This window comes from Gavia stellata, chromosome Z (assembly GCF_030936135.1).
Source record: "Gavia stellata isolate bGavSte3 chromosome Z, bGavSte3.hap2, whole genome shotgun sequence".
Taxonomy (NCBI): domain Eukaryota; kingdom Metazoa; phylum Chordata; class Aves; order Gaviiformes; family Gaviidae; genus Gavia; species Gavia stellata.
Window position 1 is genome coordinate 20,089,741 of NC_082637.1, and position 72,089 is coordinate 20,161,829.

Below are 72,089 nucleotides of genomic sequence, written 5' to 3' on the forward strand. Positions count from 1 at the left end.
AACACATGGTCCAAGACCGCAAACATTGCCAAAAAGGTTAATGTGAAGTGGTCCTGTCTCATGCTGTACCAGCTGGGTACTGAGGGTTAGCAACACACTGAAGTATGAGGCACAGAGGTTGCGGTAGGTAGACAAGTGCTAAATTAAATAGTGCTGTGGGATGTGCCTAGAGAGTGGCACTCGATGCTGTTAGACCATTAGAGTCGTCCTCAGCAAGGTTTTGGTCCAAAGCAACAAACAGACTCCCAAAATTTCCTAGATGTGGTAATTTCCAGTTGTGGCTGTCATGTTTGGGAAGGCAAGTGGGATTAATAAGCTGTGGGGTCTCCTAAGAGGATTGGCCTCTGTGCCAGAAAAAGATCTCTGCTATACTTAATTTACCAGCATAGATGCAATCACCAAGAGGTCTTGCCTCAATGATTTCTGTAATTGTGATCTTCAGATTTTATGATTACAATACCTGGTATCTACAAATAATACTATGGCCCCTAATTCTGCACCAGAGGATGCACAGCACAGCAGGTTAGAACCCATCACTGTAATGCCTTGCTGTCTGCAAGTCTCCTGACTTAACACTGGGTTAAATCCAACTTTTCCTTCTTCATCCAGAGGTTGACTCAAATGTTGTGACACCTTCTCTCTCCACTGGCACCTTCAGTGGAACATCAGGACTGATAACTGCACAGACGGGACTTGGGAGCCCCAGCACACGGCTTTCTGGACAGCTAACACAGGAAAATGGAACTTGCCTTTGGAAAAAGATAGAAGCACTGACAAGTTGTTTTGCTTTTGGAAGGAAATTTAAAACTCATTTTTCCTGGATGGAAAGAGAGAAAAAATACAGTCAACAGCAACTCAATCCAAAGAAGCCAATACGGGTTTTGTTGTTGATATTTTTATGAGCAGATTGCATGTATGAAATGAACCACTCTTACAAAAACTGGTTGGATGGTTGCTTTTTTTTCAAATTTTTCTCTTCAGATACAATTGTGGCAAACACTCTTTTAACCACCTGCCTTATGTCAGAATACAGCAAAGGGGTGCAAGTTTCAGAAAAAGTGAATAGCATGTAGGGAGTCATCTTTAGTCATTGCATCATTCACCTAAATCAACAAGGGTCCTACAGAAATAAATAACTTTAAAAAAAAATAGAAAAAGACTACCTTATTCTTTGTGCACTTTGAGAGTGCCTTGTTATTTAAGCACTTGGGCAACGATCTTTTCCCAATGTTTTCCTCTTTCGGTTTTTCAACCTGCGTTTCCCCTCCATTCTTTAACCTTATATCAGACCATGGAAAAATAAAATTGAAAAGGAGAGGTACCCATGGAACAAAATGGAAAACAAAACATCATGAGTGTGGAGGACAGAGGCAATCTGCAACAGTGGACTCAGCTGTAATTTAGTGCAGTTTGTAGCCTTTTCTTTCCAGACTGCCCAGCAAGAGGCCACATCGCCCAACTCGTCGTGTTTCAATGAAAGAGAAACCCATGACTATTGCAACCAGGAAATGTTGACATAAGGAAATCAGTAAGAAAACCTGAACGTTAGTCATCCTCCATGTTAGACACATTGCAGGCAAGGTTGCACAAGCTTTATTCACATTAATACCGCTGCTTTTTTGTCTTGACAGGGTGTATGACAATCAAGCAAAATACTTTTTTTTGTCAGTGCACAAAATGAAACAGCGTTTTCCACAAACACGTTGTAAAGAAACATGTTGAGCCTGTAGCATGGTTATATCCTATGAATAGAGAATGGGGCAGTGCAGAAAATTGCCGGAAGGTCAGATTCAGACGGGGTATCTTCCTCCTCCAGTTGCCATTGTTATTAGCATTCTAACGCCCGTGAAGAGACATTAATCCTGTATTCAAGAATTCTCTCTTAACATTGAAAAAAATCTGGACTATGAACTGTCCATGAGACTACATCAAGACTACACCACACTTCGAAAGAGTCATTACTGGAAGCAGCAGTAGCTGGATATATGAAAGATTGAACCAGCTGAATTCAATTAAAGGGAGTTACCATTGTAGGCGAGGGCTTTGTGGCGTGAACCAAGGCGGAGAAAGGCAGAGTTAGCTGTATAATTTGAGCAGGATGAACAAGGCAAGGAGAGGGATGGGAAAAGGCATGAGCAGGTGTGGGACTTCATACAGTTGTGGTGGTACAGGTGGGCTCTCCCCCTGTGGTGGGAGAGGAGGGGGTGGTTGCCACTGCAGGCCATGGGACCATCTGCCTGCTGCACGCCGGGGTGATTTGCATGAGAGGCAGTGAGAATGCGAGCTGCAAAGGCAGTACAGCTGAGCCTGTACACCTGCCTTTGCACCCCAGACTGCTAAGTTCCTTGCAGGGGCCGTTGCTTTCAGACCAGTTTTTATTCTCACTCTTACATTCCCCTATTAGCAGTAATTCAATTTCCATGATCTCCCACTTCCCAAGGCTGGAACACGGCTGAATTCCATTGCTTTATTCAACATAAAGAACTCCAAAATCCTTTTAAAAACATGAATATATAAAACTTTGTGTCAGTTTAGTGAAGATGAAGATTATTGCTCAGAGTCAAGAAATTTGGGGCAAACAGAAGATAAGCCGTAGGTGTTTATTTAGCCATTGTTTTTTGATACCTTCATTTTTAGGCCCTGAAGATGTGTGCAAATGGTCCCTCAATTAAAGCACTTCACCTAAAGACATTGACTAAATCAGTGCCAGTTAGGATTAGAAGTCAGGATTTCTAAAATCTTGATCTCCGTATTTAGCTACCTCTTATTATCTATTTCCGCCTTTTCGGAGCAAGTGATCACAGCGGAACCATAGATCTACATATTTTGCAAATGATGTTAAAATTGTTAAAATATTTGGGTTTAAATTAAACCAATGTGTTGGGATTGTATGGACAAAATCTGAGTTGCTTCCCTTAACCTGCACCCTGCTAAGCTTGAATCCTTGAATCCTCTGTTCTCTTAATTGATAATAGAAAATGAAATGTCCCTTTTGTTTAAAAAGTCATTAGTACATCAACTTCAACTGACGTAAACACGAATAAAACAGAAGCTTATATTTTCCTGTGAAAGCAAATGACCATCAGTAATTTCTGGGTAATGAAAGGGGTAGGTTTCACAATGGAAAGATGTCAGGCAGAACTAACCATGAGTATGTGTTACTCATTATTCACTGTGAAGTTGAGAGGAAAAGCTAGTCTGCCGTTCACATTTGAAAGCTAAAGGTCATATTTGAAATATTTTCAAGTTATTAGTAAAATTAAGGTTCTTACATCTGCTATAACCCCCCAAATGTGTAAATACTCTCCTTTGAATATGTACATCAAAATAAACAGCTCTTGCCTTTACCAATGTAATCCGAGTATTTCTGGGTGTTAAAAAACACCCCATTTGGAGTCCCTTATCTTTCTAATTGAACTGCAAACAGGTTTCTGCTGGGATAGTATTATCATCTAGTGGCTCTAAAAAGCGTAAAACTACTGACTTACTGAATCTAATTTAAATTTCACTTAGAGAAAAGGTAGAAAACCCACTACAAATCTGTTCTTGTTCAAAATAATTTTTTGTAGTTAATTTGTGATTTTAAAGTTAAAATAATTTTCTCAAACCTGATTTTATTTATTTTGCTGGAATATCATGCTTATTAAGACGTTGCATATTTTTATCCTGGGAAAGGCTCACATTTTTTACTTCTTAGGCTGCGTCTTACCAGTGTCCTTCCCCAGTTATATTTCCCCTATTGCAATAATTTGCATCGTTTTCACCCTAACGGTTTAACTATCACAATTCAAAATAGCAGTGCTGAAGGATAAGTGAGCTTTTTTTAAAGGAATCAGCTTGGTTTTATTTGTATTTTGTGTCATTTAATTTGACAAGTGTATTTATTTCCAGACTAAGAATCTCAGGACAGGCATACCGCACCCATCATGTGGGTGTAGAAATAGAGCAATACTGAAAACTTGACATTAGGGAGACTCACAACACTTTTGTCTTTGGGGGGGGGGGGTGGGGGGGGGAACCCAAACAAAAAACCAGAAACCCTGCACAGTTTAATGGTCTAAAAAATTAAATTAAGTCCATTCATTATGGAAAGGTTAATTAGACTGCATATCCCCCAGAGATTCTGGCTTCTTTACCAATTACTCTGGTAATTTCCAATGATATGGACACCTGTTCTCTGGATACACAGTTCAGACCACCATCCTTATTTCATCGAGGACACTAAACAGCAGCCAGATGGCTGCTTATCATAAGCCTTTTAGGAATTTGAACCCAAAGTGAGACACAGAGCGTGCTTTTCTCTATTTTCCAAGTGCATGAGCTGTATACATGCTGCGAAAATGCAAGGACGTTTTCCTCCAGTGTCGTAGACATTTCCTTGCCTTGCTCTGGAAGGTAAGATAAGAAGTTCATTCAGGAACAAATGCCAGTATATTTTTCTTTTGAAAAGGAATATTAATTTATTCTGTTTAGAAATGGGGAAGCACCTAAAGCACCTCCACATCGGGCAGTAGGAGAACTGCTGTGCTTTCGGAGCATGGCACTGTGAGGACCGCCCTTGCTGGGCATTGCACAGGCAACCGGCTGCAGCCAGATGGTTACTTGACTTTTCCAATAAAAGTATTAGTTAACAAAAGCCCAAGGAAGCATAAGGCAACCCTTCCTGCTCTGGTCTTTCCTTCCAACACTCTAACTCCCATCCCAAACCAAAGCCTCACTAGACTGAGAAAAACATCTGCCATGACACAGACTGAATGCACTGGGGCCAACATTTAAAATCTAAGGTATCTTCAGTTAGACTCCAAAATGCCTAACAGAATACTTATATAATAGCCTAATTCAAAGAGGTAAAGAGCATAGTACAGCTCTTCTGTTGTTGTAAGAGAACTTTAGGCACCAGCCTGCCTGTCAGAGTAAGGTGTGATATAGGCAAGAGCCTAATGATCATCCCACCACCTCAGAAGTCCATGTACTCAGGCAGGCAGTACCTGCCAACCCTGGAGCCAGAGACTGGAGATTGTTGGGATGGGAGAAAGTAGAGGCCGGGAAGGAGAGACTCCATGTGCTGTGCCCAGGAGGATGTGCTCAGGCATCAAGATAGGCCAGTCCGTTCATTTCCCCTTCCCCAAGGAGATGAGGTGGGTAGGATCCCTTTGCTTGGCTGCTGGTGTTCCTTTGTTACCTCATTCTTTCACCAGGGCACTTCTGTTTGACAAGGCTTGACTCAATCCTTGAGTTCATAAATTTTCAGACTTTAGGTCTTGTTAAGCCTATTAATGTCTTTGGGTTACAGTATATATTTAAGAAAGACTTTCAGGCTTAGTTTGAAGACTTCCAAATAAACAAAAGCACAATGATGTTCCCAAGTATGTTTTTGCAATAGTTAAGCTGTGTACTCAGAAATGTTTCCTGTTATTTCTAAATTTCTTCACAGTCAGCATCAAAGTTCACTCTGCCTTTTTTTGTTATGTGTGTAACCTTCCATAGGCAATCATCAAGCCAAATCTTGGTCATTCTTTTGTAAAGCAAAATAATAGCAGCTTATTAGCCTTCTCATAAGAGGGATATGTTTTATTTCCTCAAATATTCCCTCTCACCAAATCACTCTGGCTTAGGTTCCTTTCCCACTCCAGCTACTTTTCCAAACGTGGACATCAGCACTGTAAAATCTGTTCCTTTTTGCTCCATTCAGTGCAGTACTGAGATAATGCTTCTTCCTTAAGCCACTAGAGCCAAGGGTTATCCTCTTTTATCTAAAGCATTGGACTGCATATCAGGCTGAACTGGTTTTCTACTGTCATCTGTAGTCATCTGTAGTTCCTATTCAGTGTCACTGCTTTCTAGGAGGAGGCAAACTCCACTTCTACTTACAGTCTTCTCCTCAGATACGGTTGTGTGTGAATGTGGTTGGAGGTTTTCCAGAAGCCCAGTCTCCCATTACAACTGAAGCAGAGCAAAGAAAAAAGGGGGTCAAAAGGAAAAAAGAAAGCTCAATAACTAAGAGTAGTACCACAAGGAAGAGGAGAGGGAGGAGAAAGTGTATCAGGGTCATAATAGCAGTTATCTTCAACAATCAACAAAACATGTTTTAAAACATAATTCCTCATTCCTCAGTTATCTACAGAATACCATTTCACCAGATTGCTTCCGTGTAGCTGTTTTACACATTTCAGCCTTTCAACATAAGCAACACTGAAACCTTCTTTGAACTCTGCATTGTGCTTCTTCCTTTCTAGCCTGGTTTTCTAAGGGAACAACCCCTGTGCAACTATGCCATCTGCCTGTCTGCCTCCCAGCTCCGATTTCAGTGCAATAGCCAACTTGAGCCAGCTTTGAAAAAGGTGCAAAATTCTCAAAGATGATAAGTTCTTACAAGTTCATTGAAAACTGACAGCCAAAATGAGGAAAGAAGCCCAATTTAGTATCCCATGGCAAGTGGAAGACAGACCCAACTCAGCACCCTCTCTATTTGAAGAGGCAGCAGCCATCTGGCCAGTGTGTAGGCACATTTTGGCTGGTTTGTCAAGACACATGTAGCTTGGAATCAGCCACAGGATGCACTGAAGATTTTCTGTGTAAGATACCTGGGAAGGAGGTGAAGGTGAACCTGAGGAAGGGCAGGACTAGGGCCTATAAAACACACGTCTAAGGGAAGCTAGATTTGATTCATCTTGCTGCTCCTCATCTTCCAGTGATTCCTTTTAAAGAAATTACCACCTTGTTAATGAGGACAAGGAAAGGAGAACCACTGACAACTTTTGGGCTCAGTGGCAGATCCTCAGTGGTTTTAGTTAGGTATTTTACAATAAGGAGTATCAGTACAGCCGAGACACCGGGGAACTGCATGAGATCTCACAAAGCTCAATGAAGAGATGACAGCATTATACAAATACACCTTTTGTGCCATCTTGTCCCAATGCATAGTCATGACTTCACACCATCCTTACCTTATGTAAAAGATGACTGTGCAGACTGCGTGAGATATTTGAGCTGATTAAATTTTATACCAGCTTCCTATTAAATTTTGTTCTCATTTATACTTGACGACAGGCCTTTCTTTGTGCTTAGCAATATTGTCCCTAACCTACTTGTAGCTTAGAAACGTGCAGCTGTTTCTATCACTTGCAGATGAATACAGAACCAGGTTTTGAAATGCCCTGACATGAGAAACCTGATGGCAAATCTCAAGGGATTTTGAAGTTGAACCCCTCACACTTGTATTATTATTCCTACACTCTTAAAAGCAGCATTTAATAAAAGTTAGTTCTGCAGCAAGTTTGGGCAGTGTTCTCTAAAGGCTGTCTCCCACATTTTTAAAAACAAGCCAAAATACCTTCTTGTAAAGTGTCTCCAAAACAGCATGGGTTATAAGAAGGAGTGTGATTTTCTGCTGTACACATCTCAGAAAGATACTCCACTATGGTAGACTCACATCTGCTGCCAGCTGGGCTCTTTTATCGGATGTTAGAATAACAGTAGAAGCTGGAGCAGCAACAGGGAAACAACTTGTCAAGACAGAGCAGACATAGATGAATATAACTCATAAAAACTTGAAAACAAAATAAGTATTGTTGCAAAAGCAATGGGAAAATGTCTCTGTGGGGTAACTGCTGTGTGACAGTAAAACGTCAGAAAATTTGCTTTGCCTGAGACTGAGAGAAAGACATGATATGATTTCTGTGGGACTGTTTATCTGAGAACTGAAAACAAAAAAATAAAAAATTGTAAAACAATAGGAAAAAAAATGTCATTAACGTCTAAGGGCAGTTCTCTGGAGAAGAAAACTTATGCAATGCCTTTGTCCTAGAGGATCTGAATGCTTAGACAACACCACGCTGGGAGTCTGTGGCTTTATTTAAAGAAATTAAAAATAAAAATTGCAAGCTAGTGAGTTAGGCACACAAACTCATCCACACAGTACGAAGGAGCATTAGATACCTGAACAAGGTTTTCATAGTAGCTAGTGAAATGTCCCTGGAGCTGCCTGAGCCAACCAGAAGGAAGGAACAAGGTCTGGATCACGAACGGGAGGTTGGTTCCCAGCCGCAGGCTGTAGGACAGGGCAAGTTTCCCCTCAGCAGGTCTCCCAGCACTCTTCAGTCAGGGGCTCGGGTAACAGCTAAACCATCTCAGCTGTTTTCCCCAGAAAGCCTGGAAGGTTCCTCTGTAGGGAAACATACTTTCCCCTTGCTCTTGGCACACAGTTAGTTGAAAGGGCAGAGCACTCCTCTGACTTACCGTAGTGTTGACTTCAGTTCTCTGGAGAGCACCCTAACTGACGGTTTAGCCTCTGTCACCTTGTTCATTCGGTATTTTTGCAAAGAGCACCTATGGCTCACAGCTTTGTGCTCTCTCCTGGGAGTGGAGGGGGACACCTTTCTCAGTCAGGGAGGAAGAAGGTCTAAACCTGGATTTCCCCAATATTATCTGAATGGCCAATCACCATCCCTACCTTCCACCACCAACCCTTTCCCAGAGCGTGTGGGGTTTGCAAACACCCTGGCAGGGAAACACGTAGTTTAGTTTATCAGCTCAGCCAAGGTGTAAGCTAGAGCCAGACCATTTGCTACCCTGAACTGCCAGCCCTAGGCTCCCTACTCCATCACTGAGGAACATGTAAATCCAAGACAAGCCCAAAGAATAGCCAGTCTGATTTCGGCATCTCCCAGTCAAACCAGGCATTGCCAGGACTCCGGCTACTGGAAGTATTGAAAGTTTCGCAAATGCTGATGTATGTCATCAACTAAGCAGGTGGTGATACCCAGGTCCTTGTTGTGATTTACCTCAGAGTTCACTAGATGTTCTTCCCTTTCATCAGTGGCTATGGCCAACACACTGGATTTCACACACTGAGCAACATCCTGGTGCCAACAGTGTTTGCTCCCATTACACACCCTCTGAGAGATCCCTCTGAGCTAGGTTTGAAGGAGCACATTGGCACAGAGAAGTCACTTCCAAACAGCTAGGCTACGGATCTGCTGTGTAACCATATGCGCTTCCAACACTTGTGTTATTTTCAAATTATGTAGGAGTCCTGTGTGTCTGCCCCAAAAGCAAGAAAGGCCATGCCATTTCCTGTGCCTGGGGAACCTTCAAAGGCAGAAAGCAGAGACTTTGAGTCACGCATCTCCTTCTCTCCGAATCACACGCTTGTGTGGAAGCTATTAGTCACTTGTGTCATCCATTCTAGCATGGGACAAAAAGCTGAGCTCAGTGGAGTCCTTTGTAAATATAAATATCTCCTAACAGGAAAATAACTTCCGTTCCTCAGTAAACAAGAAAATAAAATACCTTCTTGAGATACTTGCTAGATCCACCTTTGGTATTTCTTAAGCATGCGCTGTCAGTGTAACCAGCTGGATGATTTCCCCATACAGCATCTAAAACACATTTCCAGCTACAGCTGCTCTTCACTTGCTGGAGAAAAGCGGTCGTACTCTCAGTGGACTCTGCACTGGCTGCACAAACAACCGGCCTCATCATTTTTGCTGTCTTTTTTTTATGGTATCAATAGCTAAGAAAGAAACAGGTCCGTGCCTCAGACCATCAAAAGAGTGTGAAGAAGGTAGGGCAAAATACATTTTGCTTTTTATTATAAACTATTCTGCAGAGTTACCCATATGTAGCAGGGTTGGTTTGTTTTTTCCCTAAGCAATAAAAGTTGGAGAAGTTGCCAACAGCAGCCATTCTATTCCTTGAAATACACTTATCAGCTCCAAGAGCTCTGGAGTTACAAAGACTTTCAATCATTTGAAGTACTTGAAACTTTCTGTTCCAAAATCCATATAATGGAAGGACTTCTCATCAAACTTTCCCACGAACTAAAGAAACATGTATTGGTGACTTGTGACCAGTGAGCATTAAACAATGTAACAGTTCCGTAACAGAGACAAGTAAACCTCCTAAGCAGTCAGGCTTGTTTGAAGAAAATGACAACACCCACAACTGACAATGACATAAACTGTCACTGGTGTAACGGGCAAAGCTTCAGGTTCAGGTATGAACCCCCATCCGACACAGATTGTAGCTCTAATGCCTGGGAGGTGATGCACTGTTTACAAATAAACTATTACATTTGTTCCTGGCAGAGGCTCTGATTTATCTATGTGCTTATATATACTTGTTCTGGATTTGTGTTTCTTAAAAAAGAAAGAATTTTTTTTATTTTTTTTTTTTTTTAAAAAGGGAAGTTAAAACTCTAAAGCAGAACGTGGGTATGTCTAGGTTTCTCAGCAAAGTACTGCCTCCTGCTCACAGCTGCCGGCCTGAGAATTTCCCAGCAGGGTGGAAGGGGGGAATCAGTGAAACCAGAGCTGAGCTCCGCTACCTGACAGCCCCTGAGAGCAACTCCTTCTTCTGCAGCTGCGCTCATCAAGATACAAGAGAGGACCTCTCCCTGACAGCTGAAGCAGCGCAGAGGGGCTGGGCAGAGTGAAGGGTTCTCGCCCTCTGTTTGTGAAACAGCCTGATACGACACAAAATAGGCTGCCAAATGACCAAGGTCTGCCAGGCACGGCGTGTGCTGCAGCTGAGCTGGGTGTGGGGGGAACAAGCAGCTGCTTCCCAAGCTGTGGCATGACTGAGGGGCATCATGAACCCACTGTTTTAGAAACTTTCAGGCTTTCTGCGGAGCCAGTGAAATGGAAATGGGTATAATGTGTCTTTTAAGTGTGACTTCTGGGTTCAGATTAGAGTAGGCCACAACACAGATCAGTGGTGACCAACCGTTACCGCCACGTTGGCTCTTGCGCAGCACACACCTAAGTACTGAGAACCAGTACTCAGAGCCAAGGACTGCCAAACAGACATCTCACAATCCCAGGAATTAGCACAATAGGGAAGACTACATGAACCTGAGTCCTACAGCCAAGAGCAAGGTGATTTAGGGAAGGAAAATGGGCAACTTGTCGCACTGATGGTTATACTGCAACTTTCCTAGCTGCGTATAGGACCTGGGATGGACAATACAGATTGACTAAGAGACGCTATGAAGTAGGCAGTTTTTTCTCCTAGCTGATTCGTCCCACTTCTGCTTACTTCCACACCTGGTCTAATCTTAGTCCTAGAGCTGCTCTTCAACAGTATTTTGTGCAGCCATGTGTAAATGAGATCAGTCCTCAAGCTACTTTCGTTTCTTTCAAGGACTAAGCTCAGGTCCATCTTTATCTGCATTAGTTAGCTCAGTGCTCAAAATCAAGATCTCTGTTGCCTTACTCAAAAATACCTTTCAGTGTCTGCAGATAACTAGATTTACCATTAATGATTAATTGCGATCACAATCAGTCAAAACCTCGGGCAAGTTCACCCTGTTCCTTTCTGCACTTCGACCAAGACTAGGAACATTGCAGCTCTATTTTTAAGGCAATATTCATGCCAACAGGCTTTAACATCTGAATTACACCCTAGACAACTCGGCTCAGCCAGACTGGTCGATGGTTATATAAGGAAGCATTTTAGTGATCTGATCTGATAATCCCCACAACTGGACTTCTTGACAGCCATTACTTCTACTAGATCTTCTGCCAGCTGCAGAGGGAAGCAGAAGTAAAAGCAAATTGAGCTTCTAAGTCTTGCCACCTCCCCCAAGCGCAACTCTTTCCTCTAATGGGAACAAAATTTGTCATCTTGATTCTTGCTCTTCCCTTTCTCTGGCAGTGAGGTGAGCTCCCCAAGCAGCGTGGTGGATCACAGTCCACTTCCCAGAGGCACAGCCCAGTGCATCACCTCTGCCTTTCAAACAAGCCCATAGGTCTGCTTCCAAATGACCTTCCCTTATTTTTAGAAGCTCCATCTAACTCCAGAGAACTTGTCTCTGTCCCATCCTCCTACTTTCCCCTACCTCTCTAACTGACCTCTTCCTCAGCACCCCTGCTAACAAATCAGCTTCCCTGATAGCTTCACATGCCTCAAACCAACTTCTTATGTGCCTCTCCCTTATGGATTCAATTTCATTTGTATGTACTTGTATACAAAATACGAACTTTTGATTGCTCCCATTATTTTTTATTCTCTCGAGAATTTCTGCATCAATGTGCTTTCATGCACCATACATAAAAGCTGCTATGCAAGATGAAGTTGTGCAGCGTATTAGCTGGAGCAAATCACTGTGATCAGTCACACGCTATAAATTGCACGCATTTATTCTGATCTATTGCCTGTGTTCTTGCAGGAAGTTCTGACGCTCGGTACCACCCCATACCAATGCTCAATCTGCTAAGTCTTCATTTTTCCCCAACAAATTTATGAGGCCTGATGCCCCTCTCACTGTGACGCCATGCAAAGGTTTTGCAGCTAAAATCTCAGTCTGCAAACAACTTCACGTCTAAGTAGTGGTTACCAGCAAGTATAAAGCATTACCACAAAAATAACCACGCAGCAAGACTGGAAATGAGGAAACGATCACATAAAGCAAGCATTTCACCATACTAAGTCTCCCTATAAACAGATGTGAAACTATGGATTTCACCAGTTGCAATGAAAGAACATTTTGTTCTGGGACTGCATTTGGGATATGCAAGCTCTGGCAGGAATTATTTAGCTTGAAATGAGTGAAGATAAATAGCGTTTCCATTGAATATGCCAGGACAATTATTTTCAGCCCGTTTAAAAATATTCACAGAATGTACTTCAACATAACATCACAAGGACTGACTTGAAAAAAAATGCTGCAAGCAGGACGGAGGCCTGTGGCTCAGGACACGTAAGTAGATTCACTGGTGAATTTGGCCTTGCAGGTAGTAACAGGCTACTGCAGCGGAAATTGTAGCTGGCCCTTACTAATATTTTAATAAAAGGAAAAACAGAAAAGATTTATGACCATTTCTGTCCTATTTTCTTTTCTTCCCAAACCAACATTTTCAGAGTTGTAGGAGGGCTGGGGGCAGGGGACACGACCCCAAGACCAAGCACCACTACTACTGCTGGCACAGATTTCCGCACTCAGGGTGCTGAGTCACGGCGCGGGGGAAGCTGCTCCACCAGGCCACTGGCATTTCTGACATCTCAAGAAAAAAGTTCCTTATCTCAGCTTACAGGAACAACTACAAACCAGCTAAGTTCTGATTAACAAAAAATTAAAATCAGGTCGAACAATGCATTTGGGGTGAGGCTGGAGTGAGTGTATATTTTTGATTGAGAATGAAAGATAATCTGACAAACTTTAGAGATTAAAAAAAGTTTTTTTTATGACAAAACAGCACTAATGTATTAACATTTAAGAATCTGACATTTTAAAATCTTCTAAGCATGAGCAGTTAAAGAACAGAAAAACTTACTGAAATAAACCCAGCGCAGTCCTGTTTGAGCAAGTCCAAATCAATGCATTTGTTTTGATGTTACATTCATGCAAGTGCTGAACACGGCCAGGTAGATGCATGATGAGTCATCTTCCATTTTCCAGCCATATGCATTGTGTTAGAGGCACAACGCTGGGCACAGCACAACAGCAATCTCAGCACATGTGCAATTTAAAAAACAAACATCAAAAAACTTGGAAGAACGCTGTTACTGGCAATGGAATCCTATTGTGCTTCTGCACCAACCGCAGTACTTTACAGGTCTTTAAAGGAAGCACAAAAACATATGTGTATGGATTATAAACAAACCAGTTTATTGATTTTATATATGTTTTCAAAGCACTTTCATGCTGCAGTTTAGAACTCCATTTGGTAAGAAAGGGAATCCTTCATAAATCACATCTTCACTAAATAAAACACACAACTTCAAGGTTAAGTGAAACAACCAAAAAATTCAAAACAGATCCTGACCACAAACTACATATGTCCCTGGAATCACAAAAAGAATCCATAAGTACAGCGCATTTTTCTTGGGGATTTTCTAGGTTGATTGTAATTTAAGAAACCCAGGATGAGATTCGTCCCAGCAAGTTTTTACCATATCAAAGCTGGACTTCTAGCTAAGCCAGTGACCTCAGCTCATCCAGAGTTGACTCCTCTCATCTATATTAAATATCTATATAAGAACAAGATGAACTGTCCTCTGCCAGAGACTATTCTGTATTGTCCCCAGGGAAAGCTTACATTAATGCAATCAGATTTTTTTATTTTTTTTAATTGGGGATTCAGGGTAGGATATTAAAGCAAAATCTGTATGTAGTTATCACTTACAATATTATCTCTGCATTATGTATGAAACCCAGTAATCACTGATACAATATACTTATATCCATATAGTTCTCATCAAAATATTCCATAATACGGCAGGCATTTTGGCACGGTTGTCTCACAGTAGCACCAACTGAGGGAGAAAACTGAATGTGAATGCTGGCACACTCTACTGATGAATTAGGCATTTAGGCTGTTTTTGTTAAAAAAAAAAAAAAAAACCAGAAAAAAAAAAAAAAAAAAAAAAAAAAAACAGAAAAACTACCCAAAAAAACCCCTCAGTGCTTTAAAAATTGAGCCCAACGCGCAAAATACAATTCCATAATGCCTGATCTACTTGAAATGAACATCAGCCAAAAGCATTTTGGAAACAGAGAACACAAGTTCAGCCCATTATGCTGAAGCCAAAAAAGCCAGCACAGATTCTACCACCTCTTCTGTATTTTTCATGTACGATTTCCTGCTCAGAGCATGCAAATGCTGAAACTCAAGAATGCCTGTTCAATTGTGGAGTTCTAATTGTATTGTTGGTTTTTCAACTCAGTTGCTGTTATGTCACGGTCTCTTTTTTTACCATTCCCAGCACTACAGCAGCCCTACGTTCCACCTCCACTGCACACTGAGCACCGCAACTTTGGGCACACCTGTCTTTACAATGATACGTTTGGCAAGATCTCATTAAGCACACATTTCACTTCCATATTTCTGCTCAGCCTGTCACAGGTCCAACATGGATTTCGTCACAAGACTCTGGCAGCTTTCAGCACTGCAATACTTTGGTACCTAACTGGAGGCATACCGCTTGGTCTCCTGACAGGTACTGGAGTATGATGCCTCTTTGGCTGTTGACAGGAAGATCTCAGTGGCAGGGAAGTGCGAGACCGGCTTCTTTAAGTGTCGGGAAAGTATTCAATTATAATTATTTACTCTTCCTTGGAGTAAGGCCTTGGAGGAGGTGTAAAGGGATCAGATTCCTGCTACCGGCTAGAAGGCACTGGAGGCAGGCTGTAGCAAATGCTCTGCTGACAGCTGGCATCTGGAGGAAGCTGCTGTCTGCTTGGCGTTAGCAGAAGAGGTCTCAGGAAATGGCAAGAGACATACAGCTGCACCTCCACACAGGATGCTGGCATGTCCCTGCGATGGCTGGCAGCACCATCTCTCTGGCTAAGAGTTTCTAGAAACAGTCCCAAAGATTTTCTTTGGAAAAGCAGAAAAGGTCTACAATGCAGATCCGCAGTGGTCCACCTGGGACACCTGAACAGCCCAGCCTTTTACACTGACCGCACTGCTTGAATTCAAACCTGCTCACGCTGGCGTCAGGGAAAAATGGTAATGACAGAGAAATAAAAACTGTGCAGATTTTCCACTGATATGGACTACTCTCCTTGAAGTGGGCTCTCAAAAATGCATTACTTCAAAATGCACCACAGTCATAGCTGACCATGGTGGAGGTGGTAAAGATGAGAAAGACCACCCCCACTGCTTCTGTGTCTAGTTCCCAGAACACAGCAGGAAGCGGAGACTTAGTTTGGCTCTCCTCATGGGTGAAAATTTCCCATAATTGAAATGTAAACATGACAGAAACACAGCTAATCATCAACAACAAAAAAAAAATCCAAAACAAAGTACTGTGAAATGAATAGCACCAAGGATGTTGAGGCCCATATATCCATTCGATAAAAGTGAAAACTGCAGTACCTAGGCTCAAACAAAAACATTATTCCAGTGTTAACTGAGTATTGTGCTGAGACTGCATCCTGACACTGAGCACAGTGTTTTTACAGAGAAACTAATGGGAAGCTGTAACAGTACAAAAATACAAAAATAGATGAGAAGTTCAGTGGTTAGTAAGAGGCTAGTTATGATCACAGCACCATTCCCTTGAAGTCAGTTCATTCTCTGAAGTCAACAAGAATTTTGCTGTTGTCCTCAGTGGAAGAAAGACTGGACCTTAACAGGAGACTGCACATCAATATTGAGCTTGGATTTCCAAAAATACAAAAATATTCCCCTTTGCAGAGAAATTATTGCATATTTTACCACCAGAGCAAAATTAGAGTAGGTAGTACTTGCCATCTAGTGTGTAAAGCACATGTGTTCAGTGTTCTGGGAGATAAAGGGTAAATTATGAAACTTCTTCAGAAAGGGATACATACTTCCTGGCATGATTGTTTCCGTCAGTAGCTCCACAACACATGATAGTATGCAGCAGAGGACTTGATTCTACTGTCATCTGCATGAACACCCAGAGAGAGTTGTGCTTGCTTCACTGAAGGCAGAGTTTTAGCCCTTTGTCAGGAGCAGGAAATTTTGATATGCACTTCCAGACATAACCTAAGTCTAAAGATAATTCAGCAGACAGGCTGACTGAGAGATACACAGTTTTTGCTATGTGGATTAGAGGCCACGGATGCATTTTACCAGTCTGCAGATATTAAAGGCTAGAGTTTAGTATCAAATGAGGAAAAAGAAAAACAAAAGAACAAACAACATCTCACAGGAAGAGTATTTTACAAGAATCCTTATATACTGTCACTGCTGTACTGTTGCTGCTGAGTTGAATTCTAGATTTCCAGTGCAGTGACCCAGATGAACACCTGTCAAAATAATCACAGCTTTGTTTCTTTAGTACTGGCCTCTGAACAGCCTTCGGGTCAAAATGACATTACTGAGATTAGCACCTTGGCAATTACTTACAGAAACAGTTGAAAGTTCTTCAAGTAGAAGTGATGGTTCGGGGAAGAATGCAAGACCTTTATAGCAAACTTGGTTCTTCAAAAAACGTAATTATATTAAAAATACATAATCCATGACAGAACATCCTATTTTACCTCTGTCATGGGAAATAAAAAATATTGCATACACAGGGTGCACTCAAAATCTATGGGGCCAAATTCTGCACTGAACTAAGCAGGAATTTTTCTGAAGTACCAACTGGAAATCCTATTTTATGGCCACTGTAATCAATAAGACTTTTATTATTATTATTTCACAGGTATTTGGATTACATTTAACAAACAGTGCATCATTTGATCTATAATAAATAAGTGTATTAAAGAACAAATTATATGTCAACAATGTATATTCTCTTTTCCATACTACATCAATTAGCATGACCAAAAATGGCCATAACTACACCCAGTATTGATTGCGTTTCAAAGTTGGGTTCGTTTTTCGACAATACTGGATCATTTCAGGATCAAGGTTTAACCAGCTGTTTTGCAGAGACCGTTCTACAGTCGGAGAAATCACTGCAGGAAGCAGCTGTTCATGTCCTACTGCCATGAATGCTGAGGCTGTACTTCTCTCAACCCCCTTCAGGAGAGGAGTCACTGTAACACTGGGTACAGTCAAGCTCCGTTCCAGACATCGATCTGGACTACCAAGGACTACATCCGTTTGACTTGTGATGAACCTTTTTGTCTTCTCTTTCTTCTGACACATTAGCAAAATGCACACAGAAATAACAACAACAATGAGTAGCACAGACACCAGGACCAGAGGAATAATGATGTACCAAGGCTTGCTGCTTTCACGTGCTTGCTCTCTGGGACTCCTGGCATTAGCCTGGGTTGTGGTCTTAGTCCCCGCAGATCCACTCGTTCCCATTGCCAGATTTAGCAATGGACCTTCCTCATGTAGATTTCCCCAGTGATTCTGCCCTGGCCACATAGTTGGACCAGTCCTCTGGGGTGCTACTGTAGGCTCTTCATTCTGAGAGGAGGCTGGTGTCTTGTCCTTTGAGGTAGTCTGAGTCTTTAAAGTGATAGTGCTGGTTATGGAAGGCACTTCAGTTGTAAAATCCTGTAGAACTGGAGGACTGTATGGCACAATGGAATACTGAAAACAACCGACAGCAGGCTGCACAGCATCTGCCCTGAGTATAAACGTGAATGAGTCATTTAACAGATCAATGCCCGTCATATTCGTATCTATGTCTAGAAGCACAACTCCACTATCAATGTCAGCCTGGGTGAATGTCTGAGTATCTTCGAACACCACATCATTCACAAACCTTTTCTTTACAATCCTTCCATGAGACGGAGGCACTATCACTTCAAATCTAGGATTACTGTTTGTCAAATTAGCTAGCTCAGAAGCATCCAAGTCACTGCTTCTGATTTTATAAGCTGCTTGATTTGAAATCTGCATGTCAGGTACAACTTGTACTAAAGGCTTCACTGTGATGTTCAGCATTTGTCCTGTTAGATTGCCTTCTGCAGTGAAAAGCATAAACTCCAGTACTTCTTTGGATGCAGTGAGATTTGTCAGGTGGTAAGACAGCCTTCCTGAGTACAAATCTGCCTGCTCAAATTTAGTAACCTTCTCATTTCCAATCATCAGGTGCCCGTATTTGAGTGGCTGAGTTATTTCATACATGATATTAGTGCTTTTTCCATTTGTGACAGCTGAAAGGTGCACGTTAGTAATAGTGACAGATGTCTGGCCCTGTGGAAGTGCAACATTGGTAAGGTTAACCAGGACAAGAGCAATTGGTATGACTTCAAGACTGAATAGTTTGTATAAAGGGCGATGTTTACCATCAGTCACGCTGAAATAAAACACCCCAGAAGATGAACCTCCATCCTGTACAAACCAAACTTTACCACTGTTGACATCAGCTTGTGTGAAATTCTTTATAGAGACACTGAGATTGCTTTTCATTGCTAAATAACCATTATTGGGGTTGCTAACAATGGTGTATTTGAGCTCAGCTGGGGCGTTATCTAGGTCTTCAACTTTCAGATTCTCTGACCCCAGCACTGACACATCTCCCTGCAGGACTTTCAAGTGCAGCCTTTTAGTCTTCAGTTCTGGAGCTTGGTCATTCACTGGAACAACAGTGATATTAAACATCTCCTCTAAGACTTCGCTATGGGGCTTTGTTGCAGACTTGTTCTTTAGGTTTAACCAAACAGCAAAAGTGAAACTGTCATTAAGCGATTCAGAATTGTCATGTACATACACAATTCCAAATTTGTTCAGTATGTACTGGGAAAAGTTAGGTTTTTCTTTGGTAACGTTTCTTTCTCCAACAACAATCACACCATGTTGAGGTAAAGATACAACTTGATACCAGACTTCATACATGGAGCGCTGTACCTCAGGTAGTTTAATGAATAGATTTGAAGCATCTAAATTTGTTTTGTTGATTAATACTCTACCTCCTTCCTGGACTATGGCACCTAGCAGAAAGGAAAAGAGAATCTTAGAAATTGACTATTTTATAGTTGCAATGCTTCAGAAATTAGATATCAACCACTGATAATGCTCAGAAAAGCTTCTCTTTCATGGTATCCTTGATTTCCATATGTCATGGCTAAAAATATATTCCCACTATTTTTAAAATACAGTTACATATAAGAGACAAGATTTTCTATTGTTGCATACATTAAAATTAAAGAAATATCAGTATCTCAAAGCTTCTGACAGTGTTTTCACCTACCGTTGTAGCAAAATGGAGAATACCCACTACAGCAGTAGGAAGGATCAAACATAGGTAGTAAATCTCATTTTTAAAGATGCAGTGATGCAGCTTTCCAAGCTGCTATCTACACTACTTTCTGTGACAAAAATATTCCGGTCATTTGTTACTGAAGAGAAAGTAGCCTTTGTTTTTTCACATTTCTTCATTGGAACCCTGACAGATCCAAAACAATTTGGAGCCCAAACAGTACAGCATCTTTACCTGTATTTGCCAGAAGACGACTGTTCTGATCGTGCCTGGTAATTTCATACGAAATGACAATATGGAACACCTGAAGGTCCAGAGCTGATGGTGGAGAGAAGACAGTAAATGTAAAGAAATCTTCTGCATTCCAGCCAGCTGACTCGGCATGTAAGTGCTCATATATGATCACACCTTCATCCACCTGTTTAGGGTAAAGAAAAGCCATAGGTATAAGAGAAGAATAATTTTAAACACGGAAGTATAGAGGAGGAAAAAAAAAAAAGTCTTAAGAACCTTGTTCAAGAGAGGCCTCTGTACCTTAGTCCATGCACAGTGTATATGTAACTTACATTGAGATTATCTTGCATTTCTTTTTCTCTGAAGATGCACTCTGTGTTGCCAGACAAGCATACTTGAAGGTACATGAAATATTACTGGGCATGAATGCTTAGTAAAGGCCTTATGTGAGGAACAGAGACATAAAACATTGAGAAACTTATCTCAAAATAGCAATGGTAATGGTGAACAGGAGCTCAGCTGAACTGTATCTTTAGTGAATCGGAGTATCATATGTCTAGGATTTTTCTTTATAAGGATACCAGCAGGGCTGGACTCATTGTCATGAGAAAGCACATGAAAGACTGAAGGCTTGAAAAGGACTTTGATAAGGTGTTTCATGGTGAACAGCAAAAGATACTTGGTAAAAGACTACAGAAACCAGAGAGAGGTGTAATGACCGTTGAAATATACTCTCCTTTATAACCAAAGAGCTGATGGGATTACTTTATGGAAAATTTCTACATCCCGGCAAGAAGGGGATTCCTAAGAGACAGGAAGGAATCTGGCTTGCCCTACACCTGCTTTCACTGACCTTGCAGATCATCATACTCAGGAGAATCCTATCAGTCCCACCATGAGGATTTAAGCTTCAAAGCAGAATACTGCAGTAAATCTTCAGAGAAACACATACTTATACAAGATACAACCATTTATCTCTTTAGGCCCCAAAGCAAAAAGCAGTATTTTTAGACTAGGAGTCTCATCAGTTGGAACTACACCTGAACTTTAAGATCAATACCATAATACACTGAAACTACAATAGGATACCTGATAACCACAAATCCAGAACACTGAATAAATCTCATCCAATAGATTCAGCATCTGGTCTGCTACTGATAATTCATTCACTGACCTGGAGAGAAGACAGCTATATTTATTAAATCCTTGGCAACTTCCCAGGCAACTGACCTGGCTTGCATGTGTTATTTTATAATTACCAAAGAGATCCCTGTCTGAGATGGTGCCAGTTCTAAATTTACTGTTTCTAACACACCCTACACAGTTTGCAAACACCCTGAAGGAACTCATTAGCACACATTCCCATCACATATGCTTGAAAGGTGTGAAAAAAGAAAACAAAAAAAACAACCCTGTTGCTATCATGGAGGAAGCAATTCAGCACTACAGAATCTGAGCTGTGACTATGGAGTGCGCTAATCCTGAAACTACTGCAACAGCCCCCACTGAGATCACTAGGAAAACAGGGCTTTCAGGGTCGGTTTTCTCAGCAGCCTCAAAACCATCCCATTTTATTGTCTAAAAAAGTCAGACTGATGTGATAAAATCCTATACGCACATCTCCAGGTTTATGCTTTCCCTATGCTAATTTAATTCCTAATGGCTATTATAGGACAAAACCAACAAAATTGGTAATAAAAGGATATGTTTGTTCAGGATAACTTTCCAAAGCATGTCTCTAGGACTTCAAGTTGGAGAAAGCAAATTTTTGTAACAAGAACAGGCACAGTATGCATCCTTCAAATTCAATGGTGTCTAGTATCGATCTTAGTAGGGTTATCTTTTTTTTAATTGCAAGCCCATGCTAATATCTGGACTAAGAGAATGGAAATGGTGAGGATTTCTGTGTTTACCTCTGTAATGACTTCAAATATAATGAAATTGTGGCTTGCTGCAGAATGATAATACTTATAAGACACCACAGAAAGTACTGGCAAGAGAAAAAAAAAACAAATATCATGTTGAAAACTATTATGTTATTCAAGCGCGTTTAAGGCGCAATTAATTTTCTTATATTGGCTCAACAACAACCATCCATGAAAAAATTTCTTGGAATGCAATAGTGATTTCAATTCTTTTTTTCTACACACAGTATTTTCAATTCAAATCAGATTTACGAGCTTCTTATTCCAAAACAGAAATTGAATGCCTTATTCTCCATTACATGGAGAATATACAACGTTTGTAATATCAATGTCATCTTCTCACTGATATTTAACTTCACATGGCTACAACATGCTACACAGTGAAAGTTTATTTAGGATCTCTTTCCTCTCCCTTATACCTCATTCTCTACCAGAATAAATAGCAAGCTGGTTTGGATACCTTAATTCTGCCTGCAATAAGTCACTTAGCTCTACTTGTTTGAAGTGGAAATGGCCAATACAAATACCTCCTACAGAGAAGAAAAGCATACACATTATTACAGCTCAAATCCTTACACAATTTACAAAGTTCAAAGGCAAGTTAGCTATACATTAGTAAGAACTAAAGCTATAGAGAATAAGTGGCATGTTCTGACATGGCACTGTCTGATAAACATACGTGAAGATCATATCCATAGGCAAAAAGAGTAAAACTTCAAAACCTTAACTGAAAGATTTTCTGTATGACATGCTTAACAGTTTCATCTAATGCTCATAAAAATCCCACCTTTTAGGAATAGAAGAGAACGGTGTCATTGCACACACAGTTCATCTCCCTCACAATGTAAGACAAAACTCAGCAACTATTGCAACACCACTAATAACATAGTGGGAATAGAACATAGCTTAAGAGAAATATTCTGTGTTCATCCTGATGTATAAAGTTCAAGTGAAGATTCATTCCACCACAGTCCTTGGTCAGATTGTTTCAAAGGCTGCTGATGATAACTAATAAAAATGTCAACCTTTTTTCCAGGTTTTATTAGCCAAGTTTCAATTTCTGGCCAATAGATTTTCTCATTCCTTCAAACACTAAATCAAACAGCCACTTTTAAAATCTGTAAATGTAGATTAAGACCAAACTATCTCTTAATATTTCCTCCAGCAAAGTCAGATTTTCTGAGAATAACTTACTGGACACAGAGCACATAGTTATATTCAGATTCTGCACACAGACAGAAGTCATTTTATTTCAGTTGCAGAAGAAAGTTTTCCATCGAGTTACATGAGCTGCCACGTTTTAGTCATTCAAGTATGAGACCCTGTATCACAGTTAAGATTCTTTAAACACTTAATATCACAGCCAATCGAGTCAATAAAAGTCCTCTTGGGGACACCTATGAGGACTGTGTACAGCTGAAATGAATCTGATACTTGGTCTTTTTATAGAGCAAAAGGCTATTCTTTCTGCCAAAAACTAAAGGCTTCCAACCTCAGACTGCTGGTTAATAGCACCAGAACAGTTCTTGAAAAAGGCTGTTACAAGCAAAGCAGTGGAAATTGCCAACACCCTGCTAGTATCCAAGCAGAGACGAACAAAGGCTCCTCTTGCGTTCATTACTGGATGCCACATATTTAATGACACAGCAAATCTGGGTGATTGCACTGATGGGTCACATATGCCTGATTACTTAACAGATACAAATGGATCAGACAAAGAACAAGCAACTGAGATGTCCTTTGAAGAAACAATCTACACTCAAACTAGTTATTACAAAGTAAATGCTTACCATAGACTGTGTAAAACTGAGGATTTCCTGAGTGGTATTATCAGAATTTACTCTGATCAGCCTTCCAAGTTTTGGGGAAGTTACAATCATAAAAGTTATAGTTCTGTTTCCCGCATTGGTCACATCATTGGTTACAGCTTTCAGATCATGTCGTGAAATAGGTTTCCTGGAACCTAAAAAATGTCAATTATAAGTAACATAGATTTGCAACAGCAATTTTTCCCGAAGGGTAAGTTTTGTCTGCACAACACACGCTCTTATCTAGGTATTCTTAGCATTTTAATAACATTTTATAAGATCAGCAGGTTTACCCTTTTTCTAGTTACCTTCTTTTCTAGTTGTAACCTTCTAGTTACAACTCTTCCACAGCTTTTTCAATCAAAAAGCCCATGAGTAGGATGAGCCTTTGTTTTACAGAAATTAAAATAGTGCAGTTCTCTTCAGCACATGTAATTGCTAAATACTAGCTTCTGCAAAAACAACCCAAAGTAAGGAGCAGAGCATGTATAAGAAGCCCTGTTCCTGTATTACATGTCTAGATCCGAATTCAAACTCCAGCTCAAGTCACCATCGCTAACGTTTTTGGTAATCCCAGTTGACCACAGACGGCAGGGTAATTTGGCAGGGAGAAGCCTTAACACAGCAAAGTTTCTAGTGAACACACAAACTAAAATAGATTATTTCCAGAAGCTTGAAACACACTTTATCGATATGAAAGATGATTTTCATTAAATGAAATCAAAAAATACATAATCAATTAAACGAATTAGGAAGAACATCACACAACAGAAATAAAGGCCTGAACTTAAACAATGTATTGTTAAGATAGATGGAGAATAAACAGTAACAAAATCCTTTTCATACATAGCACCAGACTAACCAGTACCTTCTGGCTTAAATATTATAAATATTATAAAAAGCTTTCCAGCATTTAGTCAAACCAAGACAATTTTTGACATAGCTGTGACAAAACCAAACCTAGCAATTTCCTAAAAGAAAAAAGTAGTTTTATTTGGCTTCTTTTTGATGTACTGTTTCATGGTACACACTCAGCAAACTAAATCTCATGTTTAATGATACTTTTGGAGAAGCAATAGATTCCCATAATCCTATTGCCCCTGCCCCGACTTCTGCCTCCATTTTTACATTTTCTTTTTCTCTTGAGCAATAAGCTTTTACAGGTATCAATACATAATTTCAGATACTAGCAGTATATATCCTTGAAGTCTGAATTATCAATCCATCTTCAATAAAGCATCATGTTTATACAGGAATAACACAAAATAACATGTTCCTGCTATATTTTTTCTTCTGAATACTATGGTAAGCAACCTGAAGAACGGGGCTGTTTCGCAAGCCATTAGTAACATCAGGATTCTGCCTATTTACCTGTAGTTGTGCCCTGGTTCAAACCATATCTACTTTGAAACAGATTTGTTATAATGAAATGAGGTCTCTGGCTCTGCCTGTTTTCCCCTTTCTACCTTGCATGCCTCTCTGTCTCCAATACTGGTTTAGCAAAGCAGTCCCTCAGGTCTAGAAAATTCTCCCACACTTTATCTAATTCAAGAAGTCTCCCTCCTCTTCCTCTCTTTTCTTCTCTGTTTTTTGCGTGACAGGCAGAGAGGGAAGCACGACCTTGTGTTGTGCGTACAGCAGATGTGAGCAGGAATGCACAGCTGAGAGCAACAGTTAATCAGACCACGTGTATCTCCAAACAGTTATTTCTCAATAACCTCCTACTTACGCAAATCAGGCCTCACTGCCTTAACAGAGTAAGACAGTTTGTTCCTAATAGACCTGATCTCACTCACTGCACAGCACAGATTGAAATGGGATCCTCTCCCAAACATAAACCTTCTCCTTCACCCATTCTGTCCTGAGACTTGAGATACTTTTCCAGCACCCGCAGTAGTTCTGCTCTGGTCTGACACCTCAACAGGGAGACGAAGGTTATTTGACAGCCAAGAAACTGGGTGAAGGAAAGGGAAGTGAGAACACTGTCAGCTTATTCCCAAACATGGGAGCAAAGAGATCGCAAAACCAACCCCACCCAAACACAGGGGAAAGGAACAGAGATACGGGAAGAAGACACACAAGGACGGGTGAAGCAGAATAGGGCCAAGCTAATCCATACAAGTAGAATGCAACAGCATAAGGCCGTTATCAGTACCCAGTAATTTTGGTATCCATTTTTAATGCCTACATTTAAAATTTGCAGTGCCTTGGCATGAGCATTTTGTCTATCGCTGCTAAACAGTTACAAATCATTTCATCTACTGACTGCTTAGACAGCTCTGCTTCTGAATACCTACATGTCAGGCTGCCTCTCCTTCTCAAAGAGCAACTCAGCTCGTTCATTCTTTGAGCAATTGCTTCCCTGAAGAGAGCAAATCCTCACATTGTTATCTAGCATATGTAAGAAAACACTCATATATCTAGCAGTCAATTTACTGAGCACACTGAATAAAACAAGCTTCTGTTGAACAGAAAAAAATCCAGAAATTGTATAAACAAATCTTGTATACCCAACACAAAAGAAGACAGCAGTACATGCTCTTATAAAATTGCAGAACAATATTCTTGAGAGAATAGTTTATACCCAGTCATGAAGACATGGCAAATTCTTCACGATACATTCAATTTTTACTTCCCTAGAGAGAAGATTCTTCAAATTGTCTCAAAATTAACTTTTCCTGCAGTGCTATAAAATATAACAGGACACTGGCTATTGGTTTTATGTGTATTAACCATTTGGCACCGTCATTGTTTTAATAGTCATTTCATGATCAGCAAGTACAGCTGAAATCCATGCAGCTCCAGAACATCTTTTAAATGTATCATAATGAGAACAGTTGAAAAAGCTAGTAATACTTTTAAACACCAAAAAGGAATTTTGCTAACCCAAAGTAAGTGAGAATTCAGGAAAAACTGTAGGCTTAGATGAATACAGCTTGCAGTGCTGAAAGAAATACTGTATTTTGCAAATTGGAGAACTGATAGACAGTCTAGAGACTTTGCCTTCTATGGAAGTATCAGGCATACTTTTTTTACAATTACCTTTGGCTTAAGATAGAATTCCTGTAAATCCCTGTGCCTCAGGCAACCTTACACACCAAAATAGCAGATTAGTAAGCTTTGTAAGTGGATTTATGAGAATCCCATTTATATCAACTGAATTAGAAGATCATGCTGCTACAATCTCATTTTTTGTTGCCTGTGTTTAAGTAGCTTTCATTGCAAGCCATTGTTTATGCAGCTTATATTCAGGAAGTTTAAGAAACTAAATTGCTCCTTTTCTGTATCAAATTAATAAACCAAGGTACAGATTGATACCTATAGTGCTTTACCAATTCTCAATCTCTCTCTGGCTGTACAGATCATGTTCAGAGTAAAAAGAAGGTAGCGCAAACTAAAGTGTGACACAAGACATTGCTGAGAAAAGACTATTCTTAATTTCTCCTTTAATCCTGCAATTAATGTTAGATTACTAACTCAATGAGGGATTACTCTTGCCAATGCAAAGCAGTAAATGGCTCTGCTGAGACTCTCTTAACACATCAACTCCTGAAGGAGTAGGATTTTGTTAAAAACACTCAGCTGCTGATCCAACTACTTCCAAATGCACAAATACGAACCACAGTTTTCAGTCCTTCTGATTCATCAGTGAGTCTGTGCTGCTCTCCATAACTCAGCTCAAACAACAAGAAAGTGAACTAGCAATCTGGTGAGCTTACATGTGCTATTCAGAATCCCATGGACACAAGCTTCACTCCGCTTTAACCAGGCAAAACCACAACCAGGTAAGACACCTCTAAATATATTAATATAATATACAGCTTTTAAACAAATCTGAATGGAGAACGTTCAGAGCTCAGGCAGACAGTGTTATGTCACACTGTGCTTAGATACTTCACTGCCAATTTCCATGACTCCAAGCACATGCGTATATCAAAAAGTTAAAGACTATAAAACAGTAAAGCAGTATGTTGTTTGAGAAAACATAACCGTTCTTTCAAAAATCAGACAGATAGATGTTCCCAGGTACAGTCTTCTATAGTTTAGCCAGCTAGCTGTCTGACAAATAACTGTATATTATCCAATTTTTTCAAGTGGACGAAATCATGATAGTCTTTAAAAACCGACCTGGAAAGACTCCGAGTCCTTTGTTCACTTCAAGGCTAATGACTAGCATCTGAGCTGTGATGCTAAAAATCTGTCGCGGTGCAAAGTTCAAACCATCTGTTACCTGAAAGTTGAAGCCTCCAGACATTGCTCCTGTATAAAACAAAAACACACATTTATTCTTGTATTATTCTATTTGTCATCCAAAACATGCAAACTTACACTGGACACCTTTTGCTCTTGGCTACAGTGAAATATATCCAAAGTCATCCTGAAGCAATTTTTGACCCGTACTTTTGTATCTTAATTAGAATTAAATAAATAATGCAGAGAACACCTTCCCAATAAAGAACTACTGGCTGTTGCATACACTGAAGGTCAGACATCCCTTAGATGTAAGTCAGCAGAGTGCCCCTTCCTTTCTTTCTTCACTGACCCCAGTGGAGCTGAAACAAAGTTAAACTTGGGAAGACAATGACTCCCAAATTTCCTACGCCTTTTACATCTTAGGAGGGACCAAAGCACTTAAGCAGTCACATTTTGGCAAAGAAGGAATCTGGGGACAAAAACAACTCGAATGTTCTTCCATTTTTATTTAAACTTAAAGGACTGAATCAACTCTCAGGCTGTTCCCTTTGCCTCTTTGCTGCACTTGAGCTTTGCTGAAGAGTGTACAGTGTCACAGCTTAAACTATTTCAGAGGTCATGTGTACTTATAATTAATGCACATTTTTTTTCTTTAATCTTAGGACCTGTATGTACTTTGGCACAAGTGATAGCAAAATACCTGCAGGAGTCTGAGTGGATTCCTGTAAAAATACATCTCTCGGAACTGACTTACTGAAGTGTACAGAGCTTCCTAAATCTTGCTTTAAGTAGAGGCTCCCCAGATTGTTTAATTAAGTAGAAAGACAGAATGAAAAATTGAAACATTAACTGCTGCAAACAGTTACCATTGCTCTTCTACTTGCTTTTCCCAATTCAGCCACGAGATCTTGCTACAGGAATATATAACCTGAAAGTGAGAGTGTGCCATGTACTTTCACCTAAAGATCAGCACTCCTTGCCTAACTATAAATTAACAAATCAGAAGAATCAAATGTGGGTTCTGAGATTATAGTTAACAGCTACCCTAGGCAATGCTCTTATATCCAGCCAGGCACTGAAGCAGCGCTGGAAGATCAGGTCATATTGTTTTTATTTTAAAAGCTTTTATTCTCTGATGTCTTCTCTTGATAAAAATGCACAAGTAGTAGCGCATTTAGAAAAGGCATTGAGGAGTCTACTATTTGCCTCAGGTTGGGAAAAAAAGGCTTACTTAGCCTCACCTGCTTTTTTGGTTAATGCAGGTCAACTGCCCTGTTGACACAGATATTTTGTCATTGGCCAAGCAGGAACAGAACAAAATCCTGAAGTGCTGCTTGGGGGAGCATGTATTATTTTATCGCAATTCATTTTTAAAGGCATATCTAATCAGAGGTGATAAAAGAGACACCAGAAGGAGGATTGTAAAAACTGTACTGAAAAGACACAGAGACTTCAGAACTAACGAGAGTTCAATCCAGTACTGCCCTAAGGAAAACACTGGCAGGGTTTAAGGGCAGACCCCATACTGTGACAGCGGGATGGGAGTACCCTCGAGTGAAGCGAGAGTGGAAAAGGGAAGGAATTCTCACACTGAAAGAGAAGCACAGAAAAGGAAAGGTATGTTCTGGTTCTGTGTTTATGCTGGTGACAGAATGACAGGGGATTACAGAGGAAACAAACACAAAATCTAAGGGGAAAACATGAGAACAAAGAGGGAGATTTGCAACTCACAGCACAGAACAGGCAGCATAATGTAACTCTCAAGACTGACTAAAACGAAGGGAAAATTTTATGAAGTCTAATGTTAGAGGCATAAAAGCAAAGTATGGTAGTACTTTCTCTGGCAGTACAAAAGACCCTGAGGATGGAAAGTCACTGCCATGTACAGATGTAAAAGATCTGTGGTGCCATGAGGAGCATCCATGGAATGGAATTGCTGCCTCAGCCAAGAAGATGCTGCTTTTCCCCTTGTAAAGGGTTAGAGTCAGTAGGAAGAGTAGATGCCAGGCTGTGGAAAACATGAAGTGGGGGTACTTCCCAGGAGGAGCCAAAGAAGCTAGCACACACTAGAGGGCTGAAGACAATGGACAGGGCAGCTGAAAAGGGATAAAAAGCCAAATGACAGCAACCGGATAAGGAAAGGCCCCAAGGACAAGGCTGGGAGTGAGAAGATGAGAGTAACAAGTACACTTCTGGCAACAGTCCAAGATGAAGGAGGAAAGAAAAATCACAGACTGAGAAAGGAAAAGAAGCAAAATGTCCAAAGTACTTTCTGAAACACCGGAGGGCAGAGGCTGAGCAGATAGCAGAGCCAGAGCAGCTGCAAGAGCTGACACATGACCTGAGCAATTTTACATTTCAAATTTACTGTACAACCCACACTCCCACTCACTGGAAAATTAAATTTGCTGTTCTTTTTACTTTTATTAATCAAGATTCACTTCATAAGGCTACAGATGTGCATTTGCCTTTTCTGGAACACAGAGTGGATTCATTTCCTCACACTGAGACTACCACCATCCTACCACCATAGGGGTTTTTACACGTCAAAGTCTCCGTTGGAACAATTTAAACAGCTTGGGTTACTTTTGTCGTGCTCTTGACCTTTCATTTCCTGACCAAATTATTCGAGCAGGATACTTACAGCTCACCAGCAGCTGCTTGTAAAGCAATTTCAGCAATACATATGCACTCTGCAAGACAGTGCATTGGCAAGTCAGAGCACTTTAACTTGTACCAAGCCTCATGAAGACACAGCACAGATCTGGAGTGACTGCTGCACCCAAGGGAGCACTGGAAATAGTTCCAGCCTGCCTCAGGGCTGGCAAAAGAGTGCTGTACCTCTTTTATGTCCTTCCCCAAAACTGGTTTATTCCTTCTTTATCACCTTCTTTCTTCTTTCAGCTGAGGTAACCTGATAATAGAGCTGGAGCAGAAGAAAAGCAGCTATCGCCCTGTAAAAGCCCCACCTCTTCCGCTGGCTTGAACCCCACTGGAATCTCCATTCCTGCAGCTTCCCAGCACTGCCACTCAAGGATGAATGAAGCTGCCCTGACTTTTCTTATTGCCTACACATTCTCTCTGTAGCAGCAGCACAAATAACCCAATCTCTAGCTCTGGCCACTGGCAGAAAAGAGTCAGTGGTTAAAGCTGAATTCCTTCACCGCCTGAAAAAGAGGCTGGTATCACCCAGGTGACCCATAACTTTATTGCCCAGAGCTGCTCAGGAACACAACTACACTGTGGCAGGTATCTGAGAGACTGTTGGTCCATGAATAGCTCTGTACTGTAGCAAGACAGATAGGCTTCAGGAGATTCTCAATTATAATGGTCAAAAAAATGGGTTTTATACCTCTGAAAGCTGCCAGGCACCATTTCCCTACTGCAAACCTGCATTCAGAAAGAAGGCTGCTACCAACTGAACCACTAATATACCAAGGTTTCTTGGCGAGCACGCATTTAAGTAGTCATCAGACCCCTTCCTGTTTAGTTTGTGAGATCATGTATCACACAACCGGTGCTCTGAGATTTTTGTGACATTACAAGGAGATTTTCAAAGGATTACAAACACATATATACTGAATAGGAGCAGTATTTTGGTAACAGAAGTGGTATTTTTGAAACTACATACCATCATGTACAAATACCAGCTGCCCTTCGATTATATGAGCCTGGGTAAAACTAAGGACGCTCTTGTTTGGAGAAGACTTCAGAGCCAAGTGCCCATTGCTAGGTGGTGTAATGGAATACATCAGTTCTGATGGTGAGGAGTCCTTGTCTTCTGCACAGAGGTCATCAATAGTTATTTCTGTGACTGAACCCACCCAGACCTAGAAAAGCAAAAATAGCAAAATAGTAATAATAAAGAAAATGCATACAAATGAGAATCAGGGGGGAAAAAACCTTCAAAGAAAAAGAAAGAATAAAGATTTGTGCTGTGCAGCACTAGCAGCTATGACAGGTTTCCTTACTGTCGATCCAAATCTCTGATCATGGGCTGGAATAGTTAATGTTGGCAAATGGTTTTCAATAAACAAGCCCATGAAATAATACAAGCAAACACACCCTACACCAGTGAGTTTTAGATAGCTGCAGCACGAGTGCTCTATTTCTCAGGCACTATCCAACCTCTTACAAACATAACAAAATTGTATTTTGATAACTGAGTCAAGGAGCTCCTTTCCAACACATGCACATGAATATTAGTGTCATGTACTTCACAGCAGGCAAGGCATTCAATATGGTCTACTTGCACCAGCAGAAAAGAAAAACAGCCTGGGGACAGCATAATCTCTAACACAAATGGAACACTTCTTGTAGCTGCATTATTTTCTTCTAACAACATGCACTGAAGGCCCTTTTTCAGTGCACCAAACAACACACAGAAGTGCTCAGTCCAGTGGGAAATGAAGGAATCAACACATCCAACAGCTGCTTAGCACTGCTTAGCAAGGTCATGCTTCCAGACAAAATAGCTAACTAGTATTTGGAAAGATGGTATAAAACCCATTACTTAATTTTAGTAAATCTAAATGCTTATCTTTTTTTTTAGATTAAGATATGCACAAACTGCAAGATCCTTCTTTCAAGCAGAAAGGACTGCTATCTGAGCTTCATCTGTATCTCACTGGATAATTTCTTGTTTGGAAGTGGTAAGTAACAGCCCATTTTACTCTTCATCTTTGCTGTTTTTATTTGGAATTACAGAAAAAAGTACTAACAAAGAACAATACATATTTATCTCAACATGAAATTAAATTCCTAAATATTCAATACATCAATACCAATCCTTTCCATGCAGAGTTTATACAGCATACAATCTTAAGAGCCTGAGCCTTTAAAAACCTCAGCTTGAGCTTCAAAACGCATACGGCATCGTCCCTTCCTGTCCTCCTAGGGTCTCAGTACACTTAACAAATATCTGGTAAGAACCATCACACCAAATGGTTCAAGAGGAAACATGATCCTTGACAAAGGGCATTTTACCTCTGCCAAAACCAAAAATCAGGAATCAAAGATTTTTCCCTAAGTATTAATTTTACTTTTTAATAAAAACCATGAAAGAAAACCTTTTAAAGCCACTGGGATTTTTGCCTCAACATTTCAGTAGAGGAAAGATTTCAGATTACACTATGTCACAAAACATGTGCCATGGAAAAAGAGATACTAAAATGAAATTATGTGTGTTTTCTAATTAGAAAAAAAGTTTGAAAAAGAAGTTGTGTTACATTTTATAATAGAAAATATCTTGCAACCAGGAAATAGTTATTTTGAAATATATTTGAAATATGTATTTTTCTGTAATGTAAGTACTACTATCGAAGTTCGATAAAAGACACCACCTGTGAAAACACAGGATGATAACTAATAGCAGAGGCTGACTGAGCGGCACCACCTAAGCACATCAATGTCACTGGTTTCATACTGAGACCCTTTAACTCATCTCAGTAGCATTTGATTCAGATTATTCTACAGAGAAAATAAAAGGTCACATAGAGAATATGCAAAAATATAAGAAAGGACTATGCAAACAAGTTATTACAAATTACTCATTAAATGTCCAAAAGTTTTGAAATTTTATCACTTACTAAAAGAAAAAATGAGCTTTTTTCCTATAAAGTCAGTGTTTATTTCTATTGTTCCAGCACGCTAACACACAATGTTTTTTAAAGTATTGTACATGCTGAGGTGCTCCATGACCTGCAACACGATCCTTGAGGAATGAAAGGAGATGCAAGAGCTGTAGGGAAGCAGCCACTCACAATACTACAAATTCTGTACAAGCTTATTTTCCACATCTGGGATCAAGGCCTCCCTGAAGAGCACCATGAAAACTGTATCTGAACTTCCAGGATGTAGCATTACACTAATTTTGCATGTGCCTAACACATTGCACAGGCATGGTCTAAAAAAAGGTTCACGACCCTGCCTGCTGGGAAATAATCCATTCTGCTCTACTTAAAGCATTCAGCTTATCAGTATCTCCTTGCATGCTACATATCCTACCAGACACTCTATATTCACAGCCATTTTAATACTCTGGTGAGTGAGTGATTCAAAGGAAAAAAAAAAAAAAATCAGTGTTTGATTTGGGTGTTTTAAAAAAATCTAATTCTAGGAAAATATGGCCCTCTTGTGGCAACAGGAGGATACAGTCATTTCACAGCCTCACTACCCATAAATGTAAACACATACCTAAGCACAGCAAATAATGTCAGAATAGCGATGTTCTTAAAAATATCCTATTTCCTTTCCCCGTTCCCACCCCAGAAAAAAAACTACCATAGAACCTGAGGAAATTTTAGGAAATTATACCTAAAATGCTGTATAGTTTCTAAGTAAACATAATCCCTCACGCACTTACTGTTCTAATGGAAAGGCTTTAAATTAAATGGAAGGATTACTAGCATACATTACAGAAGCTCTCAGGACAGTAGAATTTTCTGTATCTCATATGTTATGTTAATATAAATACTTCAGCATGTCATAAATTCGCAGAAATCAACAAAAAACCAAAAAAACAACCCCCTAAAAACTTCTCTTACTTTCACTTCCTAGAGAAAAATCAGAAACAACTCCCAAAATGTTTGGTTGGTTGTCCTCCTGAAACTCCTCCCATGGTATTCATAGCCTTGATGGTGTTCATAACCTTGATAACAACATACAAGGTTGTGTGAAGAAGGGATGTTATGGATGCCTCAGAAGTGAGGGAGCTAGAGTTGAAGGACTCATTCAGCATGTGTGCACATGCTCAACAGTTTCTTGCATTTGGCCAGAAGCCCTATGAAAAAGGCCAAAATTAACTTTCATATATGCACGCCAACATCACTGTCCATGTAATGCAGGTCTTTACAGAAGCTATTTCTCAACAGCAGATGCAAAAAGCTAACCTATTTTTTAATTGTTCAGCCGTTCTTTCTAACTGTTTGTAGTGAGATCTGCAAAATTTCTGAGGTGCTAAACTTCAGTCAACTCAAATGGTCCTACTGGACCTCAGTTTTCACAGTACTGGTCCCTCATTTTATACTTTTCTATATCTCCAACCTTTCAAAAGCTATGAAAGAGCTACTGCTTTTAAAAGCAACACGGCTTATTACTCAACTTTCACCACTAGCAATGTCCTTGAGGAGTGCAGACTGCTTGGCTAAAACATGGAGCCAGCAAGTATTACGCTACACAGGAATGCCCAGTTCATCTCAGTATGTAGCAGGACTAAGAAAAATCCATTTTCTCCCACCTACTTGCGATGTGCAAGTTTGCTTTGAAGAAGGATCATCTCAGTGTAGTCCTCCCCGCATGTAACTCGACTGCCAGCTTTGTTTTAGTCCGCACACGAATCAACATATGTGTGCATATTAGTACCCACTCATGACAAAAACAAAGGTTATTTCTCAGCAATAGGTTATGCATGACCAGCAAAACCACAGGCACAAAGGCAGCATCTTGGTTCTGGGTATGCAAACTGCCTCCCTGGCAGAGAGGACCAACTTTGCTAGGTTAAGCTGTGTTATCATTGCTCTTGGGAAGACTAGACTTAGAGGTATTTTTAGAAAAATCCATATGCTGCACTGCAGCGCACTGCACAGCCTCAGTTTTGTTAATAGACTGCAGTTCAACGCCAGCAATGCACCAGAAGGGAGACACCAAAAAATTTCTGACTGGACATATATCCCTCTTGTCTGTCACTAGACAAATATTACTGCGTGCTGTGCTGATGTCTGTAGAGTACCACTGTAATTACTTTAACCAGGGAAGGTTTTACTCTGTATCACCCCAATGCTTGTGAAGTGAGTCTGCCCTTCTGCCAGCAGTCTCTGCACAGGTCAGGGTGTCTTGTGTTGTGGGCACCTGCAGATTATCACAGATGACCTGCTGTCACTGCGAAGCTGCACAATACTACCACTATAGCTGTTTAAAAATTATGTCTTTTCTCACAAGGTTATGATCATCTTTACAGTAATCCATTCTCCCTCTGCAACACACAACTAAGTATGTAAAATTAAATGCGTGTTTTAGGTGCCACCAATTTGTGAACTGCATGACACAGTACTGGGGATGATATAGCCTCAAAATACTCTACTTAGCTTCTTTCAAATCTATTCCTAAATATCTTCTCTGTCTTGATGCCTTTCAGTTGGTTTACTGTGACCACAGGTTCATTAGATGACCCATATCCATTTCATTCTGCTTTTCAGAGTCACCTAATTTGGTTTTACTCATCAGATCTCAGATTGGAAGCCTTTACACACAGAGGCTTTTTGGTTTACATGGACAGCGCGTCTGTAATAAATTGGTTCTGGTTACTGAGTGCTATTATAACACAAACAAATAACAATCCTATAAATAAATAAATAAATCTGGAAAAAAAAATCTGACACGGAAGTGACAGTAGAGACTTTTTTCAAAGATCAAAAGATTAAAATGTCAGCTATGTTACTAAGAGCAAAAGGTAGTATTAGTCAACAATTTTTAAATTTTCTTCAGAAATTTGGGGAGGCAAAGTTAGAAACAAGTTAGCATGTCCTTTTTTTAGCTCACAGTACCACACAGCTTCAGTGTCTGCACTAATAATTTGACAATCTCTAACAGCCTACATTTTCACAGACTGCCTTGCATTATTCTTATCAGGAACTTTTAAAGAAGGGAACATTCCTGGTTTGTATCAGAAGTACCAACGCATAGTCAATTTGCTAATGAAGTGCCAGTGAGAATGCTGCTCTCTTCTCTTGTCCCGTCCCACTGGGGATCCAGCGAGGAGCAGGCAGCAGAATGCACCTCAGCAAGTCTGACCCTTCAGTACACTTAATGGCAAGAGGCACAGAGTCTGAACGCTGTGCAAAGACAACAGCGAGATGTCTGCACCCTCACCAACACTACTCTTGGTACTTTTCTAAGCTATGCTGTTCATTAACAGCCCTCAAGACGCCCTAGGAAACAACACTAAAACACAACAATGACCCAGGTGGGGGCCATCTCACCCCACAAGCCCTATGTCAGTCCAAGAGACTTCATATATCTTGAAGATTAAAATAAAGCTCAGTCAGCCTTCTAGATAAACTTTACATTACAACAGCAGAAAATGTTCTTCATGATGACTAGAATCTCCCTAAATACACATTACGCATGTACTTCATTAACACCAATTTATTAAATCCCAGGACCACCATTTATTATACCGACCATCTCACCAGATACAAACCTAATACTCTGGTAATGAAGGTGCATTAAATGGTATCAGGTTAGAAATAACTTTAACATTTCAAAACATTGACAAACATACCCGAAGAATTCTGTTAACTTTTACAACAGGAGCTTCATCATTTACTGCAGTAACTGTTACAAATACAGTTTTGGGCAAGCTTTGTTTCCACAATTCCGTGTTATTTACTATCACAGTAAAATTGTCCATCAGTTCCTCGCTGTCATCATGAACATAGTAGATTAATTCTTGTTCCACCTGAAAAATGTAACAACCTGAAAAATTAAAAAGGCTAAAAGAAAATGAATGCCACATTAAAAAATCAAAAATATTCAAGTCTAGTTATGCCCCTCTGTATTTATTGCCTCAATTTTTATGACTTCTAAGACTTCAGCTATGCTCATATCTGATCCGTACCTCTATCTTTGTTCTGTCCACAACAGCAAATTTTACAGCTCATCTGTCCATTCCTCTAGCCAGAATGTCTTAACTTGCCAGTCTTGGCATTCTGCCTTCCCCCAGCAGGGAAAATGGAAAATCCAATCCCACTATATTTACCACAATTTTTTCTATAAACTGAACATAGTATTAGTAGATGGTGACTTACAATACAGTTTTGCTTCTTGGAGCTAAAAGACTGAAAATTAGCTTTTTATACATATACTGGCTCTCTGTGAGCAAAGACATGACCTAAAAAAAATTTTTCCACTTTCCACCTTGTTCAATATACACACCATTTCCTCTTGTCTTTTCAAAATGTACCCACAATCTCTCTGTCTTAGCTTTCTAGAGCAGCAACAACTCTGCCTGAGTATGAGTGGCCCATCAGTCTACTCTGGTTATAGCACACTAGTCTGTGTGACCAGTAGCTCACTAGGAAGTGATGTGGTTCACCACAACAACAACATCCTCCCTCCCCACCCCACATGACCAGCTAGCAACTGCAGAAAGATCTTCAGCACACAGCCAGAATAAAGTTCAAACTCATGCATCTTACCACTCCCCACCAAACCACCCCACTGCAGGCAAAAATTAGCTTTTAGCAATACAAAGAATTAATCCTGACTACAGCAAAGATGATCTAAATGCATTACCTGTTTTCTGGTAAATGTGATTAACTTTATTCCAGGAACACGACAGTTTTCAACATAGCCATGTTTTGGCTGCTCAATTAAAATAAATTCACAGCTGAGTCCTGCAAAGTGTCTACTAGAAATTTTTAGATAGTCTTCCACCAGGGCTTTCGAGCCCCCTTCAACTACTGTGAAGTTCTGTACCTCCAGGGGAATCATTCTGGGGATGATGTCTACAGAGATCTCTATTCCACTCACTGTTCGGACACCATTGGTCACATCCAGAGAAAAACGGTCATCTAGTTGGTCAGAAACTGTCTGCACATACTGAACTTTGCCCTCGTCAACATCTTGCTGTGTGAAGCTCAAAACCGGTCTTTGGTCAGCACCAAGATAACCTTCTTCTGAGGAAAACTTCCGAATGTATCCATGTACTGGAAGGCGTCTTACTGTGAACACAATCTCAGATGGAGAACTGTTTTCATGAATGACCTAAAATTTAAAAACATACCCCAAAATTATTTAAACAGAAATGGGAGAAATACTTCAGTTCTCTTCTGAATTTTTCACTTTTAACCCTTGGATTATCTGCCTAATTAATTGGCATTCCTTGTTTGTGTTACATGGTCTATCTGCAAATTCCTAATACACTACAGTAATACTTTAAGTAGACTTGTTAAATAATGTGGCGTGGAGTGTTTTGTAGCCCCAAATTTGTAAATTTTGAAAAAGAACACACTGCGGGGGTCTGCCTGAAACAAGGGTTTCAGCAGCCCAGCCACAGGCTGCCGGAGCCCCTTGGAGTGGTTACTGAAAGGCTACACACAAACAACAGAGAGGAAAGTATTAACCAAAGAGAAATGACCCCAGGTTTGTGATGTGATGTTTTTAAAATTTTGGATGCAATCCTCAGACAGTGTTAATTGGGCTAGCTCCAAACTGAATGAAACAAAGCCCTTTCTTCCTTGGCATTTCCCAGCAGCTCAACTGAGAATGATACATGAACATAAAGTACAAACAATTGTCATAACTAAAACAAATATACAAGTGCAGCACCTCCAAATCTTAACTTTCTCAAACACCAATATGTAATGCAGGTAAAAACTATGGGCATTCTTTTTCTTTAACATAACGCGTTTCCTTTCTAGAAATGGAAGCTTGCTAGTGTTAGTGTCTCCAGAATTAAGCATCCAGAATGCAGTCATGTTAGTGAAAACCAAAGGGAGTTAAAGAAGAGAAGACAGAGGGACTAAAGACATTGCAATGGCTGAGAAAACAGTGAAGAAAATTTGCTACAAAACTGAAGAAATAGACAAAGCAGTTAACTTACTTGCAGTTTTCCTTTACTGATTTTAACTGGTTTTCCTTCTTCAACTAAGAGATTGTTTTTGTTCACAATCCTTGGTGGCCACTGATGACTTTCCAAGTATATGCGAACATGCACTCCCGCATCCAGATGGACATCTCTAGCATGGACCGTAAAGTTAAATGTGTCAGTAAGGTTGTTGCTGTCATCATGCCTGTAGGTCACATACCCCTTTATCAGATCAAGTTGAGTAAAGGAATCCATCAATAGGTTATTGACATATATTCTGCCATATTTTGGGAAACAGAGTATCTCATATGTAATCTCATGATCATTTCTGATGTCTTGATTTGTAATAGCACTTAGGTTAGCTGTTGTAACAGTTTCCTCTTTTCCTTTTTGAACCAACAAGCCTGTATTATTTGCCAACCTAACATAAGGATCTGTGGCACTAACTTCTAGAAGCAAAGAGGTATAGTGCTTGCCATCTGTCACAAAGAGCACAAAACGCCCAAAATCTGCACCACGGTGTATAAACAGGACTTGCTTTTGCTCCAGGTCCACTTGTTTGAATTGGTAGAGTCTGTGCAAAGTATCGTTTGTTAGCACCAAGTCACCATTGGAAATGCCACGTCTAGTATATAGCAACTGTCCATCATCAAAATCAGAATCAGGATCATGATAGCAAAGATCTGCCAAAGTTAATAATCGCTGCCCATTTCTCACTATGTTAAATACCTTATCAACTACACGTACTGGTTTCTCATCATTCTTCAGCTGGACAGAAATGTTGAATCTAATTTCTGCTGACAAAGGTTCTACTTCTGGATCAAAGTTTGCCCGCTTTCCTGACTCTTCACTGGAAGCTCTGACAAGAAATTCATCAAATGCTGTCTCAGAATCATCATGCACATACATAAGGCGCTTATCAGTTATATCTTTGTTAGTGAAAGTGGTGAGATTGTCATTACTCTCAAATGAGCCTGAAAAATCAATGAGTTTTAATTTCCCATGCTCAGGAAACTGTATAACTTTATATTGGAAAGTTTTATTATCCAGTGTTTGCACAAACAATTCTGTGCTTGTTATTAACTCTCCTTCACCTTCAGTAACAGTTAGGCCATTGTTAGTCAAAATAATGTTTCTGAAATCTGATTTGATGTAGACTTCAAAGTCGTATAAATTTGATTCCAGATACTTTGTAGAAATGAGGAATCTAAATGAATCACGGTTGTCTTCATGGTATCTGCTGATTAATTCATATGCCACTTTTTGATCAGTGATATCTTTCTGGCTAAAGCCTGAATCTTTTTTCAAAGACTGGTCATTAAGCAGTATTTGTCCATTCTTTGGTAGGGACAGCAATTTAAAATGAAGCTCATCTTCAGGTATTTCTAGATCCACAATCACAGCAAAAAGATTATCTGAATTCAAGTACTTCTTTTTTGATTTTTCAATTTCTAGAGGAGCATGTTTCAATAAACTGTACCTTAACCATTTCACTTCTATTGGAAATGTGTGCTCTTCGCTGATTCTGTTTCCTACGCTAACTTTGAATTTAAACTGGTCAGTAACATTTTCCAGCTGAATTTCTTTAAAAGTGCTACAGTATCTCACACGGCTGCGCTGAACAGAGCGTTGAGAAAAAGAGTTGACTCGCTTCCACTCCCCCCTAGAATGCTGCCTTTGGACTTCCCCAAACTGGGGTGGCTCTGTGATCTCATACCGTATCTCCAGCTCCTGGAGGTTGGCATTTGTTTCAACTGCCAGATGCCTAGGTGTGATCAGAGCTGTAACACCTTGGAGTAGTTTTATTCCTGAGTTGTTGACAACTCTGTAATCCAAAGGAATTGCCATGACACGTAACACAACGGTGTTGCTCACTTTCTCACCATCACTCGCCCTCAGAACAATCCTTGAGTTCTTGACGCCTGTGTGGACAAAGAAAACAGTGCCTTCTCTCAAGTCCTCGTTAGAAAAAGTAGTAATAGCTTTTCCAGGATGCTTTGAATTTTCTAAAAATCCTGCATCTGCATTCAGATTTCCAAGGACTGAAAGACTGAGATCCACAGGATCCGTATCCTTATCTAGAACTTTTATTAGATCACTAGTCAAACGTTTCTTTGAGTTCTCTAAGATAAAAAGCAAGTTTCCCTCTGGAAGTGTGATCTCAGGCGCATCATTTACTGGAGTGACAGTAATGCTAAACACATACTGCTCATTTCCTTGCAAATATGGAGACACAATCTTCTCACTGCTGGTAGAAATGGAGAAATTAAAATAATCGTAAGTGTCCTCAGAGCCATCATGGACATAAAGAATCTTCCCTTGCCATACGTCTTGCATAGTAAATGTATTTACCTCCTGTGCTGGTTCAACATCTAGTTTCAAGTCTCCATGAGAGGGTGGTTCCTTTATTTCAAAAAGAATTTGTGATTGATGAATCCCTAATTTCTGAAAGTCTAAGTTGGCTTTAATATGTTTAGATTCGAGTGAAGCTTGTCCGCCCTCTAGCACAATCAAGTTACTTAGAACTAAGAGGTGGTTTTTGTCTTCCTTGCCCAGAGAGACAGAGCTTTCAGGGGAAATGGCAAATGTTGGGGCTGTTTTCACAGTAGGGTTCTTTATAGCCATCTCTAAAGAAAGATTTGTATTAAAAGCACTCTCCGTTTCACATCCAGCTGAAATGTCCTTTGTTACCAGAACATTGTTCAGCGATTTCTTTTCTGAATTGGCTTTCAGATCTCTTAAGCAACCTTTGAAGGACCCTCCTCTGGCATACTTCCCAGACACTGAAGTTAGAGCTAACTTAGTAACTTCTGATCGTGTGCTGTCATCTACACCACCTACAAAGAAAGACCCCTTCAGAACTGGCAGCTTGCTGTGGGGAGGCAATGATTTTTTCACAGTTTCTTCATCCAATGTCAGCTGCAAATACTCTGCAGTAAATTTCAGTTCGACGTAGTGCCAATGACTATCATTGACACACCTACGAGAGGAAAGCTGGGTTCTGCTTTTATGTTTTCCAACATAGGCTTTAATTAATGCATCTTCCATTTCCATTGCAATGAAATCTCCTGCTTGCCCAGGATGGTAAAGCAGCAAGCCACGTGCAGCTGAGGTTTGCAATGTATACTCCAAGATTCCCTCATCATCAACATTCCATGATGGGAAAGAAACATAGGATCTGGAACTGAAGAAACTAATGGGTTCATCTTCACCTGCAAAGAATTCATCACTGCATCCCACTGAAACTTCGTGGACATTTTTGAAGCCAGGAGAAGATCTCAGAGGCATCAAAATATCTAGCTGATTGAACGACACATCATCAATACATCCTCGGAAACTGGGCAGTGCTCCAACAAGGTAGGGAACATCAAGTTTACTACTACCACCTATGTAGAAGCCATAATCAATATTTAATTCATAGAGAATTCCAGGCATTTTTGCACTAGTTCTATCATGTTTATCAATTATCAACGTGACATTATCATGTTCATGATGTAGTTCAACCAGGTGCCAAGCTAAATCATTCAGCTGAGATCTTTGTTGAGAATGCAGTACTCGTTCCCCCATGCCAAAGTTAATTCTCAACTGCAAGAGACAGAATTTTAACTATCAAAATCCAAAGTGGTACTTTTCACAATCCTATATTAATATATCATTAATAGATAAATTTTCATAAATTTTCATATTAAGTACATAATTTACAAAATACAATTGAAAAACAAAATCCCTCTAAAATTTTATATAGATTTACTTGCCATCACAACTATGAATAATTGCAGAAGAGGGAATGGACTCCTCTGCAGTTCTGCTAGGACCAACAACTCCGGAGAACCCAAGTGACAATGATCTTTCAAGAACTTACCTTGCAGAAAAACTATTACTTGGATCCAAACATTTTCTATAATGCTAACATCATCAAATCTGGAATTTTGCCTTTAATGAACCTCATGCTTTGAACACAACAATCTTGGTTTTAAGATCTGGAAATCTCAAAGGCTTTTAGAGGCCAATTTTAATAACTAACATTGTAAGAAATAAATACTGTATTTTGAAATTATCTATTATATTATGTGATTTTTCTATTTTTTTAAAACATAAACTTTGAGAACTGTTGTAGACAACAGCTTGAAGAAAAACACTAAACAATACAGGCTACACATATCTTTTTAGCTATATTTATAAACCTGTAAATTTCCTGAGCGTAGCTCCATTAAACAATAATCCTTCTTCCCAGCTGCAAGAAAAAGCAGTCCATGTGGCTTGCTTGTTAGAAACCTCAACTGTAAGGATGTCTGAGACGATGCTTCTGCCATGTTCAACTCCACAAAGCTATCACCATAAAATGATACTGAAAGAAAGAAAGTAAAACAAACAGATTTAGTCACACACACACACAAAAAAATCTTTTTCTTATCTACAGTTAAATATATATTAAAAAACCCTTACATTAACTCTCTGTATACTTACTTATATGTGAATGAAAATAGATCTCAGATATCAAATTCTCCAGTCCAAGCAACTGGGTAAAAGAACAATGGCCATACCAGTATGGACAAGAAGAGAATACAGCCCAGTATTCTACATCCAACAGTGACAACAGGAAATTGTAAGAACAGTGCAATCATATTTAATACATTCCTTCAAATACTCTTCCAATTATTTTTTTGTTTCAGATGTTTTCCTGAGCTTGTCACAGTCAGTCTATTTTATAACTGCCAAAGTACTCTTCCAGTTTCTCTTTGGAAACATCTTCATCTACAACATGCTCTTACACCTCCATCAGAGACATCCTTTGTCATCTCTGATGAGAAGACCCACAAGTCTCCTGCCATCTGCATGATTCTTTCATATGTTCTCATCCATCTCTTTTCCAGGCTGAAGCAGCCTCTTGTTTCATGTATGCAGCCTCCAAGCACTCCTGCTGCCCTGGTGCCCAGTCACTCAGTTCTGTACAGGCCTCCTGCAGTCCTTCACTCTCTTCTCCCCTCTTAATTGCCTTGGAGAACAGTAACACCAGCAAACTTTCACATTTGACTACTCATTGCCTTTATCATCCCCATTATTAGTGTACTGAGCAGCTGTCGTGGTGCATTCCTCCCTCACACACCTTTTACTGGGCCACTCTACTATCTCAGGAATTCCAGCTAGGCCTTGGCCTTTGTGCACTGAGTTGAGCAACTAAGCATCCCTTGACCACACCAGGAACTCTTGCATGGCTAAGGTGGGGAGTAGCACTGACTGTACCAGGCACTCCTGTTACCCAACTCAAGACAGGTAACAAGCGCGGGAATAATCAGTCATCCCCTGACAACCTTGGAACATCCCTTACCCGGATCATAGCCCAAGTGGAATGGTACCAGTGTTACCGGAATTCCAGTAAATTTCCGGTAACTCGCTGATGACTAAAGCCAATCATCTTACGAACCTATCAACAGAGGTCCCAAGTGAGACCCTTTGTGCTTTCCTGGACTACAGTGGGCCGTGACCAGCATCTCCCTCTGAGTGGGACGCCTCTCAAGAGTTTCACAAACTCCCCAGTTTGTGAAATTTGGAAGACTGACGTTGAAAGCTGGTGACAGGACCTGGGCTGAAACCATCTCCTCCTCGAGGCTCAAACCTCGCCCGTTGAGAAATGCTCAGACATTTGAAGTGAATATTTCATGGAACTTGAGGGGAATTTTTAACAGGTGTACCTTTATGTATCTATCTATCCATCTTTGTGTCTGTATGTGAGTGAATCAATTTGAGTACTCAATAGCAAGTATAATACTGTCACTCCAAATCTGTGATCAAGCCACTGTTGTGATTGTAGTAAATTCTATCAAACTACTTTGTAAATGCTAAACCGATCCATGATTAAGTGCTGCTAAAATTTTATGATTCACCTTAAACTGTGAATAAAACTTAGATTGCTGCTAAATACACATAATTCTTTAGACACGAACTGTTGACCAAGTCTGAGACTAGGATTAGAACTAGCCACACCTAGACTCCTCTCTGAGAAGGAGTTTACGAAGCAAGAGGGTCTATTCTGAACCTCATGACTCAAGGGAAGGGTCTTCCCTACTCTTTGTATCTGTTCCACTAGACATAAACTGTTGTCCAAGTCTGGGACTAGGAGTGGACCCAGCCGGTCTTCTCTGAACCTCGTGACTCAACAAGAGGATTTCTTTGTCCCTTCTATCCTTCCTTTGCTTTAGACATGAACCATTGACCAAGTCTGAGACTAAGTCTGGATTCATTCACACCTAAGCTCCTCCCTGAGAAGTTTAGAAAGCAAGGGGATCCATTCTGAACCTCATGACTCAATGGGAGGGTCCTCTTTACCCTTTTCTTTCTCTGGTCTCTCTGTATAAATCATTCTGATTCGATCCTAAACCAATTTTCCTTTGTATGTTTCAGTAAGTAATAGAGTGGACCTTGCCATCAAATTCTGTTAAGTCGCATTTTTATAAACTTCTATTAAAATTGCTTTTGCCAATATCCTTGACGGTGATTCTTAAAGCAGCCTAAACCATTCATTGTCCACAACAGCACAGATCCCAAAAACAAAACCTCAAAAACTCTCCTGGTAATTTCCCTCTTATGGGGGGGGGGGGGGGGGGGGGGGATCATTTACCCCTCCTCCTATCTTTCAGTCCATTACTTAATATACAAAGCCCTGCATTCCTATTCAATGGCTGCTGAAAAGCCTTTGATGTCAAACTTCATCAAGAGCCTTTAGGGAACCTAAATCTTAGCCACCTTTCCCACTCCCATCAAGAAAACTCCAAGAGGTTTCTAAAGCACAACTTAACTTTAAAGAAACTCTACTGACTCTTCCCAAGTTGATCCTACTTACTTCTGTGACTTTTATCCTTAATTACAATATCTGTAAATTTTCTTTTTTTACAGTCCTCTGGTCATTCTTGTTTTAAACACTGGCATAAAATTTGCCATTCCTCCAAGGCTTCAGGTACCCAGGAAGTTTAAAGCATGAGTTCAGATATTACCCTTAGCAAGTAAGCAACTTCATCCCTGAGTCTTTTTTAGGTCAATCCCTCTCATTCCACTCCCCCCCTCCCCCCAAAAAAGAAAGGAATTTCAGTTCGGGAATCTTCCCAATTAGTGGTAAGCACCATTTCGTTTAGCTTCTCTGCAATAGCCATGCCCTTTCTGAGTGCTTCTTTTATACTGATAACGTAATCAACTGGCTGCACAGACCCTGTGCAGGGTTCTCGTTCTTGATGTATTTAAGAAGCATTTAGTAAAAGCTTTGATTCCTTCAGCTACCTGATACTTGACCTTTTTTTTTTTTATCCAGGCCCATCTATTTTCACATTACATCTGCCAGGGTTTATGATGCTTTCAGTTGTGTTTGGACACAACTCTAAATAAAGTTAAATACTTATTTTGCAGCTTTTAGCTTCATTCTGAGACAACTTTCTCGTTTTAATACAGTTCTTTTTAAAATTAAGCATAAATGCAGAGTACTTTTGGGGTTTAATTGTTCCTGTGCCTGTTAGTTGTCCCTCTGCTGAATCTAACATACTCTGATGACTCTTACAAAATGTGGCTTTAACTCAGACTCTAACCCGGATTCTGCACATTACAGACTACCAAATCAAAGGTCTCGTTAACCATCTGCTTCATGCAACAATCACTAATAGTATCTAAAAATTTGCTGCAGTATACATAAAAATTCTAGGTGGCTTTCCCAAGAATGAGATTTCAGCAAACCCCACAGCCAAAAGCTATGTAATGGTATTTTATATTAAGTACCCAGAGAAACACAGGAAAGATTTTTAGATTGCTGAAGTACACATATTTCTTGCAAAGGAAGAGTCACCACTATGCATAGAAAAATTGGTTCCAAGTTGAGCAAAAAGGAATTCTTCCCCACCAGTTTACTTCTAGCATAAAAGAAGTTTTCATCAAATAGCTCTAATATACCTTGCAGGTCTTCCATAAAATCTATACAGTAAGAGAACCAATGCCGTTTGTTGTATATAGAAATGTTATTACTGTGGGACTAATAAGGACCAACCTCCCTTTTAAAGCAAGTTTTGGAATAACAGAATTAGAGACCAACCCCCAATATAAGTGAGGACTAAATTTTACTAATAAGCCAGGAAACAGGTTAAACTAGAAATGAAGTTGCAGAGTCAATATTTTGCAGCATGCCACTGGAAAAGTTTGGTGTTTACACTAAATATTAATTTCCTGGAAAATAAAAAAGAAACATAAGTTAAAGGTTTTGCCTTCTATAAAACACTTCAGAGTCAGAATCCATCACTGAAGGTGGGGCAGGAAACTCAACATCAGCCTAGGCACTGATCCAGCACTAAATGAGATCTTGGGCCAAGACCACCTACAGTGCCTTGACATGATTTCTGCTTCAGTACCCACCAGACTAAGAAGCATGTTATTATAGTATAGGAATATATACTGGAGCAGACACTTTTAGAATGATTTAGAATGATTTCTGACGGAAACTGTGTTATGAGTGACCTCAAAATTAATCTGGTGCCACAGCTTTTGAAAAGGGGACATTTTATCCTGGACCATCTGATGCCAGTCATACCATTATCGAAAGTAAGTGGAGTTCAACCAACAATACCAGCCTTGAAGCTACCTTGCTACTGGAACAGGTTAATTCAGCATATCATATAGGTAACGATTCCTTTGAATTGCCTGGGCAGACACTCTATTCCGTAACAGCTGTATTCCTCTAAGGGAAAAGATGGGTGAAAGCAGCCGAGAATAAGAGCCAGATCTACGTCAACTATAATGTCCCTTCATGGACAAAGATACACAAAGGCTCAAAAAAATAGAGGCATAATCACTTGGGATGCCAATCTAAAGATCTCTTCAACCTGAGTTACTGGCTAATTTGTGGTCCCCATCTCTCTTCCTTGTCCCTTAGAGCCAACCCTCAACTCTGACTAGAAGCAGCACATTGGGGCTATAAATCCCTCCTAATAATTCCATCATAACAGATAATGTTTATAAAGGAAGTGTAAGTTTTTGATTTTGTTTCAGTAATTCTACTGAAGATTCCTGACCAGCTCTGTCCACAACATCTTTCTTAGAAGTAACCACAAGAAACCAGGCCAGGCACAGCACAAGCCTTCATAATCACAGAGCAAAAGGTTCTTCACTCGTCATCTAGTGATGGCATTAGGCTGGCATTTTATAGTTTTGTTCAGCTTTCATTCTCTAGTGTTAAAAACATCATCAAATTCAAAGAACAGCTGCACCTTGATTAATTTTTCTCTTGTTTTTTGTACTCGAAGCACAAAGCAATAAAAGCCTTGTCTCTTCTCCACTGCCAAAACTAACAACCCCAGAAATGTATCTACAAGAAACCAAACTCACTACACAATTATCACAAGCTGTGCACATCAATCCAACAACAAAATCAAGACTAAAGAGATAACTGAAAGAACTGGTTTTTTTCTTTTTTCCCTTTTTTTCTCTCAATAGTTCTCATTTCAGACTAGATTACGTATCTTCTCAGCAATGCATAAGGATCATAAGGGAGAACAGTGATCTTGGAATCACAATTCCACACGCACTTCTTAATTGGAAGTAATTTAATGCAGACTTCATGTCTGCTCAACTCCTTTTGGTCTCCACTGTGGACAGGAAACAGCCAAAGCTCCACATATCTCAACCCTTTCCTTCTTTGAATCCCTTTTACATCTTTTTCTTAAAGAAAGACATATGGAAAGGCTTTCCCTACTGTGCCTGAACCAGTAACCCAGAAAGACTTTTATAATCATGTAATCCATAAAGGCTTTTGCATTTATGCTGGATGAAAAAGAGAAGAGGGGCATTTTACCAAATCCCTTCCCTGCCCCTAATATCCACCCTTTTATATGAAAAAATTGAAATATATAATTTGATCTTCAAGCAGAAAAGAAAAATGGTATAGTTCCCATGCAAGAGAGTATTTGGAGAATGTTTTTGTCTTCAAAATTGTTCAGGAGGTATCAGTGTCAGGGCCCTTTAAAAATAATGCTTTGGCCAGAAGCCTACAATGTAAGGAATAACAATGTAGATAACATTTAAAAGTATAGTCAGACATTCTGAATCCTTCTGATGTAAACAAAAACATTTGTCTACTTTTAATACATAATATATTAATCTTCTGTTTTCAACACTACAATAAATATCATAATTAGGCCACAGAATTACTGCTGCTCAGACAAACTGTTCTTGTGTAGCCTGCTAATTTTCTGTGACAACAACTATATATGACTTGTTTTACAGGGCGGGGAGAGGAGGAAGTTATGCAATGTATTACACTACCTAGTCATTAAAGATAAAATCATAAAAGTAGAGGATTAAAACTAACATCGCCCATGTATTTTCAGTCAGGATCCTCTCCAAACTCCAGAACTGCCGTGCCACGGGTGTTGTTGGGTTGTTCGCTGTCCGTTGCAAAGACAAGAGTCACTTTTGTGCCACAGTAACTCACAGAATCACAGAATCACAAAGGTTGGAAAAGACCTGTAACATCATCAAGTCCAACCATCAACTAACACCACCATGCCCATTAAACCATGTCCCAAAATGCCTCGTCCACACGTTCCTTGAACACCTCCAGTGATGGTGACTCCACAACTTCCCTGGGCAGCTTATTCCAGTGTCTCACCACTCTCTCAGTAAAGAAATTTTTCCTAATATCCAGTCTAAACCTCCCCTGGCACAACTTGAGGCCATTTCCTCTCGTCCTGTCACTAGTCACTTGGGAGAAGAGACCAACACCCACCTCTCTACAACCTCCTTTCAGGTAATTATAGAGAGCAATGAGGTCTCCCCTCAGCCTCCTCTTCTGCAGACTAAACAACCCAAACTAAACAACCCCAACTCCTCAGCTGAGACCACAGTCCTTGCAGTGGCCTCACTAATAATCTGCATCAGTGAGCTCTACAGGCTGGCTGTATAAATGGAATTAAAAGAAGAAGGGGGGAAAAAAGAATCACGTTCACCGGTTTTGAACCTGCTATCTTACCATCTACTGTTGCCATGTGCTGCACTGTTACCTAGGAGACCCCAACACAGAGAAGGTCCTTATCTGCTAGATGTTTGATGGACATCCCTCCCACCTGTACAATGTCCCTTCAAGAAAATAATGTTACTTATCTTTCTATGTGAAAAACGAGAAGCCAGAATAAAGGTTAATTTATCTGTCCTAACAGCACACTCAAAGTGCAACAAGCACATACAATATCAGTTCTGACTGGTGAGGTACTGCTTCATCACTTCTAATATATCTAAAGGCAACACATGTTTTAGTTATTTGAATGAATAAGCCTCCCCTTGTCCAGCTGAACTTTGTACCTTGAAGATTCGTCCCCTGCAGCTCATTCACAAAAGTGTAATAGGAACAGAAATCAACCAGCACAGGTAGCTCAGAAAAATATTAATCTTCCAGGTGCTAGCGGTTTTCTTTCTGTCTGTTGACAAATTCAGGTATGTTTTTTTATTCTCTACTGTTTTGGGTGTTCAAGAAGCAGCTCTGGTTAAGAGTGCAGCCTGTTTCTTCCTGTGGTTGGTGAAAAAGGTGTGACCTCTCCTTTTGTAGAGTAGACCTTTTCACACTAATATTAGACTACTAAGCACATTCTGTGAGAGCTCACTTCAGGGCTCTACAGAAACCGAAGTGGTTTAATGTTGTCCCCCTCTCTGCCTTTCTCCCTCCACTCTCAAAACAGAGCAGCTGATTCTTGTACTAACACATTTCTTTTATACTACCAAGTCTTTTAGGGTGTTCCAGTGAGAGGTGGAGGGGTTGTGCAATCTAGAGATAAAGGCAGGTTTCCACATAGTAAAAATACTTTCAGGCTGTATAAAAGTACAGCTTGAAGCCTCATGAAGTGCCCTCATGCACTAGATGCTAGGCAAACAATGAGAGATGCCCTGAGTCCCAAACAGCTTCTGCTCTAAGATAAAATATGCAGGTCCCAATGGATGAAGATGCAGGTCCCAACTTTGTTCCCCTAAACCACAGGAAAAACAGCACGCAACCTCCAACATAAATATAATAGGAAGACTCTCCCTTGGGATAGGATTTGAGTGATGGAAACAAGTGTTCAGAGCCTATTAATACCGAATATAAATAAGAAGATGTGATATGAGTAGCTTTTAAAAGCCTTGTTTACTCTAATTGTACAGCACAAGCGGAGACAGCTTAAAAAGGGAGAGAATGTTAGTGAAAGAGTACTGAATTCCAGGCACCCAATGTAACAAGCTCTTAACAGCCCTCTGCCAGAAAAAAGGCAGAACAGGGGATTAAAGAATACATTTGTAATTATTGCATGGGCTCACGTTCTGCACTATAAACACACTTAGAGCTGTCCCACAGAACCAAACCATTTCTCTAGCTCCTTCCAGCTAAGAAAGCTTCGCACCCAGGCCCAAGACTTCACCTACTGCACCACCAGAAGAGCTGTCAGTCCTCTTCAAAGTGAATTCCCTAGCACGCTCTATGAATACTGACTCTGCTCCTACCAAAGTCTGTAGCTTTAGCGTGTTTCAGTTTTGCGCTGAGGAACTTAGCTGGAACCATTTATCAGAACAACTGAGCCAAAGCGATTCTTTCACATGCAGCAATTATCCATTCAGAAATTTTGTGATTTGTATGTTTATTTCCCTATCTAGTTGTATTTCCTTCTTTCACCTTGAATCTGCCAGTAATATGTCTGAAAACATTGTGACTATAGGAGAATCTGAACTTCTGAGTACATAAAAATATTTTGGAGAAACAGATATTGGGTTCTAGCACTCACATAGAATTACTTTCAAAGTGATTAATTTATACTAAAACTTCTGAAATAAACTTCTCCAAGTGGTATGAAAAAGTTGTTATGAAGATAGGATAAAAAGAAGAATCCATTATATGAAGCTGTCCTAACTGAAAAATAATTCTTTCAGGCAAAATATCTTACATAGCTAATATTTTGTTGGAACTTTGGAAAGGTCTGCATCTACTTTACAGCACATCAGTGATAAAAATCACTATTTTTTAAAATATAATGGAAATAGTAAAAGAAGTTGCCGTAGGTTTCATGGAGTTGTCAGGAGCTGCATATTCTAGAAATAAAGATGATCAGTTATGGTGATTCAAAGCTCAAACTAGAAGTTAGAAAAATAAAATTTGATAGCAATTACTTTCTTAAAGTAATTTCATATTTGCTTTTTTGCTTCTGAACAGCAGTGAAGAATCAGTTTGGTAGTTGATTTTTCTCAAGTTTGATTGAAATCTGACCTCATGTTAGAAAACCTTACAGTTAGGGTGACTGCCCATTAAAACTAGATTGAATGGACATTAAAGTACTAACTAGAACTTCATCAGCATGATGAAATGAAGACTCCTCTTACACTGGTGTAATCTGATGATGATGATAGTCCTGCCTTTTCCAGTGAATCTCGGTGCCTCTCGCTTTTGTAGTAGGAGGAAAAAGTGAACCTCCTTTCACTCTGATTCAGCAGCAATTACTAATAATCACCTGGGGGACAAAACTTCAGAAAATATATCCTCGTAAATAAAAATGCACTCATGGCTTCTTCATTTTCTCTTACAGCTAGATGGAATCATATTTTGAATGTTCCTTTTTTAACTCAGTACTTGATGCATCACAGATATGATCAAATTCAACTGGTGAGACTGAAAAGCACTACCAGTACCACAGAATACCTCAGGTAATATGGTTTGCTTACAAATCTTACGCTCTCCAAAACACAGCGCTGATACTTCACAAAACAGGATTTTGGTTAATGAATCTTTGCTACAAGGACAAAGAGCAGAAATAATGCAGCAGAATGACAGAAAGAAAACAAAGAACCAAAATAGGACTCTTCATAACAAAAAAATACTACTTCCATCTTTGTGCTCTTATCTGCTGGTAGCAGATAACATCAACAGCACATAAGGGGCATGGGAAAAATGGAAGTTGGCAAGGGAGCTGCCAGATTCACTGGGAATGCCCTTAAAGGCTAATGTAGCTCTTTAAGGCTAATGTAACCTTTATTCAAAAGTGAATTCTCAGGGTTGATTCACACTTTCTCACTGTAGGATTTACAGTGAGATTTTGTGGGTAAACCAAACACTGTGAGAGTTTCTAAGTCTCTTACACTCACCTAAAATGTACACAGCGAGGAACATCCTTGTATTACATCTACAAATGCTTTACACACCAGACGAGATGATGTTTCAAGGTCCCTTCCAACCCAAAACATTCTAGGAGTCTATGATTTCCAGATAAAAGTTAGCCCTGTAGTTAAAGCACTGAACGTCAAATGAACAGAGCTGACATTAATTTCTGGTGCTATCACAGAAACACACTGAAGAGTTGGGAAAACCACTTAACACCTAATTTCAGTTCACTGCCTATAGGAAGCTCTTAGCGCTTTTTTTTCCTTCCAGCCTTCAACTGGTTTTCCATTTCACTCTTAAGATTTGTGGGAGCAGGATCTCTCTATCTCTGGGTATGGCTATAGCTATAGCAGCAGCTGGAGTAAGAGAGGAGAGCTGGAATTTAACAAGCTCACCTGGTAGCAAAGCCAGTCCACATGGCCCAGCAGAGCTCAGCTTGAAGGCAGCTCATCCAGAGCATCCTGCACTGCTGCACCTAGGTTAACACAAACAGCAGGCTGTGTTGCTGATGCCCCTACCTTGCCGTTTTGAAATGTAACCTCTGGCTCTGGCTTTGCCTTGCACCGCCTGCAACGCCAGGGATGAAGGACGCTACTGCAACAGCGAGGCACGAAGTGGTTTGACAGATTCACATTTTCAAAGCAGTACTGGTTGGCCTAACATGACTGCCAGCAAAACCAATGACAAAATCGTTCGTCGTGACATTTAAGACAATGCTACTATTACCAGAGAAATTTCAGCGGCAATCAGATCTCCCTGACATCCTTGATAGCTCTGAGACATCTCTATGAGCAATAAAAAAATCTCCTCCTACCCTGCATGCTGTCGTTTTGTTCACAAAACCAGTGAGAACACCACTTAGAGCTCCACACATTGAAATTCTCTTGTGGAAAGACAAGAGAGGCGTGTTTCATTTGTAGTATCTGAAATTAACCCTGTAAGAAAAACTACCAATTCAGCCTCCATTAATCTCTGAAGAACTGAAAACTATTTTTTAAAGTTACAGTTAAATATTAGGAGTTCATTCCTAACTAGTCTTCTCATCTAGTGAAAACAGCCACCATACAATCACAGAAACTGACAAGACAGTCAACATTTCTAAAGAAAGGGAGTTATGGCAATTGGTTCCTGTCACATGGGATTGCATAGACTACAAAAAAGCACTCTTCTGCAACTGCCTTCTGGTCCATTATTTAAAAAAGGTATTTAAATAATAAACTTGTTTACCAGTCTTCAATGCTCTAATTATAATTTACTTGAAGATATATCACAAGGAGAAAAAGAAATTTCCAGCTGAAGTTTTTGGCTGTCCCAATGGTCTTGGTGACCTGCACCTTAACGTGCATCACCATCAGTGAAAGCTGCAGGCCCTTGGCATGTCTGAAAAACCAGACATAAGACAGCTGAATCTAGACGCCAAAAAACCAGATACCCGTAGTTGCCACCTAATACTTAACATCGGGACTGCTAGTTCACATGCATGCTAAAGCAGGGAAAGGAAACACAGGGAATATTCTTGCACGCGCATTGCACTTTCCTCGTGACATATTACAGTTATGACCGTAAAAAAAAAAGGGGGGTTTCATCCACATTACTTGGATTTTGTTTGTTTTTATTAGACAGTCTAGCTGTGTCAAGTCCCAGCATCTCCACTATAGGAGGGGAAACAGGCATCAACAGAGGCTCAAACCCGAGCTGACAGGCTCCGCCTTCACTTTAAAGGAAGGGGCACCTACACCTTGACAAAAATGTTTGCTGTCCCAGCCCCCCCTGAGGCCGCTTTCAGCGGAGCCAGCCGAGAGAGGCAAAGCACCCGCACACCGAGAAACCCGCCAGCCGCCCAGCTCTGCCGCGCAGCCCGGCGGGTCCTGCCCCACGTCGAGGGGCTGCGGCTGCCGCCGGGCCTCACCCGCCGGGGACTGGGCCCACGGCGCTCCCCGCCACGCCGCCCTCCGCCGGGCCGGGGCAGCGGGGCACCTTCGGGGCGGGCTGCTCCCTTTCGCGGGGCCGCCGGCGAAAAGCCCGCTTCAGCGCTCCGGCGAGCCGCACTGGAGCCCGGCAGCGGGAGGCCCGGCCCGGCCCGGGGCGCCTCTCCTCACCGCGCCGGGGGCTGCCGGTCAGTCAGCGCCGGGCCGCCCCGTCCCCCGCCCGGCGCGGGTGCCCTCCAGCCGCGCGGCCCGCAGGCCAGCGGCGCCTCCCGCCATGGCGGCGCCCCGCGGGCAGCCCTACCTGCGACAGCCGGCCGGCTGGCGGCCAGCAGCAGCGCCAGCACCAGCAGAGCGGCGGGCACGCTGGCCACCCGCCCGCCTGCCATACTGCTGCCGCGGCGGGGCCAGACCCGCGGCCCGACCGGGCACCGCCACCACCGCCGGCGGCGGGACCGGGGCGGGGCGCGGCCCTGGGGAGCGGCGGCAGCGTGTCACCGCCCCGGCCCCGCTGGCGAGTCCCGGCCCCGCGCTCCCCGCCCGCTGCCCCGGGACGGCCTCCTCCCTCCCTCCTCACAGCGCCGCGTCCCGCCCCCGGCTCCAGAAACACCGGCCCGGGATGGGTGGCGGGGCAGCGCGCCTCCCCACAGGCCCGGGCCGCCGCCCCTCAGGGGGAGCGGGAGCCGCCCGGCCTTCCCGGCGGCTGTCTGCCCTGTAGCGGGTGCCCGCGGGGCAGCGCCAGGCCCGGAGGGGTCCCGCGGGGCAGCAGGCCTCGTACACAATGGTCATGTTAGCCGTCAGTTACACCGTGAGGCCAGGCCAGGCTGCTCAGGCTTTTGTTGCTCACATCTTAGGAACTCCGAGGAGGGGGCTCCAGAGCGTCCCTGGGCCCTCTGTCCCCAGGAGCAGGCTTGTCCCTCCCTCAGGCCGTAGTTTTGTCTTTGTGTCAGATGGGAACTGCCCAGAGGTCATTTACAGCTGTCGTCAGGCGTTCACCCGCTGCAGGCCCTCGCGGTGTCCTTCCAGTCGGTAAGAGGAGGCTGCTCTGAGGTGCCCCCAAAACCTTCTCTTGTCCTGGCTGGAGCAGCCCCATCCCTCGTAGTATTTGCATACAGTGTGTAAAGAAATACATCATACATCTTTATGGAAGAAATACGTAACAGGTAGACAAAGCATTAGGAGTAAAAACTGAGATGATTGTAACCAGTGCAGGACCTAAATTAGACAAAGTTCTGCGTTTCACACCTCATCATTGGTGTGAAAGCACAAGGGTTCAGTTTAGAAAATGTTTTAAAGAGCACATTTGAACCACTTGTGTATAAGCCACTCACCGTACTTAATTCAAATATGCAGACATGCCTTCAGTTACATACATCATCTGTGCCAGGAACGGCCTTGCAGTCGTAAAATTTTCTCTGATGTTATCAGCTGGCAGGGTGCATTGCAATGTGTCTCAACAGGTCGGTTATTTTTTTAACTTGTTACTCCATTACACATAGGACTGGAATTTGTGATCTGAAATCTGACACTAAGCAAGCAGAGCAAGTAACCGAGATAATATTCCAAAACTGCAGAAAGAAGAAAAATGGTGATGGCGTGAATCTCTTTTCTGGGTCAGCGTCTGGTTCTTCTCTTCCTTTGAGGTTTGCAGTCATCATTTAGTCTGCATTTTCCTTAGCAATTTTTGGCAAACTTTGCTGTCTTTACGGTTTTAGAATAATGCAGATGGCAGGAGGGGGGATCCGTGCCCAGAGGGAAATCATGGGGAGTGACCTGCACTCAGATATCACTTAGCAGCTTTATTAAAGATCTCAAAGGCAGAGGCCTAATAAACTTCATTCTCTTCAGACTGACACTCAAAGAAAATTTATGAAAACCTGGCGAAGGAATTGTAAAAAAGCACCAGTCTAAGCTGTGAACAAGAAGGGCAAAAAAAGGATTTAATGTGGAATAAAGGGCAAAAAAAGGATTTAATGTGGAATAACAAACGATAATATGACTGAGGCTGGAAAAGCAGACCTCCAGGTGTGCAGCAGTGAAACTCTGTGCTGCAGAGGGGTAGCCTGGGGAAAAATTTTGCCTTTGCACCATTCCTGTGTCACATAGGTCTGACTTAACGTATCCCCACCTAGGAGTATTTGGCTTTCCTAACCCTGTGCAGAGAAGTTTGCCATGAGAGTCCTTGGATATACCTCAAAAGGGACAGCATCACTTGCACTGTAGGCCTTGGGAAGTAATATTCAAAACCACATTAGGAAAAAAATAGTGCAGCAAGATGCTTGAATGAGAGGCAGGAGGTAGGTAAATGGGAGTATCCCATACATACGCAGTGTTTTGGGGCTAAATGCAGAGATAGTGGGTCAGGGAGTGCGAAAGCCCCAGTATCACATGCAGGGTTGGTGAGGCCACATGCCTGATGCTGTGCAAGCAGGGGTGCTTCCGTGCTGGACTGGATCACTAGCTGGAAGTCTGAGTTCAGAGAAGGGGAAAACAAATCAGTGATGTGGTTGGAGGTATCACACTGCATACAGAGCTACCAAACTTCTGTGAAAAAGAATGAGACTTTTTTTTTAAATACCTCGTGATTCATGGTATAGGATAAAATTTGGGAATGTGATGCATTTATTTTAGGGTTTGTGAAACTTAAGATCTATTCCATATTTTAGCTACACCGATACAGTCACAAAAGTATCATCAGTCAATTAATACATTATGTGTTACTCTAGTGAGTAACTCAGCAGTCACTGAACTAATATTTTCCTTAAACAAAGTAATCTTTTTTTTAGTTGCTCATTTCAAAATTACCTCTGGTCCAAAGAAAGACAATCCAGCCTGACACAGGAGAAGGACTGACAGAGGTGGGATTGTTCAGCCTGGAGAAGAGAAGGCTCAGGAGGATTTCATCAGTGTCTATGAACAGGTGATGGAAGCATGTGAAGAAGAGGGAGCAGGACTTCTTAGAGGTATCCAGTGAAAGGACAAGAGCTAATGGGCACAAACTGAAATATGGGAAATTTCATTTAAACAAAAATATCTTCCTCACATTGGGGGTGGTCAAGCACTGGAATAGGTTGCCCAGACAGGCTGTGGGGTCTCCATTCTTGTTGATATTCACAACTTGACAGGACACAGCCCTGAGCAACCTGCTGTAGGTGACCCTACTTTGAGCAGAGGGGTTGGACTGGACAATCTCAGGAAGTGCCTTCCCACCTCTGTGATGCTGTGACTTAGACTGAAATCTCCATGGTCATTTAAAACAAACATTAAGAGACTTCTGAGAAGAGAAGGGTCACATCTTGAGAAAGGCCTAAATGGCCTATAGCTTTAAGCCACATTTTCTTAAGTCATTCAGGAGTTTCCAACTTGAGTCCTACTTGCTTTCAGCAGGACTTAGGTTTCTTAAGAAATGTAAATCTGAATTTTTCTGCACTTCCCAGGGGGAGAGGGTTGGGGGTTTTTTTCATCTTTGACTTTTATTACTCAAGGATTTCTTATGTCTTGAAAGCATGACAGGACTTGTTCCCTAAACAAATATCCCGGTCATGCGGTCAAACAGGCAGAAATCCAGTATGTAAAATGTTCTGGCTGGTGTTCTTTCTTCCTCTGCTGTTCCTGTATGCCAGCTGCATATCCAGTAGTTGACCTCAGTGCTGGATAATTCTGTGCAAATGTGAAAAATCATTCAGCTAGTTGACAGATTCTTTCCTATTAGTGACGGAGATCTCCTTGTTTGCATCTGACAGCCTATCAGTCTAGTTAAAGCAGAATACATGATGTTACTGACCGCTATAATACACTACACATCAGTTTCTTGTTATTGGATTTGGTTGGAGAAAGGTTCCACTGAGAAGAAAGGAGTTTCATGTGGTACCAGAAACCACTTTAGAGATCAGTTTCGATTCAGTTTTCAACCAACAATACTCTTTGCAAATTCCTGCTGCAGCCAAGACTTTCTTAGGGTTCCCATAGGCTTTCATCCAATTTAAAAAAAACAAAACTCTCCACATGTTTTGAAAAAAAACTTCTATCAGATTTCTTTGGTTTTGGTTAAATTATGCTGAAATTAGTGTTGTGGATAAGTAACAAACACACAGAAGACATGCCTGGATAATTCCGATAGGAAAGATTGAACACTGGCTGCAAGGAGTCAGGAAAGGTCCTGTGCTAATAATGTAAAGATCTCCAGCTAAGTAGAAGAAATTAATAGTCTCTAGGTAAAGTAGTATTAACCCAAAATTTATGGCATTAAAATGACATTTTAGTTTGACATCTTAATTTTAATTTAACACTGTATCAGATGGCAAATATTCAACTTGGATTTCCTGAGTGGAGGGGCAGCGTAGTGGACCAAAGCTTCTTAACATCTCAGATACAAATAAGAAGTTATGGATGCATGCTCTGTAGCCTTCATCAAAAGCAAACACAAATCTGCAGTGGTCCATACAGATCCCAAAGCGCCTGGCTATATTGACACTAGAGGGAGTCCTGATGCTGCAAGAAAATCTTTTTCCTGCAAAAATTTCTTAAGTAAATAGTGCCTTATAAATGAAAATGTTGTTGAAATAGAGCTTCTGGGATAAATGAAGGAGCCATTCAATTCAGATGGGATCAAACAGTATCCAAGTTCTAAATTCCAAGTTTTCCAACAATTCATTAAGCAAGCCAAGTGAATTGAAAAAAGGGCATTGTTAATAAGGACTTTATTTTCTCAGTAAAGAGGATATTTAAAGTCAGCATTCAAAATAGAGTAAAAGAATCTCTTACATTATTGTTCTGGTAATTTAAATTACAAGGGGTCTGTTCTGCAAAACCTGTGCTCTTCTTGTGATCCCTCATTGAAGACTTAAAATGTAGATGATATAGTCCCGAGTTTTCAAGTTAGACAACTGAATTTTTACTGAAGTCAATGACAGCTGTCAACAGTCAGCACCTTGAAGTTCAGGCTACACATTTGCAATAAAAACAGATTTCCCAAAAGTGCTTAGGTGCATCCCACAAGTTACTGTGGGATGCTGATCCATGTATGTTCCAAAACCACTTTAACAATTTTTGAAAACTGTAGGTATCTGAAAGAGAAATTCACGTGCACCCAGGACTGGCAGTCCTCAGTAGCTCAGAATGACAGCTTATCCTGTACCACTGGGATTTGGAATACAGCTTGCACTGTGGGAGATCATAACACGCAAGCCTAAAGGCTCTCTGCTCTGAATGAAGGAGGAGGATGGCATTGGCATTCACTAGGGATCCAGATGCTTCCTTTCTTCCCCTTGGTGGCCCATGGCTCAAACCAAGACCTCTTAGCCTGCTTCACGTATTCACCGTACAAACCTCGTCCCTTCAAAGATATCACAGAATGAGTGCTTAGCTCTTGCTCCTTTCCTGATGTTGGGTGAGCTCTATCAGAAAGCTCTGAAATTGCATTCAGGTACAGGTCATCCAGGAAACTAAAATCTTCCTCTTTTTCAGCCAGAGTGGCACAGCCTAAGGGACTCAGCACAGGATGCTGCAGCTGCTACTAGGAGAAAGAGATTTGACTGTTGGAGGAGCCAGTGAAGAAGTCGGTGGGATGACACTGGTGGGTAGTGGTGCCCTTTACCTGCACAGCAATAGCATGCCTTTGAGAAGAAGCTGCTAAGTGATAGTCATTACTGGGCTGCTCATGTAGCCAGCCCAATGGAGATCCCCAGTGTAGCAATATTACCAGGGTAAGTGGAAAATCACAGCCATGTAGGCAGGCCAGATACTGCATTTTCTCCCTGGAACTATCCATGAAGTGAAGGCTTAGACTATCCATGAAGTGAAGGCTTAGACATGCTCCTCCTCTTTTTTTCCCTGGGGGTGGTAAGGCCCACTACATCAGTTTGCGGCTATGCACACATAGCTACAGGGTGTGTGGTGAAGGACCTGCTCTCCTCACCTGCTGTCCTCATGTTCATACCTGAATTCTCATGGCTGATCAATTACACTAATAAAGGCTGCTCCTTCTGCTAAAGCAATACAGTTTTAGAAAAGACATGCCATGAAGAAGCATGAGTATATATTATGATCCTGCCATGGTGTAGACTCTGCCTTACTCCCTACAGGATATGTGCTAGCAAACACAGGATGCTCTTCATGTGATCTCTCCTAGTCACAGATCAACATCTCACCATTTCTTAGCAACACAATTCCTTAATTTACAGAATATAATAATGAGTATATTAGTTTGCATAGTATGTGTTATTGAAATCAAACTATGATTATTAAAACAAATGTGGTAAGTGCACTGAACAGTGCAGTAGCCTTAGCTTGTATTATTTTTGCTTGTTTGTTCAGTTTCAGTATGTGGAGATGTGTTTATTTATCGCAGGTAGTTACTGATGTACATATGTGCAAGAGTCTGAACTGTCACACTGGCCTTAGAAGAACTACTCATTTGCCTCAAGTTCAGTGTTAAGTGTTGCAGTTTAGTGTCCTCTGTTCTACAAATCTGTATGCAAGTCTCAGGTCATTTCTTTCAAGGGAACCTATTTAAAGCTTCCAAATCCAGAAGCTTCCTCAGAGATAATCAGTCAAAATTGGGAGTCTTGAACCAGATCTTCACCCCTATCTGCCAAAGCAAAACAACTGTCAGTCAGCCAGAAAGTCCAGGGAAAAAAAGGGAAAAAAAAAAAAAACAAAACAAAACAGAAACACAAATAGAGCAAAACTATGCAAGTTAGCACAGGGAGGAGACTAGAATTCGACTTTTGTACAGGTCAAAGGAGGCAGAGGAACTCGAAGGGATGGTGCTAAAGAAAATGCTTTCATGCCCCTGGCTTCAGCGCACTGAAAGAGAAAAGCAGCTCCCCGGAGAGGGCTTCGCTTCCAGGGCAGTGGCACATGGTCTCCCTCAAGACATTTGCAGAATTCAAGTTCTCAGGTTTTGGTGAAGAACATAATCTCATTCCATGACATGGCTGATTTAGAGACCATCTGTGGATCAGACACTGCAGCAGCACATTTACAAGCAATGTATGTCAGAATGCTGAATAAAAGTAGTGAAATAGAAAAAAAACCTTCATACAATTTTGAGGTTTGTTTTTCTGATACACCTTGTTTCACTGATTTATGCAGTTTTACTAATCCCTTTTGGCTTCAGCAGGCTTTTTATTCCACTCCTGCTCATCAGTAACTTCATGATTGTTGTTTGCAATTCGGTCCCCTTTGGTTAGACCCTTACATTCTAGGAAAATCATTTATATTCATTCACACTCATTTATTTTTCTCATTTGCCTGTGAAAATGGTTCAGATTCTTCCAATAAGGATAATACATCTTTCTTTCAGTAAGTGAATCCTGAATTAGTGAGAACTGTCCTCAGCGTCATTATTATTCTGGTTGAGCTTCTGGTGCTTTTTCATGTGCTGCCTTTAACATCACTAGAAGTGAGTGATGTCTTTACAGCCCTCCTGCTCTCATACTCAACATGGCTCTCATTCCTGCTGCCTATATTAAAAGGTGCGTTTGCAAATGCATTTTGTGCAGCTTTGCTTTCAAGATTACTTACCAAACTGCAGCTGTAATAAGTTCACACCATTGCTATGCAGAAAGCTGCCTCTTCCTGTAAATCAATACCCTCTGTTGATAGTTGCTCTTATATCTGGATTGGATTCCCATCTTGCATGTATCTTACACAGGTGCTGTTGCGCTTGCTAAATTATCTCTGGCATATGCTAGCTATTTCCACAGCCTTCATGACTTTGACTGTTTTTCTCTTATTAAAGCACTTCCATTAGAAGTAATGGGAGCCTTTCTTTTTTCTGTTGGCCGTGGGTACAGAATAACGTTGGCTGCAGGTGCATAGTAACATAGGATGGAAGGGACCACCTGAATCATTAAATTCCCCCTCCCAGCTACTGCAGACATTACCTCATATAATGATTACTGTTATTCATTTATTGAATTCTGTCTTAAAAACATTCAGATGGCTTGGTCTCATCCCTGTCCGGTACCTGATTCCCCCCTTTGCAAAACTGCCCCTGAATGTGATTATTCTAATGGTTTGGAAACTTCTGATCTTCAGCTGAAGTTCTTTATGGGCAGCCGATTATCTCACTTGTGCCAACACTGCTTTTTAATCTAAACAGTTACCAAACCCTTTGGTGTTGATCTTTTTCCTCAGTGTATTTGTAAATGGCACTCTTTTTCCTCTCAGCCCTGGCTAAAGAAGCCTAGCTTGTCTATACAACCTCCTCTCACAAATTAGGTTCTCAGTACCCTCACTGTTCTTTTCAGCCTTCTCTTGCACCCTTTCTGGTTTGAAACCGTCTTTCAGAAACACAGGTGACCAGAATAATATGCAGCCATCCAGACCTGGTTGCAGAAAGGCCTTGTCTCACACCTTCCCCCTTTTCCTTCAGAAGGGCTATCTCTGCCTTAGTCCATGGACCAGATTGTCAAATCTAGGGGAGACCCATTTACCTCAAACCTGGCAAAGGAGGGGACAACTACAACAGCTGGCACACGAGATGGCCGTCGTCGTGCTGCTCTCCAGACGCCCCAGCTTTCTCTCTTTGTGCTGTTGGTTAGTGACCTCTCAACGATGGCTCAGACCGATAGGAACTGCTGGACTAGCACCTATGCTTCTTCACACCAGACATGTGGAGCACAGCTGGGATTGGCATGGGCCTTGGGCCACAGCAGGATTTACCACACCTCTCACAGCAACCTGGAGCCTGTGGAGTGCGCAGTATATTATGTTCACTATTGTGGCTCTTTATTCCTTACAATTTGAAGAGTATTGATTTCACACACCTTTTAGAAGCTTTTGGTTTGTTTTTCTCATATCTAAACAAGTTGCCTCATTGCAGTTTTTTCTTGAGAACTCTCTACCAGTTCTCTGTCGCTTCATCATTATCATTTATTTGCCTGAGGTAGCAGAAGTGCTGCGCTTCTCTCCTGCGTAAGCAGTTTAGAAACAAGCACAACCCAATAGGAGAGGAAGTAGGTCTGATGAATATTGAGGAAAGAGTGAAACGGTAGACTCAGATGAGGTGTGGTGAGCTGGGCTGCAAAAGGGACATTATGTAGAACTGCCTCTAGGTTTTGAATACTTTGGTGATATGTTTCTGTAATTGTTAATAGGGTTAATATTTTATATATTGTGTAGGTTTTGCCACAGAATTTGGAAGAATGGATTTGAAGGCTGGGCTGTTGGCTTGGCGCTCAGGTGCTTGGGAGCATTGCGTCAGGTGAGAGGACTTGGGAAAGTACAGGAAGGATTTTGAGTGAAGAGAACATCAAAAAGACCATCAAAGCTAGTGATCTTGATGAAGCAGATGCCACAAACTCAGTGATGTATGGTCTTGAATGGAAAGGCAAATAATAGTACTAACCTAAAGGCGTACTAACATCAGCAAAAGCATTTGCAGTGAGCTTGACAGGACTGGTATTTAATCAGAAAAGTTTTAATCTACTACACATAGAATCATGGAGACATGGCAGGTCTCAAAGTGACTTCGTCACCGGTAAAAGCTGATTCATAATGGCTACAATTTTTGCAGGCTGGGGCGGGGTAAGTCCTTACACAGCTTCAGTTTTTGTCACTCTGTGGCTAACTTGTCATCCAGCCAGGTTTCCCAATGTTTCCCAGCCAGGACAGTTCCTTATACAAAGAACAGCAAGATTGTTTTAATTTTTAATCCATTAATTTCTTTAAGAAGGAGGGTGTCAGTTTGAAAAGCTACCTCTTAACACTTCAGGCATGTTTGACTCATCCTGTCTGGCAGATCCCTTGGAGCCCTAATAAACCTGGTGTGAACACTTTGTTCTGGTGTGTGGTATTTCAACCCTGAGATTACATTTTGGAAGCAGGCCGGTTATTGTATCCCCCTCCACTGTCCAGACCAGCTGAACTGGAGCCAGTTCACTCTGCGCTGTTACTACCAAGGAATGTTTCAGTGGTTTGGGTGGCCCCGTGGAAGCTGGGAGAGGGAAAGACATACTCTGAAACCAACATGAGCTACAGACTTCCCGGTCTGTAAATGGTGTCAGTGATACCTACTCCATTTTATGGAGTGTCTTCACTGCTCCAGGTGGTATGCCTGTAGACTACTATATAGGAGGTACTTCCCTACCTTGCATGTAAGCAGGCCATAAACCCAACCATTGCCCACCCACTGGCAGTGCACATAGTCCCCCTGCACATCTGCCCAGACACCTGCTCACATAGGGCCTCCAATATCATAACGCTGTCGCTCTGTGTTTTTTTTCAACTGTCTGATCACGTGCTGTTCCTGTGTATCTTTTTTAGACTGATCACCGATGAAAGCTTGTTTCCTTGCTGTTATTTAGCTAGGAGAACTCCATGCAAAAGCCACAGATGGCAACAAGATAATCTGAGAGACATCAAGCTTCTCCCTTGACAGCTCATGTTGATGAAGGACTTTTTGTAAGACAAGAAATACGAGTTCAGGCTCTGACCAATCACAGGTGATGGTACGGCTCATCTGCAATGTCTTTCAGTGCAAAATCTCTATGAAATATTGTGAGAGCTAGTTTCTCCTTCCAGCTTTTACCGGTCATCTCAGTTCTACATAGTGCTGTTGTTCTTCAGATGGTGCTTCAGGGTTCTGCTGGGATGGGAATCACTTTCCTCTTCAGCAATTTAAGAATGACAGCTTTCATCCTAGCAGGCTTTCCCCACTCTCTCCCACTGTCCCCAACCTGGCAATAGCACTAGTACGACTTATGCCCTTGTTTGAGACCAAGTGTCTAAACTTGCAGTGACACTCTAAGCACTAGGTACGGTCCTCTCAGCCAGGGCAGTCTAGTGATGTGGTGGTTGAAAACAGCACCTGGGCCTGGAGACCCACCTTCACTGAACCGTTGCATCATACAAGTGGACCCAAGTTAGCACAGAGAGCAGGAATAGGACCAGGTATGTGTAGTGCCAGTATTACTTCCCAAAATGTATCCAGGCTGCCTCAGGCTACTTTAAAGATATGTCCACTCCCTGAGGCAGTTTCAAAGTAGAAATTCTTCACAGCAGTGTCACTGGAGTCAAAACTAAGCAGAGATGAGTTGCTTCAAAACAGAGGGAACCTGGATGCTGATGGTCAGTCCGACTTCCATCAACAATCGGGAAGACCTCAAAAGGATTGTGGGGGATGGATAAAGAACAGAGAGAAGGAAATGTTGACAGACAAGGAAAAGCAAAAAAAAAAAAAAAAAAAAAAGTGTGCAGGAGAAAAGAGCAGAAGGGAAAGAGTTTCTTCCTTGCTTGTACCTGCCTTGCTGTCTGCTCTGCAGGCAGTAGGTAGCTATCTGTATATGTGTGGCTGGGATATAGATATTAGAAGGAAAAGTAAGTATCCTAATGAGTTAGGGAAGAGGTTTCACTGATCATTTATTTTTACAGTCTGTCAGCATTTTCCCTAAAGCCAGGGTAATCCAGAGGCTTATAATTATTTCATAGGAAGACCCCCGAGCTTCCAGTCGCAGTCCTGTTCCCCTTCTAAAGAGGGGATCTTCTCTGCTCACAATGAAGGGTGGTTTTCTGAAGCTCTAGACTTGTATTCTTTGCGCAGAAGAACAATACTTTTTATTGTTACATAATCTGGTCATGCTTCTTCCGCAAACACTTTAACTTTTAAGCACAGCATGTCTGATTTATTTTGGCTGCCTTACTCTTTTTACCCAGCATATGAGGAAAGTAGACATGCATCTCTGTTGCATTTTGCTTAGCTCTGTATTCACAGCACAGTGATCTGTGCAATTTTCTGGAGACACTCTTGCTTCTCCTGGCAGGGTTGACCATGTGCTGCCAGTGAGAACGCTTTGGGATAGACATAGACCAAAACACCCTAAAAGTAGAAAAAGCTTTGCTTTCCCAATATTGTCCCAATTTTCTCATTAACAGTGGCAGAGGTCAGCCAAATCTAATACAATTCCTGTGACGAGATCTCAGGCCCAACTACTTGCGTAGGTGTTTCCTGAGAACAGTCTGCCCACAGAGAGCCCAACTCCCTCCTCTTTCCTACTGATGTGGCACCACCAAATCCAGTTGAACTCCAGTGTTTGAAAACTGCTGATAATGAGAGCCCGCTGGTGTGTTTTACGTGTCTCTGTAACTTTTTCCAGCCCAATCCTGACTCCACTTCAGGGCTGTAAAATTGACACTCATAAAATATAATGCTTGATAGATCAAGTGAGATTTTTTTTGTAGTTCTTAAAGAGCGTAAAGTTTTGAAAGAAAGCAATTGGTTGCCTTCCTTTGTGCAAATGCAGTTTTTCATATGGAAAAAAACAGAATTAGTCATTTGATAGCTGACATTTGAGTAGTGGTATGTTGCAGATAGTCATTTTTCCCTTAAATACAGTGTGGAGGCTTGTTTTTTTTAAGTAAGCAGCAGCTTTTAGCCGTGTGATCCAAAGAAAATAATTAGAAGTAGGAAAGGGACTCCCTATGGATCTTAGTGATCCAAGTCTCTTTGACTACACAAGTACCTGCTGCTTTGACCATCAGAATCCATCTATTGTGAAAACATCCTTAACATTTGGGTTTGCTCACAGAGTAGTTTTAATCCTCTGCCTGACAGTCAAACAGGGATTTTGCTGGTATGGGCAGCCTAAGAGCTGTATTTTGCAACTGCTCAGAATTCTCTGAATGCAGCATGACTTCAGAAATAGACCCATTGAGAGCATTACTTTCCCTGATATATAATCTTCTTTATAGGATATTCCCCCATCTGTGTAGCAGTCCTCAAGAGGGAAGTAATAACAAAGGGAGAAATTTACTTGTTCTGTTACTCTCCTCCTTCGAAGCTATCGCCGTGCAGGGCGTGCATGGCTGAGTTCTCCATCCTCCAGCAGAAAGAAGGCTTTCCTTTGTGCTTCCACTCCTTTTCCCTGAAAGTGTTGAGCACCCAGCATTTCCTTCCAGTTCCAAAACAAACTGCTGCCTGGCCAGTTATTTTCAAAACCCAGGCAGCCTGTTCACCTGCCGAGAAAATGGGGTTAGGAGTCCTACACGTCTTAACCAATGGGCTTAACATCTTGTCTTTGTCTTGAAACATAATACTCCCCAGTTGCTGCTGTTTTGGATGATCAGACTAAGCAATTATGTTATTTTGACTGTTTAACACCTCCCTTATTATGTTAATTTTCAGTGGAAAGAGTTGCAGTAAAAAGTCAACGTTTGCCAAAGAAACCACAAAGTCACCAGTTATTTCTATTTGTGAAATCAGAGGTTAACTGTGGAATCTCACATATGCTGTCTAGTGAGGATAGGCGCATGCCAGTACCAATGTGACAGACACCACAGCAATATCAGGCAAATAAAACTTCTGAAGTGTGAAAGGAGCTGCTTTGGAGACCATTGAGACTTACGAATAAATGTCCATTAATAAATCACTGGAATATGAACACTATAGTGATTTGCTTTTCCATGGAGAACTTGTGAAAGCTTATATCAGACTAACCAGATCTCAGTCCAGCTGAGATAGAAATTGCCTCAGTTATGCTTCAGTGAGTTCAGTGATGCTGATTTACACCATCTGAGCATCTGAGTTGGTGTTGTTGCATGTAACCATGGTGAGAAAGGTATATTCCAGTGAGCTAACAGAATAACATAGCATGCTGGGATTTAATTCTTATTTTTTTCTAGTAGTACTATATCATATTATAGACCCTCCCCATAGAAAAAAGAGAGCTCCTCACTTTCTCTTCATCTCATTAATGATATAAGCAACAGCAAGAGTAATACGAGAAAGAGACACAGAAACACAGATGCAATTTTTTATGAGTAACTTTTACAAACTTGCACTTGTTGAGATGAGGATACAGCATGTTAATATGTTTATTTGTCTGCAAATATTTTGGTAATTTCCAGGAAATATTACCTACTGTTCTTGCAAAAGATCAAAGTCTTAGAGTATTATGTACCATTCATTTTCCATTGTGAATGTGATTCATTCCTAATTTTTCTGATGACTCATTCCCTCTTCTCATCTTGGCTTCTCCAGATGTAAACTGGAAAATATATGTAGTCCTTGTCTAATTCTCATGGTTCTTTTGGTACATAGGTGAAGTTCACCAGGTGTTTTCAGTAATTCTTAGGAAGCAGGCAAGGCAGTCACATTGTTCTTGCAACAGTGGAGAATAATGCTTACATTAAAGTTATCTTTCTTTGTTAACAATTTTTCTGAAAACACTGAGAACAGTCAAAGAAGCAGTTAGCACTAAAGTATTTGTTTCTTAGTCATATGCTTGTAGAACGGTGTGAATGTTTTGATTTTTCAATTAGATGGCTAAACCAAAAGAAATTGGGGGGGGGGGGGGGGAATATTTTGGGTCTACCTCGGAGAAAATGTGGTAAAAAATTGTGGTGAAATGAAATATGTTATTAGATCCATAAACCAAACCTTTATTTCATTTGCAGCAGTGTTGGGAAGCAAGTATAAAACAGCGTTCACTTGCTTTTAGGCATATGGATGTTGAAGCATCTCTCCTAAATGGCAAGCAGATGAGTTTGCCCACATTATCACAACAGCACTGATTTCTTCTTTCTCAGGGGCAGCAGGGAGAAGAGACATCTTTAAAACTTCTCTAATTGCATTTAGCTGAGCTTAATTTTAAGCATGTCTTTTAGCTTTTGGTTTTTAATCATAACAAATCATCAATTGAAATAATACTTTTAAGAACTCATAAGCCAAAAATAACAGCTCTATTGCCGACACCACCTCCCCTTCCCATCCAGCTCTGGCAAGTACTTCCTTTCCTCTCTTTCTCCTCTTATTCTCCAACAGCACCAGAGGTTGGGGTCTGAAAACATACAGGAAGGCAGCTGGGGAGAAAGGAGGTAAAAGCATTTTAGGTTTGGAGAGGACAGAGATGTTTTCTCTTGTTCCTTATATACTTTCTAAGCATCCTGCTGCCTTAGAGGGAAAAGACACCTTATCTGCCAACCAGCTTTAATGTCTTTTAAACTGATATCCTTTTCCTAATCTGGTATTTGGAAAACTGAAATGCCAATTGACAGTCCTGAAGTGTCATTTCAAGAGAGCATTTGAAATGGTTTATTTGGAAACTTTTTAAAATTACACCTCTTGAATTTTCTAAAAATAAATAAATTCTCTCCTTTTTTTCACTCTGAAACGGTTTACAGAATCAGCCTAAACTGCACCAATAGCTCCATCCAGCTCCAGCAGTGCCTTTTTTTTAACAAACTGAATGTCTGCAGCGTGCTCTAGTGCTTTGTCAGATCCCATATGTCATCTGCAACCTGCCAGCCACTGACCTACTTACATCTTGATAAACAGTGTTTTTCATTCCATGTGAACTGGGTTTTGTTCTTGTTTATACCCAGCGATATAGAACAGCTCCTATTGTCCATTGTTCCCTTATGTACTTTCAGAAAACCTGTTTGTTTCTGGCAGCCTTCTCTTCGAGGAATGTGATGCAGAGCACAGATAAAAGCGCAAGCATCTGTTAAGGAGATTGGCATTATCATGACAACAGTGTAGTAATTGTGTGCTTGGGATGGCAGGCAGACGCAGCAAACAAAATTAACAGTAGATTCAATTTGCAGTGGGTACGATAAAGCATATGCTTTAATTCAAGGAGAGTGCGCAAATCTTGTTGCATATTTCCTATGCTTCCTATGCATGGCGGTTGTGCACATGCTGATTCATTCAGCAGTAGCTGACACTTACATGGGTGCTAAGCTCCAAAATACTTTTGAGGATAATAGTATGGATAAAGGCAAAAAAAATCGAATTCTTCAAAATTAATTTCTTCTTGGGAGCTTCAGGGAATGTTGCAATCCTAGAAGCTGGTACTTGACAGACTTCAAGTGTTGATGCTTTATTTCAGTCCTGAGTGATGCAGGAAAGTATTCCGAGTCATCGGTGCTATTTCAGGCAACAGTAAGAAAATTCTTGATGTTTTCTCATCCAAGCTTTGACATGACCTGACCCTGCTTAACTTTAAAATCTGACAAGCATGGTCTGAAATTATTTTTCTGTAGCCAAGGGTTGAATGCATATTCAAATGCTTTAGGCCTTTCTACTGTCAATGTTAGTCCTCTGTTCAAAGATATATTGTTCTGTTTGGCTTTTACATAGCTGATTTTGCCTTGGCATCCCTAAAAATATTTCTGTATGGGAAAATTGCTGCAAACTGACATCCTATGTGTTTTTTATATATCTCACTAAAATATATTTATAATAAGAAACTAAGAAGCTTCACTGGTGTCTGTTGAAATTCACCACTGATATTTTCACCAATTCACCAATGACATTTTTTATCATTATTCCTGATTTACTAGCTAGATTCAACAATATAACCGTCCTGAAAGAGACCAGATGTTACTATTCCTTCCATTCTCTCCTCCCCGGTGTTTTATTTTCAGTTTTGTAATGAAAAATGCAAGAAATCCTTTTAAAAGCTTTCAGTGAAGTGTCAAATTCCCTAAGCATCAGCAAGCGAAAATAGATGTGGGGAGTATTCTGCAGGACCCCAGTCCCCATCACTTTCAAAATGATCAGAGTGAGATGACTGGCATGCAAACCAGGGAATGACTGTCTCCCATCACTGACATTTCTCGTTGGGCTGCACAGAGATATCAGGTTGATACTTTGATAGATTGCAATCTGTTTTCAGCAGCTGACCCAGACATAACATCATCATTTCCTGATTATATTGATATGTGTTTCTATTATTTGCTTATTTTGCG

At 40.9% G+C, this 72,089-nt stretch overlaps 1 protein-coding gene across 1 annotated transcript; it reads right to left on the reverse strand.

Annotated features, from left to right (window-relative positions):
• Window positions 1-14,389: 14,389 nt before the first annotated feature.
• LOC104261096 (chondroitin sulfate proteoglycan 4-like) lies at window positions 14,390-47,296 on the reverse strand (the record flags this gene model as incomplete). Its single annotated transcript, XM_059833450.1, has 10 exons — window positions 14,390-19,309; window positions 19,813-19,996; window positions 23,528-23,700; window positions 27,674-27,805; window positions 31,371-31,569; window positions 37,020-37,196; window positions 38,033-38,503; window positions 39,342-42,911; window positions 43,511-43,682; window positions 47,262-47,296. Coding segments are annotated over 10 exons (7,167 nt in total), but the record flags the coding sequence as incomplete, so codon positions are not given.
• Window positions 47,297-72,089: the final 24,793 nt, after the last annotated feature.